The sequence below is a fragment of the Melitaea cinxia genome, chromosome 11, assembly GCF_905220565.1.
Source record: "Melitaea cinxia chromosome 11, ilMelCinx1.1, whole genome shotgun sequence".
NCBI classification, from domain to species: Eukaryota; Metazoa; Arthropoda; class Insecta; order Lepidoptera; family Nymphalidae; genus Melitaea; species Melitaea cinxia.
Genome location: NC_059404.1, coordinates 6,894,454 through 6,966,542, shown reverse-complemented (window position 1 = coordinate 6,966,542; position 72,089 = coordinate 6,894,454). Strand labels below are relative to the sequence as shown.

The window sequence follows — 72,089 nt, the reverse complement described above, 5'->3', positions numbered from 1 at the left end:
AAGAGTCTGGGGAAGTGTAATACAGTCCTTTTATAACAGTCCTTTTTTATTTTGTGCCGATTTTAATACGTTTTTCAATATCTGGTTAATCTAAAACATCACAGTATAAAATTAGAAAGCTACCAAATACATTACAAAATGCACCTTTGGGTTCATAAAATATAAAAAAGTAACTATATAAAATTCAGAAATTTATTCAGAATGCATCAATAACTCATTAGTATTGGTTCCAGGTAAAGCAGCTTAAAGATAAAACGAAACCAAATTACCTATCGCTCAAATCATCTAATTTCAAATCAATTTGTTGTTTATATTGTTTTAGAAAGGATTATGATACATACACTTAATGACGTGCATCGTCTGTAAGCCTAAATTTCAGAGAGTTGTGTGATTAGACCGCTTACTTGATGTAGGAAATTTTGATATTTTTGTAAATCTCGCCCTTCATGTCTTATTCAAAGAAATAATTCTACACAAAGAAGTTTTTAAATCTGACTGTCATGTCACTTCATGTTCAAAGTAATATAACAAATCTAAAAATAAAAAATAAAATGTTTTTATTTGTAATATCCTTAAGAATCAATTAAGTTTAATTTATACAAAGTATAAAATAATTTGAATGCGTTGAAAATTTTATTTCGCGTCTACTTATAGTTGAATAGTATACGACTACCTTCAATTGTTGCTACGTGTATATGCTTAGCACTTTTGTCTTTCTAGTTCCATACATATTTCAAGGCTCATTATACTTACCTACACTTCATTCAGGGTCACGGCGACTTTCAGATTTACCTTAACTAATTAAGAAGAAAAACTCAGTGAAAACAAAATGCTCATTAAAAATGGTTTATATAAATTGAAAGAAAATAACGTTATTTAGTATAAAACAGAAAAAAATACGTAACTTTACCATTTATACTAATATTGTGAAGAAAAAGGTTTTGTTTACTTTTATTATTTACTAGCTGACTTGGGGAAATCAATACAGCCATATTTTTTTCTTAACTATATCGATTTTTTTTAATTTTTCTCTAAATAAACCCTTGTCATGACAACAACAAACACATAAAAAAATACTCAATTTCGTACAGTCGTTCGGAAGTTACGATCGAACATACATTTTGGTGATGCAATTTAGATGCAAAATTAATAATTATATATACCTTTGTAGATGTATTATTTTAGCCTGAACTGAACCGCTGTCAATAAGTTTCACCATAAGAAAAAAAATTGACTACTAAACGACAACTTGGAATCAAAGTAACTAAAACGAAAGGATTAACGTCAAAGCGAGTAAAACTGCGTGAGATATATGGTCGACACAACGAGTAAAAGTCCCTTATCCACAAAAATGCTGACTTTTTAATATAAAAAAATAGCCAGTGCTGTTTTTGGCTTTCGGCGATACGAGAATTTGTACGTAAAATGACGAAAATTCTAGTCGATTTATATTTGTATATGGAAAAATGTTGTAAACTTCAGCAATTAAAAGTTTTGCCTAACGTCTAATTTTATTGATTAATTTGTGCAGCCGAATGTTTAAAACCTTTGCAAATGTCCACGATGACTGTTTATGTTATTTTCGAGTAGGTACTGAAATAAGAGAAATATGCATTTTTTTTGGTAAATAAATGTATAAATAATACATATATTACACACAGACTCGGAGTGGTAGTCAAAACTCACAAAAAATATATATTTATTTATTTATTTATTTATTTATTAGGATTACCAACAGAAATTACAACAATAAAAACAAAAGAATTATTTTACACAATTGATTAAAGAAGTTTAATTGTATTTCTTTTTAAAGGTAATCACAACATGCAATAATCAAATAGTAAATATGAAATAAAAATATACATTAAAAAAAACAGCAAAAATTAGATTTAATCATTGAATTTGATTAGATTTAATATTGAATTAGATAAATTAATATGGATTTTTAAAAAGAAATATAATTATTTGACAATTTTATATATAAAAAGCTTCTCAAATACACGTAATAACTTTATGAAAGTAACAAATTGGAATCAAAATAATATAAAATTACTCCAGTAAACAATTAGTAATTGAGGAACTGATCAATCTAAATCTAAAGACATGCAAGCCATCAAAAGTAATGTCAAGGCCAGACATTTTTGACGACAGATCGTTATAAGTACGTGCCAGTCGAGCCAAAGGGGAATACTTGCCCAAATTGGATTTATAGAGGGATACATTTATCAAGGCGTGCGTTCCCTGGGTAATCTGGATGGTATATTATAATTAAATAATTGAAGTATTTGGTGGTGGTATATATATATATATACCCAAGCAATTGCATGTGATAGATCTTAGGCACTATAATTTTAGTAGTATGAACAGTCTATGCCTCCATCTGCTGTAACAAAGCACAAGCTACACGAGAGTTGCGACGGTAAATGTTGATCGCCACATCAAACAAGCTGTAGTGTGTTTAGGGAAGAGTGGTTGTTGATGATTGGTCACGGTAAAGTAAAAACCCTTTTTCGAACCTTCAAGCTTACCAAGACCACTCCAACCACAGACCACACCAAGAATTGACAAACAAAAAGCTAGTGAACTCTGCATGTTTCCAAGTACGAGTACGTTTTCCTCTGATGTCGCGATGACTGGATATTCACCAAACTCTAATCGTCACATAGGTCAATCTTTATAAGAAGTAGGTACACTAACGTCTGTGACTGAACTGTATGTCAATGTTTTTGTTAAATAACTAATTAAGGTTTTTAAACAAATCCTATTAAATTAACTAGTATTAGCCACACAATTAATCGTTGATTTGCATTTTTACTTCAAACAAGTGGAACATTAAATTAATTGAATAACGATGTGTATTTTTTACGTGTGTATTGCGTGAATGTATAGATACTAATATATATACATACTATATAACTGTAAATGTACTAAAAGACATTTAATAAATATGGAGAACGGTTAATTTTGGATTGCACCCGTGAATCTTAAGTATGTATTTTTAACCAACTTCTAAAAAGCAGGAGGATCTCAAATCAATTATATTTTTATTGTGTAACTACCCCCTAACTTTTTACTGGGTGTACCGATTTTGATGATTATTTTTAATCGAAAGCTGAAGCTTATTATGTGGTCCCATTTAAATTAGATTGAGAATTAGTAAAAAAATTTGAGCTATCCCAAAAATTCATATATAATTTACTGTTTTAACGATTACCCACGTATTACTTGCCGATGCAATTGAACTTGTTTTTTTCCGTTTGCTATTAAAAACATATAATAATATAAATATAAATATAATAGTAAGAAATATTAGGACTGGTGGAATAATTTCGAAAGAAAAGTTATTGTTAATAGTACGTCATCATTTTATCAGCGTCTACTATTGACGTACGATTGTCTGACCTAAGTCGGCATCATAACGACGGGCGATAAGTGCACCTATAATACGACAACAAAGCATGAAGCTCTACGATTAAGCGCTACTACGAGTGATTAACACACCCTCCTGCTTTGTCGGAGGCAAATTAACTGGCATCTCTCTTGAAAAAAGAAACAATGTATATAATAAAAGAAAATATAAGTTTATATAGGTAAGCGGAAGGTTTATAGAATTATCTATACAAATAAATAAAATTGGAGTGTCTGTTTGTAATATTCCGCTTTTTACTAAATACATATAGATGTATACACGGTACATATACCAAAATAAAATTTTTTACAATTTTTATCTGTCTGTCTGTCTGTTTGTTCCGGCTAATCTCTGAAACGGCTGAACCAATTTTGACAGGACTTGCACTGACAGATAGCTGATGTAACAAGGCGTAACTTAGGCTACTTTTATTTTAGAAATTTATTTATTTTATAACTCTGCGAACTAAACAATATCTTTTTTGTTAAATTCCACGCGGACGAAGTCACGGGCATAGCTAGTTATTTTATAAAATAATACTAATTTAAGTTACCAATATGTTTACACAAACTCAATTTAATTGCGCGAAATCAAATTGTATATAACAAGTATGTTTTTATATTGCTGCGCACAATCCGTCCTTGGTGACAAACTAAAATAAGAATTTAATAAACTGTACTCTCAAACCTTTTTTCATCCGTGAATCGTATCGCATTTTATTCCGGTTCTTTACAATGTGCAACATATTTATTTTTTTAACATGCAAATTAAAAGCTTTTAGAGGACTAAAGCGCTTACGAATTAAATGAAAATAGGTCATATTTATGCTTTGGTAAGAGAAACTTGCCACTTGAGTGAAGTGATTTGGGTTAGCCCAACTACCACGCATTTTGACTTTGATGTGTAATTCAACATTAAAACCTATAAAGGTAAAATAACTTTCCACGTTTGAGTTGTTATGACACAACTCGGCAGACTTGGTAAATCCACAATCGCTCAAATAAAACGTCGATTTATAGAGATTTTTAAAGCAAATTTTCCGAAATATATTAAATTTAATTTTAAAAAAAATTATGCATAATATAATAAGTAAGAAATATTTACATCTAAATAGTGTAATAACATACGCAAAACATGAAAGGAAATCAAGTATTATTTCTTTTAAAATTCTTAAAGTGATATTCGCTTTTAAAATCTATTTCATAAGAATAATCTTTTCAATTATAGAGCTGTATAGAAATACATGAATTTACATAGTACTTTAAATTCCTTCCCGACACAAGAACCGCCATCGAAATGCCTATAACCAGGCGATCCGGCGCGCCAATAATTGGAAAGTGACAATCCTATTTCGATGATTACTCTACACTCACCCTGTAAATTGTTTTACGCTGATTGTTACGAATTGTGCGAAATTAAATTAATATACCGTGTATATCAAATGCCCTGAGCCTGATTGATATTTTTGGATTTAATTTTTTTTTATCAGGAATTTTAAATGTGTTTATATTGTTCATAGTCTGTTCATTTAATTGACTCATAATTGAATTCTATACAAACGTTTTTTTTTATGCAATGATTACGTTATAGTTATAATAAATAAAAAAAATATTGAAAGTATTAAGAATATAGATTGTAATAACATATAATTTATTCGCGGATCGGTTCTTGACGTTATTTTCTTGTAATTTATGTTGTTCTCCAAAATATAAAAACAATTACAATGTTACGTGAGGATAACGTTGTCTGTCTATTTAATTTTATTCAAAAAAGGATAAATAGGTCGAAAATAAAACGATTATTATAATATAATCAGATTTTCAATGAAACCTTGTACAAAGACTAGGTAAACCAATTTAAACGCGGTGAAACATTTAATCAGTTTCCAAATAAATCAGAATTAATTGAGTATAATTTGCAAAAATGTTGTGGTCAACAGTCAATGGAATAAATTATAGTAATGTGTTCATTTTAGGTAAATCATAATACATACTCTTTCAGCTAATTTATCAATTAACGCGAAAATAATTTTATTATCGATGCTTATTAAGCAGTACAATTAATTACACTAAAATTTGTCACTGTTGTAAATCAGGTTGTTGGTTTGTTAATATTGTTTGCTTGCATAAATGATAGACTATAGGTTTATTTTGTTGCCGTGTTTTCTGTTAAATTAAACTTGTTGTCACTAAGCAAATAACACAATTGTAGCTTTATCAATAAATTATGTTCTATATCTAGTTGTATGTAAACACTAGCTGTTGGTCGCGGCTTTGTTCAAGTAAAATTAGATTACGATTATAAATATTTAAAATTATGTAACTTTAAAAAATATAACACTAATCTAAAATATCAATAATTAAGAGTCAAAAAAACATTAACGTACCTTGCTTGTTTTAATTAATAATAAAAGTATGATTTACTTAAAAATACTTTTAAGGTTATTTTATGCTCAAAAGTATGATTTCATTTCTAGGATTCAAAATAGTAGAGCTTAGACACCTTCTCTTATGTTCCAATTTATTAATTTGGGTTGGAATGTTAAAAAACTCATAAATAATGCTTTATACTTCTAACTTAAGAACTATGACAGATTTTCAGACTAACTCTCATCGCCATAAATATATATATATATGATGACATGACATGATGATGTCATCATCATCACTGCTGGACACAGGCTTTCACAAGTTCACGCCAAAAATGGCGTAAACTCATGTGTTTTGCCCATAGTCACCACGCTAGGCAGGTGGTTGGTGACCGCGGGGCTGGCTTTGTCGCACCGAAGACTCTGCTGCCCGTCTTCGGCCTGTGTATTTCAAAGCCAGAAATGGAACTGTGTTATCCCTTAGTCGCCTCTTACGACACCCACGGGAAGAGAGGGGGTGGCTATATTCTTTACTACCGTAGCCACTCAGCGAATATATATGTATACATAAGTTATACTAATTATACTTTACAAAACAGCTCTCTATTTCATATATACGTTGTAATACGGCTTTTTTGCCAAATTTCATTAGGACTGATCAGTCGATCAGACAATCTGGACGTCATAAGAGAAATTTTGTTTGTTTGAGTAGAATATAGTGTATACAAGAAATTAAATCTGTTTACAAATATTATCTTACTGTAAGTGTTTAAGTTTAAATTTTGTAACTATAGTGAAGGTGTTTATATTTAGCGTAGGTAACGGACGAGTAGGCAGAAGAGTAGGAGGATTCTACGAAGTGCTACGAGATGCAAGTTACACTTGTTAAGTCTTCTTTGTTATTTCCATACAAAAATACATTCGTAAAATAAAATTGATTAATTGGATGTTAAACTATCTTTTATATCAAAAATAACGATGGCCTGTTTTACCAGCGAATCCGATGTATGCTAATTGGTGTCGGGGTCATATCTAACGAGTGTTTGTCGTAAGTGAATCCGCCTGCGGCATTGTGAACCGCTTCGGGCTAATTTCTGCACAAAATTTACTCAACTATCGATAAAGCGATGTCTATATCAGATTAATTCAGATTGAAACGTCAACGTGCTATGAAAGTGAGTTAACCCTTTGACATCACAATGATTGTGCGTGTGTGCTATTAAGGTTAATATATCGAATGATTCCGACACTATACATGACATCGATTAGCGTGGCCAAGTGAACCATACAACTTATGCATCATTTCCTCATCAATAGCTTCGATCTCATTATTTATTAGGCACAAGTTATTCCCTAGTAGTTCATTTATATTAAACTTGAGAATAATTTAAATGGACACATATTAAACATTAACATTAAAAAAATGAAATTTGACTGAAATTTTATCTAACCCTTTTTCATCACAAATATTTCTGTACACTACAGCCAATTTACCATCTGTTCGTCTAAGTTTAAACTTATATTACTAATACACTCATTGCTTAGTGTTAAAAAATAATAATAGCAAAGCATGCTGTTTGTAATTGAAATGTGCTATAAACACACTTTTAACTTATTTAAGGTAATTAACCAAAAGTTGAAAGTAATTTAAGCAAACACATGAAATGTTAAGTAATAGGAATAATAAATATTATGATAAAATAATATTTTAATTAAAAAAAAATTAATATTAAAATAAAAATAAAAATTTACCTTTTTTCCACATCTAGAATTTCCTTTAAAAGGGCTATAATAGAGAAACTTGCTAGCACGTATGAATAATCTACACAGTCACTTATCCGTACCCACAGCCACTTACATACAAATACACAGGTATACACACTCACAAAATTACACATACATCTACACATTATTGACCATGGATATTTTACATTTTATATATTTCTCATTTTTATTGTAACTGTGTTTTACTACCTCAACTCAACTTTGTCTACCTTAACTGTGTAATTTAAATACTGTAAAATCCGACATTGGCTTTTGTTTGGATACTCTGTATTGGTTTAAGAAACATAAAATGTAGCTATGGATTTTTGTACAAATAAATAAATAAATAGATATTTTCTGGAAAACTATAACCTAGGCATCTTTGAGTCGCGAGTGAATAGGTTACTTCTAGGTAAACGTGCTCCATCTTAGACCGTATTTTCACTTATTAGCAGGTGAAATAGTGGTCAAAAGCAAGCCTATCATTGTATAAAAAAAGTAATTAAATTTTTTAAGACTAATGATAAATCAAAGAAAAAAAATCGTAGTAAACAGAACATTACAAGACAAGTCGAGTCATCAAGAATTAGTATATGATGTGATAGAATCTAAAGCTAGTAATATAAATTTACAAATTTATATGCAATATACAAAAAATAAAATGAAAACTCATACACTAGTACAGAATAAAAAAATCTGGTAAGAGATAAAAATATGTTTAACCTGGTAGGTATGAGTTATTTATAAAAAAATATATATATATTTATAATACACTAATAAGCGAACTTTCATATGTACTTCTGCATGCAAGTAGTAAGTGTATCGTAAATAATGTGATGTAACATTATGCAACGCGCAACGTACGTGTAGATAATCTCTTAAGCGGCCTAACTACTCATACATCTAATATTTGACGCCCTGATGGTAAGCTTTGAGAGCCCAATTATTAGTTCAGTCTCTTACCACAATACTATTATAAAGGATTGAGATAGTCAATTTCATTTTCGACTACCCTAAAATGTGTTCAGGTTATACAGATTATGTACGTTTACGATACCTGAAAAATTATTAATAATATATAACAGTCTACAAGATATGTACTAAAATGGAATATTCGGTTGTTAAGTTCCTCCTTAAAATAAAGAAAATATAGTTATTAATTATTTATCGCCACGTTTCTTCTTTTCTCATCATCTAAAACAGTTTCAACTAGTGCGTTTTACTCGTAGCACTTAAGTTAACGAAGGTTGACGCAATAGCGAGCGTGGAGTTGTGACACAATTCCATCAAACCACCAGTTCATTTAAAAAGGTTCGAATTTATAGATCGAAACATGTAAATTTCAATTTTTTTAATGTTCTTTTATCATAATTGTAAAGCTGGTACAATGAAAACATTTCATACTTAATATTTTATTTAAACACAGATAACTTTATTTTCAAACAATAATGAACATATGAAAAACACGTTATACTTTTTATTGTCTGTTTTCGTAGAAAATAATAGTAATAATATTGATATGTATAATGTATTACTTTTATTCAGAATATATGTAGGTATAAGAATATATGTATTACAAATTAATTCAACCCTAACTTATTATATTGTTACGGTTTTGATTTCATAAAAAATAACCGACAAACATTCGCTCAGTCAGAGTTATTGAATTTTTGTCAGCTAGGAGGAGCCAGAAACATATTATACAAAGTTTTTTTTTTTCAAATTTGATGATCTTGATTCCAATGGGGATAGTTTTAAAACTTCTTTTTGCATTAGAAAGCATGTTTGTTGATAAATATTGTAAAACATCATGCCAGGATCAGAAAGAGGACTTAAAATTAGGATTTAAATATCAGTCAAAGTTTCATAATCATATAAAACCAATTTTGTAATCATAAAATGTCTACACATTTCTAATAATATATTTATTAAGCGTGTTTATTTATTTTAATAATTGCATAAATAGTATCAACTCTCGACACCTAAGCTGATTAAAATTCATTTGTCATAGCAACTTAGAAACGATGTATCTAAATGAAAACTAAGCGTCCATTCTCTAACATGGGAACAACAAAGTTTGAAAAGTTTAGAAATATGAATATAATATTTGCTTACAAAATACAGGTATACATTATATTTCACTTTTTGAATTATTCGTTAAATCTGTTTAAATACTTTGTCTCTTTATTGTTTTCAACAATAAAACTACAATATCATGGTATAACTGATTTTTTTCTATTTATTACTTATCAACTTTAGAGATCTACTTATTATTCTAGATAGCCTGACAAGCCTTCCTAAAGAGTAGTACATACATAATAGTAGAACATACACACACATATAGTTCAGTCGAGACGCGTCGTCTCTAATTACAGAAGTCTATTTACATGTAGTGCTTATAGTTTTGTACGTGGAATTTTCTGAAGTTACCGACGAACTTTTATATAATTACCGTTGATACGCTGCTTCCGATATGGTAGTTGTTTGAGCGAAATAATGATTATACTGGCATTTTATTGCATGTACAAAATAAAATAATCGTGTATCTGTATGGTTCATGGTATCATCCACAATTAATATGACGACCTAGTTTCGTTAGGGAATGACAGCCTCTGATCCTATTTTAATGAAAAAATAACAACGTATAACTAAAACATTTCTTTAGATAGACTTATTTAGTTACACTGGTCTAAGCATTTTTAGTTAGAAATTCATTGTATGTCTTTAAATGCGTATTTTTTAATTAGTTTTAAGATTACATTTTATGTGAAAAAAAATAATAAAAATAACTTATTAATTAGGAATTGTTCTAAAATGTACTCGATCAACTAATATATAAAACTACATTATATTCATGCAAGAGGATACAAATGAAAAATTAATTGCATTTGATATATTTTGTTCATGTTATGAAAGGTGTCAAGCTTAAAAACATTTTCCCATTCAATAGTACATAATAGCCTTGCGATAAAATAGAAAAAAAAAAAATCTGCTGTCAATAGCTGGAATAGAATTTTTATTTTCCAATTAGCCCTGCGAGAGTCGGCCGCGTCCCGGAAATGTTTACCACAAATATTATTTTACATGAAAACTTACTTTATAAAAACTTATTCACATGATTTTAAATAAGAATCTGAACTGTTGTGAATAAGAAACTCAGTCAAGATTTCATATTGTTGTTATACAGGTAAAGGTCGTATAGATTGTATAGATAGTTAAACGGATATAAAGATGAAATATTTTGTAATATTTTGTCCTTATTATGTATGACTTCGTTCGTAGTGATTGACGTGGCATTTTTATCATAATCCCGTCTGCCATTTTTTTAAGTTAACAGCGCGTATTTTAATTAACTACATAGGCTATTAAATGAAGCAGTAATATAAAAATACTGCTGCTATTTGTAGGTTGTTTTTACGTGTAACACAGAGGATTAATATTGGGTTACCTGTAAAATATTTTATCCCTTTAGATAATGGCATATTTATATTTTACTACAATTTTATAGCGGATTTGCCCGCTCGAACTACACGATTCCTCCCGTTAAAATATAGTCTACATCACTTAGTGATTACATAGTACTTTATTTACACTCTACTGATGAAAGACTTTTAAAATTAATGTCGTCTTTTCGAGTTTATCTTTTAGCAACTAACAAAAAAAAAAAAATCAAAATCCGATCTTTCCTCTGTATAAAAGGTACAACTTCAGATGTATTTAAAACTTCATGAATTTCTTATAATAATAATAAGAAGTAAACTTGTAGTAAGTGTAATTTAGTTTTATGGGTAAAATGATGTATCGAAGGCACTCAATGAAACAACAAACGTGATAGTAAATTAAACAACAAATAACAAGTACGCTACGGATAATGTATGGGCAGGTAAACACGTAGTTTTGGATAAATTAGGCATAATTAGTTTATATATTAATTATATCTGAAACTAATTATCTATCAATACTTATTCAAATAAGGCTAATAGAAATTTTATTGTAAATAATAAAGTTAATTAGTTTGATTTCACTTTATAATGCATTTATTTACATTTTTCTTTTGTCTACACATTGTGCAAATGGTTTCAATAATTATGTTTGAAGACGAAATGATAGAATTAGTATTATAATGACATATATAATAACTAATTATACTTGATAATTAATAAATGTATTACATTCGATTGTCTACTCGAATTATAAAAATGATATAAATTATATTTATTTAAATAACTGTTTACAAAAAAGTATAGAATTTGAAGAGGTGCTGAAATAATGAACAAATAAATAATAAATACTTTTACATTAGAATTTAGGTGTCTGGTTTCTGAAAATATACACAAGATATCAGTTAGTTGCTGTGATCTCTGCACCAACAGCAAGTGTCGCCAAAGTACTTACTCCTAAGTACCTAGCATAATATTGAACGAGTATCTCAAAAAATTAGGGAAAGTGACTTGATTTTTACGACGTAAAATTTGTACGCCGAATTTAAGATCCATACATGAGCAATATATAATTAACAATTTGTGGGTTAAATTAAAAATATTTATTTTTCTATTTTAAAAATTATAACATTAATTACATCATACAGGTAAAAACTTTCTATAAGCGAGTAACATAAAATATATTTTCTAAGCTTGCTTTCCCCCATGGAAACAACTCGGCTGTCGATGACTGAAATAGGTATGGCATTTTGATTTTCCAATTAGGCCTTCGAGAGAGGATTCCGTGACTCCAGGGAAAGCGAAATAGAGATGTTTTTAACATAGCAACTGGTAATATTTACGGAAATGTTTGGATAAACGTTCATTTTTAATATTTAAAAAGAGATGTTATTTACTAATCTACATAATTATATAAATTAAAATGATTAAGCGAAATGTATGTTCATTAAACGTTCACTAAATTAGATAATTCTTTTTTTGTTCGTTATTTTTAGGACAAGGTTTGTATAAAAGATAATAATAAACAAATCGATATATTCACGAAGAAACTTGCTGTACGAAGTATACCGGCACCTACATCAATTTAAGAATAAATTAACATATAAGTAATGTATTATAGGTTTCATATTTTTAGTTCATATTATTTATTATTTTAGTTAATATTATATTATTTAAAAAAAAGTAGGCTGCCTTTAATAACTTGAAGAGTATTACATGTATATTTTAAGTAAAATATGACGTAATATACTTTACAGCAAATCTAGAAACCATTTAATAGATATGTTTATCACAATAACACATTCATGCACTAATTTAGCAATTTTATAAGTAATATATGTATATAGAACGATTAAAAAATAATCTTACGATGCATTTTAGAAATTCTTCAACTTATATAATTTGTTTTACTCGAGCAAAACGAATTTAATTTAAGTTCACTGCCTCAAAAAACAGGTTACTTTTTGTAAATAACTAGCATTCACAACTTTTGTTGACATTTATGTTAAAAAAAAACTCTAAATTAGAGTCAAGCTTATGGAAAAAGAGAAAAGAAATGAGGCTTCAGTTTCCAGCATTTACTTCCGTCTATAATAGGCTGGCGTTAATAAGATCTCTAGTTACTAAACTCGCGATTAACACTGGTTTAATTTCACGCTATTAATGTTGTCACTGAGCAGAAAAAAAACTCGATAATATTTGCAAGAATCTTTTTATTTGACATGACCAATTAATACGACTTTATACCGATTACGGGAGTCTCATATCCTCCAAGCTTGAGGTCTTAGGGTAGTTGAGTGAGACTAAAAATAGTTGTGCACTACAACACTACAAACATTTTGAAAAGACACAAGAGTCAATCTAACACACAAAAAATTTATATATGTATGAATATAAAGTAATATAAATAATTAGTTCAGTTATCGAACAGCTAAAGAAATGGAAAGGTTACGTTTGAATTCACGTTAAAACTGCTTAATCCAAATGCGTTTTGCTGAAAAAATTTACTTTTAAAATGCACAGATGTCAAAGATGGGTATTGTGTTTCTCATGCGCAATGCGCTTTTAAGTTCAAAAATGTGAAATTTTTGACAAATTTATGACACACGATTAAACGAGACAACCCTTGAGTATAATTAAGCTAGACAGCGTCCGGACAGAAGAAGAACAATGTATTTTCATCGAATAAAAGCCCTTATTGCTTTAAGATCAAAGAATTAGGGGGGACTCGACAAGATTGTCATTTGTGGGTTTAAGAGTCAAAAGTGGTACGATGACGATGTAACGGAACGGAAACGTTGTAGACAGACAATTCGAAAAAAAAAAACTCTTATCACACAATAAAAACTATAAAAATATTTATATATTTTTTTCATAATTAAAGTCTATTTTGCCTATACGTCTAGTGGTTCAACTAACTAAGGCACACGCAATACTCGGCCTAGAATCGTGACATACATCTGAAATGTGTCACAAAATGGCCAAATGGAGCGAGGTATTTCTATTTTTCATAACGATAATTATACATTATATTATTTAAAAATATAAATACTCAATATCGATAACGGGGAATATATCTTTAAAATTTTAATACGAGCACAACTAAAGAATTGGGTTCAAGCCATATCCTGTTATGATTATATCGTCTCGCCCCAACTTATTTATGACATTACCTGACGAATATCCCCATAATTTGCTAAGTCACTTTACAACCCTTTTTATTGGCCATAGAATCTCTTAGACTTATTTGATGACTTAAGATTATATTTCACCCATGAGACAGACATCTCGCGATGTTACAACATTAGGAGTAAAAAGTTTATTAATTTCATACGTTAGTCGAAAAGAAAATGAGTGTGCCTCAGTAGTGTGTTTAGACCACACGACTGAAGAAAACTTACGAAACGTAACTCTGTCTCTTTCTATCTTCACAAACTTATATCTCCCTATTATTTCCGTTCGCCTCACCCGATCACACTTTTCGTAACGCTCTCAACACGCATTCACCAGCTTACTTCCTAAGTTAAGCGTAGTAATAGGTTTTACTTCAAAAATATTATGCTTCATGTTTTTTTAAGAATGTCAAAATAAGCATAATAATTAATATATATAGTTTTTTAAATAGAAGATAAAAATTATTTTCTGATCCCTACTGTATCATTGTTGCGTATACATTTATTTATATAATCATTAAAATAAAATACTTTAATATTCCACCATCAACTTAATCATCAACCTAATATTAAATATTATGGTAAACTTGTATTCGTTTTTATTTATTTATTTATTTTATTCGAAAACCAACAGCGTTACAATTCGTATATATATATAATTTAAATAAATCTACAAATAACAACAGCTATCTAACCAACAGTCCAATGTAAAAACGAAGTTAATTTAATTAACGATACGAAAACTCGATGTCAACAGCAAAACAATGATTTACAAACAATACTGTCGACCAACTAAAGAGTCTATTGAAAGATCGATCTATTCTGTTTCACTTTACTTGTCTATACATGTACTCGTATTATGTAAAAAAGTCATGTTCGCATAAAGGGTATTTTATTAATATTTGACTGATGATTGATATGAATCATTAGTAGGAAAAAAGAGACATTTGCCCAGCCGTGGGACATTACAATCTGAACTGCAACGTCCCACTGCTGGACTTTTTTCCCATAAAAAAGTTTGTTACTTAATACACTATGCTTCCCAACTGCAGTTTGCTTATAATTTCGATACTAAGAGTAATGATTTTGTCTACTCACTACGAAGTGTCTGTTATAACCGAGCCCGATAGATTTAGGTGTTCTCCAAAGTATAGTGGTGAGACTCACACTAAAAGTATTGCAAAAGTAATTCTTGTAAATCAACTAAGCCAAAACAAGTTGTACCTTTACAGATTGAGCTTAAATTATCAGGATCAAAAATTAACAGACAGACGTCTGTCAGACAAACAATAAAAAATGTTATTTTGGTATATGTACCGTGTATACATCCACATGCAAATGTTAAAAGCGGTTATTTCAATATTACAAACAGACACTCCAAATTTATTTATTTGTATAGATATAGGAATCAAAGAAATATTATATTTACCACGTTTTGCATAATAAAATTATTACGTATTCATATTCGCTATAAAATAATCAGTAGTAGCAATGACAGTGCTTATTTTGCATACTCTCAATGCAGGTAATTAGTTTCATAGCTAAAGAAATTTTAATAACTACAAAAAGAAACACCGAAAAAACAGGTCCAGAAAAACACACAAAGGGTTTGTAATTTTACTCATAAATAAGACTGTAGCTTGGGAGACAGAGTTATTAACCAAGTTTTCCTACATGTATGTCGATTACTCTATGAAAAAACGACCACTACACCTCAGTAATAATTTTCGCATTCTCTTTACAACGTCGCTTGCAACTGTTGCTGTGTCAATTTAGTATTAATTATTTTTTTATTATGAAAGTTAAACATTAAGCTATCTAGCCCAGCTAGCGTAGCTTCCATTTGATAAATATAATATATAGATTGTACATTTCAATAAAGGCTAAGTCTATGGCATAAAATTAGTACATTTGTAAATGACAATTTATTAAAACGGTAAAAAAAACTTACGGGTACTGTTAATATTATTTCATAAGAAAAAGGAATTACACTAGACACACGGGCAGCTGAAACTAATTGCTTCATTTATTTAAATAGACGTACATATTTCATTAAAGCCCCCAGCTCCAATTAGAAGTGAATGTTTACATGCAGTCGCTTACAGATTCGTTCGTGCGATGACTCCGTTGCTTATAAACTTTTAATTGCGTCCGAGCGTGTAGGCCGGGAGTCGACTCGTAGCCGTAGCCGCTACGCAGTGGATGTGCTACGCAATGCAGCGTGATCTGAGTTTTACCATTAGGTTATGGCTTATCAATTTAAAAACATTCACTAAATATAGCTTTTTTTTTTATTTTATTACAAAAATAATTAAACTTCAATAAGTTTTATAAGAATGAGTTTTAATAAATTTTAACGTTATTTAATTTACTCATAGAGCAATTATTCAATACTTTACCTTAAATTTATATATTCTAAGACATATGTTTGTCTGGAAGAAATGGCTAATTAGCCATAAGTCCGCCCATTGTACTTCACTGTTTGTAACTATCTTTATGCTTTGTTTGTAATATATTTGTGGTGTACAATAAAGTATAAAATAAATAAATATATGGTCACATGGTGATAAATACACTTTGATATAGGGAAATATGTACACAGTTAAAAAATAAATCTATCAAACGACCCCTAAATCAATCACTGACTTAGTTAAGTTTGAATGTGTAAAGTATTGGCTCTTTGGTGAAGAATAGCGTTAAAATGGATATAAAGCCAATGTGTGCAAATAATCACATCTACATACATAACAAAAGTGTTAAAATTTGTTCGATACTCGTATTTGCATACAAGACCTTTATCGCTTGTATCAGGTTATAGCCGACAGTAATATGTATGTAGCAAGTAAACACTAGCTATATCTATGTATATTTTATAAAAAAAATATTTTGTAAAGAGCATTCTACATTTCTAAAACAAAAAGCATTTTTTAAAAAATCAATATTTTATTGTATTATAACACATATACACGTTTATATATATATGTTTATATGTACATGTTTATGTATATTAGGATGTGTTAATTTCGAGAAAACGTTTCGAATTTAAAGATGCAACCCATGAACCGTGTTTATTGGTAAGTATGGCGAGCTTCCGCTTTACGTGAAACGCCCGTCGTCAGAATCTCACCCCGGTACTTGGAGGCGATCATAAAAACTTTTAATTATTTCTGTGGAAATACTTCGAGAGATGGCAACGTAAACCTGCTTGCATTCTTTTCCAACCGCGAAATACCCTCGAACCGTGAGTGCCTTGTTTTAAAGTGTTGTAAAACAAGCGTAACTCGCGCTATATGTGCCCTCTTTAAAATATAAGGATCTCTTAAGCTTCAACGATACACCGAATTTTGTGGGATATAAATGAGACAATATACTGTACAATATATTTTGTAGAATAACATCAAACATCTCCATCATATATCCTGAATATGTTTTATTCATAAACATATAACTTAAATGAAGCTCTATTTATTGTAATCGTAAATTAAAATTTTAATTATATATTATATAATAATAAATAATTATATATTTAGTAAAACAGACGAGAAGTATAACATAAAAGCGATAATTATAGAGCGATAATACAAGAGTTGATTCAAAATGGCATCTGATTTTTGTTTTTCTTTCTGAAGTTTAAAAAGCATGGAGTTTGTTTTTGGATATTCGGTTATGGAGCCTGAGTTGTTGCTTACGTGTTTTTTTAAATCGTATGTACCTACATAGGTAGTATTTACAAGGAAAGTTAGGTTAGGTAGTTCCATATTTTACAGCAAACTAATTAAGTAATTAAGCAAGAGATCGCTCATCAGCGATTAGGCCACCATTTGTACTTATCTCCTGTACAATAAAAAGTTTTTAATATTTTTTTAGAGTAGCATTTTGTAAGTATTATTATTATTTCAGACTTATAAAAATAAAATACACATAAAAGCAAATTAAATGTAACAGAGTAATATAATATTTCATGCTGTGTGTAATTTGAACGAATTTATAATAGAAATTTAAACTTTTCGAAATACGTTAGTATTTTGTGGAAGGAACGCATAAATTATTCAAGCTGGAAACAACGAAAAAAAAAGGAGACGCACTCGCAACACGTTCCAAGTGAATCTCAGATGATAAAGTTGCTTGAGAAATTGCCGACATACGAAATTGTAGAAAACTTTGCAATAGTTTTCGAAATAAGTAGCTCGTGTTAATATTTTGCTCTTTGTGATTCCGCTTCGAAACTGTGTGTGTGACGGCTATGTCGAACTCCGTGTATAAGTTAATTCCCATCTCATGCACGATTCTTAAACTTTAGAGTGGTATCCTCGTTGTGAATAAAAAACTAATCTCTTTTAAAAAGCAGCCACTCGATTTACTTTTTCTAACTTCAGAAGATAAAGAACAGGGGTTTTTTTATTACTTTATGATATTTTATGTTATCAAATTTAATTTGAAAACGTTTTCTAAGGTGTATCCTTGTTGCTACAACCTTCATTTGTAAATACTACTATATAAAATTACTTACTAAATATTGCTATGAAAACATACGGATATGAATAATGAACGAAGAAGTGCAACTGAAAAGATAATGATTGTAACAGCTTAGAATAATAGATTACCATCTATTATTTAAGAAGTATTGAATATTGAATACTAAATGCATTTCTAACGTGAATTTTTTATTACATTCATGATTTTTTAATGATCATAACAGCCATATGAATTAATATTTCAAATAGCTATCTATGTTACTCAAACAAAAGAACAGTTATTTTATTTTCTTTATATTTGTTGTGCAATTTCGGTTTTTGTTACATAAAATTTAAATTTTTATTTCGGTTGTCTTTCTGATAACGCTCGATTGTAACCTGCTCAGACGTTGCATGCTTATTAAGTCGCTTGCATCTTGATACCGTGTCTTCAGATAAACGGAAACAGTTTGTTTTATATCACTGATCAGCTGCTGCTTGTTTCAAAATGTAAATAAGTTGAGATCGTCTTCTATAAATAACGTCTGCATGTGATTAGGTCTGTTAATTGAATATAATAAGAATTACGTAAAGAAACTAATAAACAACAATTAGCTTTATGGTTTATTTAAGTTCATAAACTATAAACTATATGATTTGGATACTTTAATAAAAGTAACTGTTATGAAAATAAAAGTGTATAAAAATTTGTGTTTAAATTTTTGATACAATTTTCCATAAAAAGATAAACACGATCAAAGGATTGCTTTCAAAGTGGTGTACCTGGCGAGCATATTTAAGTTTTCATGAAGTGGGGAAATGGAAAATAAATTGGATTTGTATGAGTATCTTAAAGCTACATGAAGCAATATTTACTTTGTTTCCCGCAAGGATTAGCGGGCCGTTATTATTCAAGCTCAACGGTCTAATAGCTGAGCTTATGCGTTCTATAATTCGATACGCAAATCCTCTCTGTTTAAGCCACAAACCACTAGATGATCTCCAGTTTCTTCAAATTAACATTATTTGTAAAACTAATAATAATATAAAATCTTTTAATTAGTATTTGGTATTTTAAGTTGCCCAGCGTGTTGACTATGGGCAACACACATGAGTTTGCGTTATTTTTGGCGCGAGCTTGTGGAGGCCATGGTCAGCAGTGGACTGCAATAGGCTGGAATGACGATTATTAGTTAAAAATAATTTTTACCCAATACGCAGAGTTAGAACACTATAGTAACGCTATTATTATTATAAAAACAAATAAACGGTAAATAGATTTATTACTCAATATTTTTAGTACACTTTTAAAACCTTGTGAAGGACATGGGTTAAGTAGAATTTTTGTAGTTTTGTCTACGACGGCACTTGTATACAGAATGGCGTCTCAGAATGCTGAAACATGCAGGCAGCCTAAAAAGGGTTTTTTTGCAGCCAAGAATATGATAAATTCTTAGCCAAATCACTGGACAATGTAGCAGTGTTTATTTTGGTCTTTGATTCGTGACTATAAATTAAGATTCACTGTTTTGACCAGTAGATCGACTTTAATAAACTATAACTATACCTTCTCATACCACACATTCACTCACTATATTCATAATACACTGTATTTGTATTGTCGTATTTTAAATCGAAAAGCATAAAGTACAGGTGCAAACACTCTTAGTAAATATGCATAATACTGCGTACGTGGATATTTATTATAAAACTCATAAGTAAAACACACAAATAAACCTCTTAGAGCATTTCAACGTAGTATAAGGTCGTATTTAACGAGCAGACAGTTTCTGATACAAAGAGGCAAATACATTAACATAGCAAGTTCAGTTAACGCGTTCCGATGAGAAGTTTGAAACATTTTCACCGAAACTTTTCTATATGTGAAACGCTATTGAAAGCCCCTCACGGAGATTAACACGTGCTGTGATAATACGCGTTTAAGGATTACTCACACGGCGAATATGAAGTTGAGAGTTGTCTTATTGTGATGTATATACATACAGACAAAAACGTGGATTGAAAAATTTAGTTCCAGTACCTAGAACAGTTGTTGTTGTTTTGTGAAATAGTTGGATGTCAAACGAGAGTTTCGAATTGTGAAAAAATTGTTAAATAACCTTTCACAAGCACTATGGTTTCATCTACTGTAATTAAGAATTGCTGAAACATGTCAAATAGGTGAGACCAATAACGATCAATAAATAATTATTTATTTTTTAGGACAATTTACAAAACATACACTAATACAGATTTTAAAAAAAATGTTTACAATAATTTGCTGAGTGTTGTTTTATTTACAAGTTGCCACGGCGTGGTTAAGGACAGTTCCATCTATAATTATATAATCCTTTCTTAAAATCTTTTTAAGTTGCTTTTTTGGTGTTTCATTACCTGAGCTCAACTAAGTTATTGTCACAATTCTTTTTCCTATAATTATTTAAATCAATAAACGGTAGACGACTCAATTGTCTATTTTATTTTATATTGAAAAAAATATCATTCATAATAACAAAAGTATGCAAGTAACGCTGTAATGGCAACCGTTCTTATTTCAAAAAGTAGCTTTGTTAGTACTTAGCCTACTCTGCGCTTCCGTTGTGTCACGACAAAAGTAAATAAGCCGAACAGCGATACTCATTTAAAAAATATTAATATCTACAGGTATTCGGGTTCAGATCAGAATTATTGTAGTAAAAGTTTAATAAAATTACGCAATTTATTAAAATTACAAATATTTAATAATTTTCTTTATAACCAAATTTTTTTTTCGGACTTCTCGCATAACTTATTATTTTTTTTACATACCATAAATGTTATGACAATATTTTTAAGCAAACAACATTTTATCATGGTTTCTTTCAAAACATCGTATAAGTAACAAAAATAAGGAAAAGACTTAAAAATATTAATTATAGTGTTCTCTTTACTATTTCAAAATTACATCAGTCAAGTAGCTGATATATATGTATGTAACTATGTGTCAGAAGATCATCCTTAGAGTGACCTAGCTATAAATATTGGTAAGTACCTAAGAATTAAAAAAAAAACCGTAAGAATAAAAAAAGTCATCTAAAAATATGACAATTAAAAGTATGAAACTGTTTTTGCAGTAAAACTTCTTTACGCACGCTTGACTTGCGGAGTAGGCTGGTAAATGGGTGACACGAGCGTTACGAAAAGTGTGATCGGGTGAGGCGAATGGAAGTTAAGAGGGAGATATCAGTTAGTAAAAATAGAAAGAGAGAGTGTTACGTTTCGTAAATTTTACTTCAGTCAGTAGTTTAGAGCACACTCGCTTATTTTTTGTATAGCGATTGGTATCCAAAAATTTAAAAAAAGAATATAACTAAAACGTACAAAAATAATACACGAAAGAGCAAGTATTTCTTAATACTCTTATCCATAACTCCATAACATCTGTGAATGTTTTCGTATACGAATGAAACAGATTGTCTTATTTTTGACTGATTTCTTGTTATTAAGTAGATAATATTGGAGCTGTGCTAAATGAAGTGTGCAGATTTTGTAATTTTTTATGAAGATAATATAGAAATTTATTACAATTTTAATTTATATGTATTCAGTTAACTCACTCATAAGTAGAATAAATGATTGAAACTGTAAACTAAAACTCCTATTGACAGTTATCTTCAAGCTCTATGTTTAAAAATTGTTAATATTATTATATGAAGACTATGATGATGTGATCTTATTTATAGAATAATACCATCATATGTGCTTTATATGGCTCTGGCGAAATAGTTTAGCACATGAAGTATATAGTATATGTATGCAATCCAATCACGACAAATAAGTGTTTAAAAATCAAAATGGTATTTAGAAATTTTCCGAAAACCTAATCTAACAATAATAATACACTATAGATTTTTTTTTTGTTTTTATTAATCTTTTTATTTAATCGAAATAGCTATTTCATCATATACACAAAGCCTTTTCTCTTTTTGAAGTTGTTAAATAAGATAAAAATATTTATTTAGAGAAATACGTAATAAATAAGAAAAATAATAAATTCTACATTTCGCACTATGCAAAAGAGTACAATGTCTCACACAGTCGATTGACAGCAAGGTGTTCAAGCAAACCATAGGAAAATCGCAAACATGTCAATGAAGCGTTGAGTCATTCCAACAACTAACTAGATCTTTGAGCATCGTGTGGACTTCGGTTTTATCATGTTTGCCAGGTGTTTCACTAGTTAGTCGAAATTGTGGATAGCTTCTTTGTGTTACGGATTCACAACTTGCTAACAAGCTGACGGTAACTGCCACTTAAAAACGTAGAACTAATGGAAATGCGCACTAATTCGTTAATATTTATGTTACTAAATAACCAAACTTTTAATTTTAAGTGAAATATTTTTTTTACATAAAAATAATGCAATAAATACACAGTTTTCTTATTTATTAATAAAAGAAAAAAATTAAACTTTGCATGATTTAAAAACAATGATTGCATTTTTTGACATGACCTTGCACCGCGAACGGTATATTAGGATAAATTGGTAGAACATCTTGCATTTTTATGGATCGCAAGTAGTGTTTAATAGGTTTGAAAGGGAGAACAACATTTGCCATTTGATAATAGTTTAGCAAAAAAGGGCTCCGATGCGGAATCCTTAAAACTATGTCGTTATTTTGCAATATTGGTCGTGTTATAACTGTTTTACTTGATTTAAAAACGTTTTCGTTTCGTGACATTTCAATATCTGATGACAAGTTTTCATCGTTATTATTCAGCTGTAATGCCTTAGAATCATAGTCCGCATTTTCTACTAAATAATTATTGTTATAACCATGTACGTTCTGAACTATTCCATTGCGTTCTGAATTAATAATTTCCTCTGCCTCGAATGGGTATTTATTAAGTTCATCTTGTAGTGCTGTTTTCAATTCTAATATAGAATTTTTGGAGTTTAATGTGTTTTCACCATCATTATACTCTGTTAATATTTTAGAATCTATTTTATCAGCATTGTGAAAACTATTGTCACTTTTAGGATAGTTAAAATCACTTTCACCTTCAAACGACGTTGTTTTTTCTTTTTCATTTTCAACGTCTTTGCCTGCAACTTTCTGATTTATTAATTTAGTTGTAATTATTTTGACATAAACTATTTTTAATTTGTTACTACACTTAAATAAACACCAAATAAATTATGTCATAATATTACCAATTTTAAAGAATATATTTATTACTAACTTTGCTCGCGACTTCGTCCAAATAGTGACTTTACATATTCAACGTGATTCTTTAAATTAGCATAACTTATTTTATTTAAAAACCGATTGACATAAAATAAACACTAAATGTTAAGCTAAGTTTGCCACAGTATATGAGTAAAACCAGATTTAAATAAGCCGTTTATTAGCTTAGCGTGCAGAAACGCACTGACAAACAGACAAAAATTCTGACAATCATTGTTTTGGGTGCTATTTGAGTTGGTGCGAGTGTCTCACTAACATTTTTTCTCATATATCTTGAATGTACAGAGAGCGACCCGTTATATTTTTATCATATGTCTTGATTTTAAATGAATATAGTCTTATATTGGTATTAGTTTTGCAATTGTTCTTTTTACCTCTAGTTTCCTCTAATAATAATAATCCGTGCCACAATTCGTTTAGATTAGTATTCGATAAATCAAGCGTATGAATAATCGTTACTTTTCCTAAATATAAAAGGATGATACCTGCAAAGTAAAGTCTATAATAAGTAACTAAAGTATATTTTACATGTAAAACAAATGTTAGCACATGTGGACTTACCATAAACATAATCCATCGCTCTACCTTGTATTTGCGTCGAAAAATGAAACAGTACTAAATCAAATCAATATCAATAATCAATAATTATATTGAAAATTTTAATTAAGAAGTCTTGAATAGCATTCATAAGGTTTACGTTGTAATGTGCCGATTTGCAATGGTGCATTAAAACAAACACAGTTAAATTTAATTATCAAAGGTGCTACAATGATTTTATAATGACGGATTTTATTTGCATATTAAATTATGTCGAAACCATATCACATAAATTCGATTAAAAAATCTTTGGAAACATAAGGTTAAGATCACACATTTCCTCTTAATATTGTATGACGGTTGTATTTGAGGCAGACCATGCACATGACGTGTCCGTAATTGAAAACAGTAGTAAGCAGACTTTTAATTTTCACATCAACATTTTACAAGTTATTGGACATTGAAAAAAGCAATCTTGGTTATCGGTGACTTGGTCGTCGCCGGTACCGGAGCGGCATCAAGTAAACACCCGCTTTCGTCCTGCATTTCAATCGACTCTATTTGTATTTTATTGGAGACGAGTCGAGTCGAGGCCAAGCACCACGGACCAAAGCTTTATGTTTTATTGAGTTCTTTTTATGAGGCTTACTCAATAATAGACGGATATTAACAGAAACGGAACTGTTTAATTAGTTTTTTCATTTCACTTATATAGGTCATCCTTTTTACTACGCTGTGAAATATTTGTGACGTCTATGTAAACAAGGGGAATATAAATAAATGAAAGTAGCGATGAAAATCGTCACATAAATTTGACTAACTAAATTTACTGTAATAATTTGAGATATATAATATATAATTTCTTATGTTGTATGGGACTTAGTTAATTTTCTTAATTGTTATTTCTATCGACAGTCATCAGATTGGTAAGCTATCGAAAACTTATATACGACAACAATATACGAATAATTTAAATTCGATTCGCGATAATATAAATTTGAAGTATGTGTAAAATTAATAGTTTAACAAGAGTTCCAGCTCATATTAGGAGCGGTCATGTTGACACATGGCTATTTGTCCTCACGCAACTGCTGGAATAATTGAGGTGTACATTTTCACTTTGTTCCGTTTCCATTCGATTAAAATCGCTGTACCTCACCTGTATACAACCTATTCGGCGTTTACTAAACGATTTGAACAGTTCGACGGTTTGCGCATCCGAGCGCGCTTTTTTGCGTTGGTCGTTGTGAAATAAAGTCTTTCTTCTGAAAAAATATTTTAAAACACGCACACGTATAAAGTACGCGAGATGCACCTACGCTATAATAGCATTGACGTGCTATATCGAATATATACAAAAAAGCATGGATAATTCTTTTTTCATTGCTAAAATAGCGAGGTAAAATAGGCGGTTTTAAAAATAACTTCTAAAAATAGAGCTGAAAATAAATAAATTTAAATAACCTTCATTTATATCGGATAATGTATGCACATGTGGACTTTTACTTACAACTTCTTGATTATTACAAGTGCACAAACAAATTTTTACTTTTCATAATATTAGAATAGATAACAAACCTAAACGTTATCGTCAAAATGATTATAGACCCTAACTTTATAACGGTTAGTTACAGGCCAGTTTGAATTATATTGGCTACTGGGTCTCGCAAGTCATCGACGTACAGTTTATGGGCATCTAATAAAATTTTTATCGTGTAACAGTAAAGAAGCAATCAGTCTGCTGGATATTGGCCTGCAGGGTCCGTAAACACGTGCACTTTTATGTACGTTTGTATTAACCGCTTTTCACATTTGTGAACGGAACCACTCTTCTTGATTACTGATATGCTTGAATAAATTGAAAAATATTTTTTAAATTAAAAATAAAGTACACAAAAGCCAACAGGTTATCAGAATTTACATGATGTATTAATTACAATGAAACGATCTACGGTGTTTTATTAAATTTTTATTTTGTATTTTAATATTCGTGTAATAAGTACTCTATGAGATTGATATTTATAATGAGAATAAATAAGTAGGACGGTCATTTAATTCTGAAACACAGCATCAGTTGCCTTGCGAGCTATGAAAACTATGAACAGTTATACAATATGCGTAGATACGAGATCCCGACAACGGCGAGACCGGCACGCACGGGGCGCGCTTCGTTTGACGAGGTTTTACCGAACTATACTAATATGTTTGTATGTCCGTCCACCAATGTCAATATTCGATATCAGCCATCTCATTGCTCTGACGACGATATAAATATAATGCTATTTAATTTAATTGAAATAAATACATTCCATTTTATTAGTAGTCATTAACTGATTAATCGTCGCAAAAGTCACAATAGACATAATTATGATGAGATACTGAACTCACTAACAACAAAGCTAATCCAACTTTATACCAGTTCTAAAAACAGTAGGTAAAACAATGTCCCAACTTATAATAGTGTTCGATGCAATTGGCAGCTAATTTGCAGCACAACCAGCGTTGCATTGTGACGATTTTTAAGATTTTTTTTGTTAGGAAATTACTTTCATGCTCTGTACGTATGCAATTATAACAAAGCTGAGAACCTGTGTAGAGATTAAATTACTAGTTTACCGTTTTTATTTACTATTATACTGTTTTTTGAGCGCAGACAGAATTAAAAACAAGTTTTATTTCATTAAACATAAAATGCATTAATAACGTAAATTTGAAGCGGCAATAAAGAAGGTATATTAAGAGAACTCTACAGCGGCAGGGAAGGTGTGCGGGTATTATATTATTCGAGCAAATTTCACCAGCTCCCAATCCTTGGCCACGTCTGTCCGCAATGCAATAAAACCGTCTACTTATCTCATAATATTCATATGTGATGAACTCGAAATATGAGTACTCTAACTGAGGGAATCACTTCGTCACTTTAATAACTCTTTGTTAAGATGAGAATGAATTAAACCGTTGAGTTCATTTATATCAATTTTAAAAATATAATTACAGAATTAAAAAATTTATCCTCAGTCTTTACATACTTTTACAAAATCTTTGAAAACTTACAGTTTATTTTGCAAATACTTTGACAAGGAAATTGATAGGTAATTAATTATCATACCAATTTCTCACAAGCTGCCAATAACTTTCTTAATTTAATAAAAAATTTATAAGTGACAAAATTAGTTTTTGTAAGAATGACTTCACTAAACGTATTAGGCTTGTCTATTTATACGTCGTATAATTTCAATATTAAAGGCGCAGCATGCGAGCGCCCCCAACTAAATGATAATGGCGTGAGTGACTGAACACCGAGTTTAAATGCGATGCTTATTACTGATTAAAACAATATTATGAATGCAGAACAATAACAACAGCTCTGGTGTAGTGATGCGAGTATTCGCCTAAAGCACCGACGGTTTGCGGGTTCGATTCCCGCTCGGGATAGATATTTGTATTTGTAGGTACAGATATTTCTTTCCGGTTTGGATGTTTGTCCTAGTAGGTCTCCCCATCCTTATTGTATCCCCGTGCCTCGGAGAATACCATAAGCCGTCGGTCCCGGTTGTTATCATAAATATCTACTGTTACCGATCGTTACTCCAAGCAGGGTACATATCCGCCAACCCGCAGTGGAGCTCAGATTAAGCTCTAATCCTTCTCCAACATGGAAAAAGAAACCTGTGCCCAACAGTGGGATGTTACAGGCTAAATTGTATCGATCGTTTCATATCGGGACAATAACTACAATTTTTCGATATTCTGTCTTAGAAAGAGTATGGCTTTTAATTGAATTTCCTATCGTTAAAATTATTTCTTTCCTAATTCAAACAACGAGAATAAATATTAACTAAGTATTTAAGTTATTTTACACAAGTTATTTTTCATGGTCATTTAAGTTATTTTTCACGGTATTACAAAATAGAAAAGTTTATTTGTTTGTATAGATACTATTAATAATTCTTATTTACCTGAGAACGAGTTTATAATAACAAATTAGGCTCAAACAATAGACGCGTAGCAGTTAAAACAAAAAATTTAGTTAAATCGTGCGAGTCATGTCATGGAATGTAATTTTAAATCAACGTTATATATTTTGCGGACAGATTAAGTTGTTATTGCTATTATCCAGCCGAAAAAAAAAAACTCATTCGCTATGTGTCTAAATAAACATTTATTGGAGATAAAACATTCAAGCGTGACCATAGTAGGGAATAAAAAAACAACAAATTGTAAATTCAAAGAGGAACGTGACGTAGCCGCTTTCTATATTGAAATAGAATAAATGATAAACTAACTGATCCGCTAATTCAATAAAGATTGCGGGCACACTACTCTGATACATGGGCCATGTTGTTTTTGCTATTGGCATTAATTTTATAAATAATTAATAAAGCATATTTGGATCGGTGAGTGCCGGACGCAGATGGAAATGCACTCGGCAAATTGACTGAAAACCGCAATCGGAAAAAGGCTAAATACCTGCTAATGATGGTTCGATTGAAGCTTTTAACTTTATTGAAACTAATAGAAAGAGCACGACAACAGCGAAATAAACTGACACCGTATAACTGACAGCCAAAAAGAAAAAAAATCGAACGAAATATTGTAGTTATTAAAACCTCCTTCCTAACTGAAACTGAAAAGGCCGAATGAACAGGTAATAATTAAAAATGTTTTATTTTTATTTTTATAAATAAGTTTTATTAAAACATAGATATAAAAGTTTTTATTTTATGTTTTCTTCGAACTTTGGTTTCACTCTTAAAATTACGAAATTTAAAAAGTATAGTTTTATTTTTATTTATTTTATTGATGTCGGTTACTTTCGTTCTCTCACGGATAGTTTCATTTCTCATCCTATCTTTAAGAGAGAGACCTCAAGAATAGCCCGTTCCATTGCACGTTGAGCGACTTTAAACTTGTGGACTAGTCCCCTCGTCAGTGTCCACGTCTCGGCATCGTATGTTAAAACAGGCAGGATGCATTGCTCGAAGACTTTTGTCTTCAAGCATTGCGAAATCTTCGAAGTGAAGACTCGGCGAATTCTTTATAATTCAATTTACAATAAGCCAGTTTCAGTTCACGTTAAACGTCAAAAAATGAGAGAAATAATAAAAATTTATTATATTATATTAAATATATAATATATAAAAAAAACTATGTTATATGCCTATTTATAATATCTTTGATTTGCGTACTTCTTTACATATCATCTGCTGGCTTTGCAATACACAGTCCGAAAAGGGGCAGCAGCGTCTTCGGTGCGACAAAGCTAGCACTGCGGTTACCAACCCGCCTTCCCAGCGTGGTGAATATGGGAATATGAACACATATGAGTTCACGCCATTTTTGGCGCAAACTTGTGGAGGCGTATGTCCAGCAGTGGACTGCGATAGGCTGAAGTGATGATGATGATAATTACATATCACTCGGACAAAAAATTGTGAATTAGAAGATAGTTCCATAACAAAAGTGAAAATTAGTTACTTATGGAGCTTTTTGTCTCTAAATGAAATTTTTTAACTTTGCTGAATTTCAGTGTAAATATAAGAATGTACTATTTTTTTATTTCAGGTTTTTTACCTGAGAAGGTGAGTCGGAAACATTTGAAAAAACACTAAAGACGAAACTAAACGAAACGAAACTTAAAAACGAAAGTCTTTGTAGAAAAAGCGAATTGAGTGTTGTAAGAGATGTAATTAAAGTACCACAAATTTCAAATTAGTTACCAACTCGTCAAATATGTAATATATTTCATTCGTTCACCAACTAATTAGCGCTGTGACGAGACCAATCAACCTTCATTAAGGCTATTGACGCTTCTATTTCATATTACCATTATACGCGTTTAACGACATGAAAGGTTAACAGTCAAACAATGTATCCCCGTGCCTCGGAGAATACCATAAGCCGTCGGTCCCGGTTGTTATCATAAATATCTACTGTTACCGATCGTTACTCCAAGCAGGGTACATATCCGCCAACCCGCAGTGGAGCTCAGATTAAGCTCTAATCCTTCTCCAACATGGAAAAAGAAACCTGTGCCCAACAGTGGGATGTTACAGGCTAAATTGTATCGATCGTTTCATATCGGGACAATAACTACAATTTTTCGATATTCTGTCTTAGAAAGAGTATGGCTTTTAATTGAATTTCCTATCGTTAAAATTATTTCTTTCCTAATTCAAACAACGAGAATAAATATTAACTAAGTATTTAAGTTATTTTACACAAGTTATTTTTCATGGTCATTTAAGTTATTTTTCACGGTATTACAAAATAGAAAAGTTTATTTGTTTGTATAGATACTATTAATAATTCTTATTTACCTGAGAACGAGTTTATAATAACAAATTAGGCTCAAACAATAGACGCGTAGCAGTTAAAACAAAAAATTTAGTTAAATCGTGCGAGTCATGTCATGGAATGTAATTTTAAATCAACGTTATATATTTTGCGGACAGATTAAGTTGTTATTGCTATTATCCAGCCGAAAAAAAAAAACTCATTCGCTATGTGTCTAAATAAACATTTATTGGAGATAAAACATTCAAGCGTGACCATAGTAGGGAATAAAAAAACAACAAATTGTAAATTCAAAGAGGAACGTGACGTAGCCGCTTTCTATATTGAAATAGAATAAATGATAAACTAACTGATCCGCTAATTCAATAAAGATTGCGGGCACACTACTCTGATACATGGGCCATGTTGTTTTTGCTATTGGCATTAATTTTATAAATAATTAATAAAGCATATTTGGATCGGTGAGTGCCGGACGCAGATGGAAATGCACTCGGCAAATTGACTGAAAACCGCAATCGGAAAAAGGCTAAATACCTGCTAATGATGGTTCGATTGAAGCTTTTAACTTTATTGAAACTAATAGAAAGAGCACGACAACAGCGAAATAAACTGACACCGTATAACTGACAGCCAAAAAGAAAAAAAATCGAACGAAATATTGTAGTTATTAAAACCTCCTTCCTAACTGAAACTGAAAAGGCCGAATGAACAGGTAATAATTAAAAATGTTTTATTTTTATTTTTATAAATAAGTTTTATTAAAACATAGATATAAAAGTTTTTATTTTATGTTTTCTTCGAACTTTGGTTTCACTCTTAAAATTACGAAATTTAAAAAGTATAGTTTTATTTTTATTTATTTTATTGATGTCGGTTACTTTCGTTCTCTCACGGATAGTTTCATTTCTCATCCTATCTTTAAGAGAGAGACCTCAAGAATAGCCCGTTCCATTGCACGTTGAGCGACTTTAAACTTGTGGACTAGTCCCCTCGTCAGTGTCCACGTCTCGGCATCGTATGTTAAAACAGGCAGGATGCATTGCTCGAAGACTTTTGTCTTCAAGCATTGCGAAATCTTCGAAGTGAAGACTCGGCGAATTCTTTATAATTCAATTTACAATAAGCCAGTTTCAGTTCACGTTAAACGTCAAAAAATGAGAGAAATAATAAAAATTTATTATATTATATTAAATATATAATATATAAAAAAACTATGTTATATGCCTATTTATAATATCTTTGATTTGCGTACTTCTTTACATATCATCTGCTGGCTTTGCAATACACAGTCCGAAAAGGGGCAGCAGCGTCTTCGGTGCGACAAAGCTAGCACTGCGGTTACCAACCCGCCTTCCCAGCGTGGTGAATATGGGAATATGAACACATATGAGTTCACGCCATTTTTGGCGCAAACTTGTGGAGGCGTATGTCCAGCAGTGGACTGCGATAGGCTGAAGTGATGATGATGATAATTACATATCACTCGGACAAAAAATTGTGAATTAGAAGATAGTTCCATAACAAAAGTGAAAATTAGTTACTTATGGAGCTTTTTGTCTCTAAATGAAATTTTTTAACTTTGCTGAATTTCAGTGTAAATATAAGAATGTACTATTTTTTTATTTCAGGTTTTTTACCTGAGAAGGTGAGTCGGAAACATTTGAAAAAACACTAAAGACGAAACTAAACGAAACGAAACTTAAAAACGAAAGTCTTTGTAGAAAAAGCGAATTGAGTGTTGTAAGAGATGTAATTAAAGTACCACAAATTTCAAATTAGTTACCAACTCGTCAAATATGTAATATATTTCATTCGTTCACCAACTAATTAGCGCTGTGACGAGACCAATCAACCTTCATTAAGGCTATTGACGCTTCTATTTCATATTACCATTATACGCGTTTAACGACATGAAAGGTTAACAGTCAAACAATGTATCCCCGTGCCTCGGAGAATACCATAAGCCGTCGGTCCCGGTTGTTATCATAAATATCTACTGTTACCGATCGTTACTCCAAGCAGGGTACATATCCGCCAACCCGCAGTGGAGCTCAGATTAAGCTCTAATCCTTCTCCAACATGGAAAAAGAAACCTGTGCCCAACAGTGGGATGTTACAGGCTAAATTGTATCGATCGTTTCATATCGGGACAATAACTACAATTTTTCGATATTCTGTCTTAGAAAGAGTATGGCTTTTAATTGAATTTCCTATCGTTAAAATTATTTCTTTCCTAATTCAAACAACGAGAATAAATATTAACTAAGTATTTAAGTTATTTTACACAAGTTATTTTTCATGGTCATTTAAGTTATTTTTCACGGTATTACAAAATAGAAAAGTTTATTTGTTTGTATAGATACTATTAATAATTCTTATTTACCTGAGAACGAGTTTATAATAACAAATTAGGCTCAAACAATAGACGCGTAGCAGTTAAAACAAAAAATTTAGTTAAATCGTGCGAGTCATGTCATGGAATGTAATTTTAAATCAACGTTATATATTTTGCGGACAGATTAAGTTGTTATTGCTATTATCCAGCCGAAAAAAAAAAACTCATTCGCTATGTGTCTAAATAAACATTTATTGGAGATAAAACATTCAAGCGTGACCATAGTAGGGAATAAAAAAACAACAAATTGTAAATTCAAAGAGGAACGTGACGTAGCCGCTTTCTATATTGAAATAGAATAAATGATAAACTAACTGATCCGCTAATTCAATAAAGATTGCGGGCACACTACTCTGATACATGGGCCATGTTGTTTTTGCTATTGGCATTAATTTTATAAATAATTAATAAAGCATATTTGGATCGGTGAGTGCCGGACGCAGATGGAAATGCACTCGGCAAATTGACTGAAAACCGCAATCGGAAAAAGGCTAAATACCTGCTAATGATGGTTCGATTGAAGCTTTTAACTTTATTGAAACTAATAGAAAGAGCACGACAACAGCGAAATAAACTGACACCGTATAACTGACAGCCAAAAAGAAAAAAAATCGAACGAAATATTGTAGTTATTAAAACCTCCTTCCTAACTGAAACTGAAAAGGCCGAATGAACAGGTAATAATTAAAAATGTTTTATTTTTATTTTTATAAATAAGTTTTATTAAAACATAGATATAAAAGTTTTTATTTTATGTTTTCTTCGAACTTTGGTTTCACTCTTAAAATTACGAAATTTAAAAAGTATAGTTTTATTTTTATTTATTTTATTGATGTCGGTTACTTTCGTTCTCTCACGGATAGTTTCATTTCTCATCCTATCTTTAAGAGAGAGACCTCAAGAATAGCCCGTTCCATTGCACGTTGAGCGACTTTAAACTTGTGGACTAGTCCCCTCGTCAGTGTCCACGTCTCGGCATCGTATGTTAAAACAGGCAGGATGCATTGCTCGAAGACTTTTGTCTTCAAGCATTGCGAAATCTTCGAAGTGAAGACTCGGCGAATTCTTTATAATTCAATTTACAATAAGCCAGTTTCAGTTCACGTTAAACGTCAAAAAATGAGAGAAATAATAAAAATTTATTATATTATATTAAATATATAATATATAAAAAAACTATGTTATATGCCTATTTATAATATCTTTGATTTGCGTACTTCTTTACATATCATCTGCTGGCTTTGCAATACACAGTCCGAAAAGGGGCAGCAGCGTCTTCGGTGCGACAAAGCTAGCACTGCGGTTACCAACCCGCCTTCCCAGCGTGGTGAATATGGGAATATGAACACATATGAGTTCACGCCATTTTTGGCGCAAACTTGTGGAGGCGTATGTCCAGCAGTGGACTGCGATAGGCTGAAGTGATGATGATGATAATTACATATCACTCGGACAAAAAATTGTGAATTAGAAGATAGTTCCATAACAAAAGTGAAAATTAGTTACTTATGGAGCTTTTTGTCTCTAAATGAAATTTTTTAACTTTGCTGAATTTCAGTGTAAATATAAGAATGTACTATTTTTTTATTTCAGGTTTTTTACCTGAGAAGGTGAGTCGGAAACATTTGAAAAAACACTAAAGACGAAACTAAACGAAACGAAACTTAAAAACGAAAGTCTTTGTAGAAAAAGCGAATTGAGTGTTGTAAGAGATGTAATTAAAGTACCACAAATTTCAAATTAGTTACCAACTCGTCAAATATGTAATATATTTCATTCGTTCACCAACTAATTAGCGCTGTGACGAGACCAATCAACCTTCATTAAGGCTATTGACGCTTCTATTTCATATTACCATTATACGCGTTTAACGACATGAAAGGTTAACAGTCAAACAATGCTTATCTTTTAAGTTTAACTCATTCTTACCTTTTTATTGGTAATCATCAAGTTTGTTATAAAATAATGCATTATTCGCGAAGGTAGTTTTATAGACAACTCAATCCAAATAAATACGTTATTCATCATAAGTATTTCTTTTGATCAAAATTTTCCTTGACATCGTTTGATTAGAAATGAATTTCTTAGAAGATAGCATGGTTTTAAAATAATTCTGCAAAGAATTAATGATTACAAAAGTCAAAAGGTGATTTTATTGCATTATGTAGTATGAATCCTTACGCATGAAAAGTACTCCACCAACAAGGCAATTTTATGAAGATAAACTTTGTCTTTTATATAATTTATTTTGGTCATATAATAGGAGTATATAATATAAAATAAAACGGCGATGCGTCGCGCCACGCACTGGTGCAAGTCGCCCGAGTTGCACAGTAATGGTTGCATAGTAATAAACAAATTAAATCCGCGGGGAACGGCTAGTAATAAATATATTACCTATTTTAAACTAAACGTTTCTAGAAATAGTCATATTATTTAAACAAGTCAACGCGACTCGCGTTTGAAAAATATGTACTCACGTAAAAAGATGCAATTGCATTTGTACCTGCAAACATTTTTACATATTATATGACGACTGCTCTAGTATAATGGTACGTGTGCCGTTTCGACGGCGCCTATACACGACGGTCGCGGGTTCGATTCCCGCTTGAAGTGGATATTTGTGTTTATACAAATATTTATTTCCAGTCTGGTTAGTCCCTGTGAGTCTCCCCACCGTGCCTCGGAAAGCACGTTAAGCTGTCGGTCCTGGTTGTTATCATATACACCTGACAGCGACCGTTACTCTAGTAGAAAACATATCCGTCTAACCGCAGTAGAGTAGGGTGATGGATTAAGCTCCGATCCTTCTTCAACACGAAGATGGTACAAGAAAATATGACTATGCCCAGCAATGGGATGTTACAGGCTGAAGCATATGATAGTAGAAATTATTAAGCGTCATGACGATAGGATACGATTCTAATCATTAGGGAAGTTTGTAAGTGAAATTTATGATATGAATGATATATGACCTATCTTTCCCGGTAAATAGAAATAGATTTGATCCTCCATCAGCGAGTCGAAAATTGAAACAACTTATCGTTGTTTGTATATTACTTTTATCTTATTTATATATTATAAATTAGTAAATATACATTTAAGTGATTTCTGTAACAGAACTAAACTTATCCTTATCTTTTACTATCTATAGAATCCTGGGTTGCATATAGATAATTTAGATAGCATCTTCACGTAATCTCGATTATCATCAACATTCCAACCTAATTGAAGATGATATTGCATCAATAAACAGCAACTTCACTTAATAAATTATCAAACACGATTATGTACAAGAACATATTTATTTCATTATCTCTGTAATAGTGAAACATACTTAGTTTTAACTTTATTTTTACATATACATATGTTTACGAACATATGGCGCGTAATTACCAGTAGTTAGCTTGTGACCACGGCGGACCCAAATGTGTTTCCGATAGGTACATATAAATTATGACACTATATTTTGACACACCTAGCTTTATAAGTAATATGCAGAGTATATTTTATTATTTATATCTTTGAACGTTTTCGTTTAGCATAATACATTTCCGTACATATATTTTCATCTAATTCCTGAAGTGGATGCTTTAAAACTGTTGAAAACGGCTTTATCCTCTTATACAAAGAAAAACTCCGAACGAAAGTTTGGTTCATCTTTCTATGACGAAACGAGCGAGTTAGGTAACAAAAACTATTAATGTAGAGCCTCTCACGGTTGGCTGAGCTACTTGTGCGTTTCGTTTGATAATTTCCGTATACAGGAAATTTAATCGAATAAATCCGCGCTTCACACATTATTTTTAGCTCCTTGAATTATTTACTTTCCCCGTTTTTTTTTAAATAAATGTCTAAAATATAACAATTGATTTGTCATAAATATTAAAAACCGTTATAAATAGACCTTTATAAAATGACATCAGTAAAATGAAATATAATAACTTGGATTTTTTTTATTGACTAACATGAGATAAAACAATTAAAACGAGCGATGTCGGTTTCAAAATTAAGCCTTGCGGCGATTCCGTATCCGTCGTAATAAAACACATGCAAAGTTTTTCTTTGCTAAGCGAGCAGTGGCCGCAGCAAACGGAAGTGAAGCAACAGGCTTGATTAAAACACGTGTTTACAGAACGCACGTCCTCTTCGTATAAATGCAATAATATGAGTCAGTCGGATTCAACATCGCTATCATTACTCTACTTGGGGGCTATTTTAGATATAAGTTTAAAACTTTCACACAGTTAACTTATCAGAAGGGCCTATATATCTTCCATTTTTTAATATTATATTTTCGTTTATATTTTTCTTGACAAAAAGTCACATTTTTTTTTAATTTTAGAAAAAAAGACAGCAAATGAACACCTTATGTCATGACTTTACTGTCGCCTGTAAATAGGTACATATAGGTTTGGAAATGGTTTCCGATTAAATCTGTCGATTCGACCTTAGCTTGACTTATCCAGAATCAAGGTATCCCACAGGGTGCCTTAGAATAGTATTTCTAGAAAAGTAATTCTGAGGACGTTTTTTAGTTAAAGAAGGACGAGGAAGAGATTCCGTCTTAATCCGCTACTGTGTTTTAATGTTGAGTTGCGGATGTCACACATGTTTTAAAACTTTTCCAAGGAAATACAGGTGTAGGTATATATGCTTAAGCACGAAACGAACTTATAATCTTAAAAATTAAAAAGTGCTAATTCTTCAGCTCCGTTAAAATCTTAATCACCTATGTACTGTGACATCTCTTCTGGGGCACCTTGAGACTATACTACAAAAAAAGTAATTTAATTTACTACCTTATTTTGAAATATGAATGCTACTTTTTTATCTTCTTCTATTTTGGAATCAGACGTTTATTACAATAGTGTATAAAATAACAAACAAAAAACAATTTTTAAACCAAAACAGTTTCTGATCAGTTCCGAGTTTAGTTGTGAAAAAGTTTTATTAACGCCTATTTTCGCTAGTTGTAACCTGTTTGCAGCAGGCTTTTGTTTTTCACAATTATTTATTTCTGGTCGTTTTGTAGGCTCCCTTGCTTCGAACAGCACGTAAATCCAATATACCTCTGTTGTTACTATAAACACATGCTGACGAGTTATTCTTGGTAGGGAATTCCATATGGACCAGGTGACCTTTTCGGTTAGTTTATTAGTCAGTAACAGTTGCGTAGCCTTTATACAACGCAACTGACCAATTATTTCTATTCCCATTCAAAACGTAACACGTCGTATTTAATAATTATATTAACACTCAAATCAGATGGTAAAGATATAGAAGCAAGCTGCTGTTTGAGGCGGCTAAATCACTTAGTAAGGTAGATCGTAGATCTCCCTATTATCATGTACCTATCTAAGTGGTAGTGTGAGTGTGCTACATCAAACTATTTCCACCGATTACCTATCTGCATTCGCATTCAAGCAAATTTTAGTAGACTTTACACTAAGGAAATCCTTCAGATAAATTGATTAGCAGTTGCTCACTGCACATAAAATATATGTCAGCACATTTTACGTCTGTAAATTATAGTTTTACGGTCGAAAATCATTTTTATGTTTTCGGAGGAATTTAATATGACGCCAGCTATGCTCGGCACATTCGCTGTTTTACTGCGCTGTAATTTTATTGTTTTCTCAATTTTTATTAACTATCAACGACTACCTACTTATCGTTAGATTCCTACTTTATAAAATCAATAGCATTGATTTTTAAACACCTAAAGAGTAAAGGCGTTAAAATGTTATTAGGTATAATATTTATGTTTAACGACATTTAAACTTATTTTTCCATAGGTATATAAAGTGCCAATATTTTAAAAGATTTTCCATTTGAATAAAAATTATAATTAATAATGTAGTGATATGTAGGTATATATTAGAACAATAACTACATATATAATATTTCTCAACTCTTACAATTTAGTTTTTTAAACCTAAATGATATTACGAGAATTCGATATACCTACCTACACCTTATAAAGTTATATTGAATAAAAAAAACAAAAGTGGCTAGATCGCTTAGTGTTTGTTGTTAGATCTTTTTAAAACGATCAAAGGAGTTTACAGTTTTTTAAAGCTTAGCGGTTAATTCTTTCTTTAAAGTGTACTTTGCTTCACTGTATTATAATTTCATGGAGAGCCCCGAAGCGTTCCGTGTGTTTTTCCTTTATGATCAAGAACGAGATAATTAGGTACGTACGACTACCAACCCTGAAAGTAATTTGTAGAATACCTTTATATAACTTTGTTAATGTCTTTGTAGTTATTTCTTTTAGTTCATTATATTTTTCCTCTTTGTAACTTCATAGGCGTTAATTTAAATTTTGCTGTATAATAATTCTTTCAAAAGGTATTTTATGTTGTAACGTTACCTTAAACATTAATTTAGTTTGAAAATATTTATAATAATAATAAACGCTTCACACTCAACGGCCCCCAGTTGGAGCGACTAAACCACAGCAAACATCTGTATTATTATTTTTTTTTTTTATCGGAACAAACAGACAGACAGACAGACAAAAATTATAAAAAAATGTTATGTTGGTACGTGTACCGTGTATCCATAGCGGTCATTCAAGTATTACGTAAACACCGACGGGGGGTGGGGGGATCTATGTTTTGCTTATTTTTGATGACATGGGTGCCGGGGGAGTCTAGATTGTGGTTACATCAGCAATATTTATTTATTATTTCTGAATAGATTAAAAATATACATACCAATGTTTACGTAAGCATAGGGGGGAGAGGATAGGGTGCTGACTTACGCTGACAAGGGGGAGGAAGGGGTTAAAAATTACTAAAATTATGCTTTACGTAATACTCAATGACCTCATACATATGAATTTAGTAAAAAGCGGTTATTTTGATATTACAAAAGACACTCTAATTTTATTTATTTGTATAAATTATTATAAAACTAGCTGGACCCCGCGGTTTCACCCGCGTTGATTTGAGGAAAAAAAGCCCGGAATTGAATAAAAAATTTACCGACCGTCAATTATGTTGACGTTGTTTCAAAATCAAAGCCGTTATATATACAATTTTAATAATTAATTAATTTACAAAAACAAAAGCGATACCATTTTTTATTAGTTGTGGATGCCGGTAGAGCAAGCAATTATCTATATAATTGTGTTTGCTGGCAAACGAAAAAAAACCGACTTCAATTATATCGACAAGTAATACAACGTAGGTAGATGAAAAAATAGTCAAATAAATACGCATTATCAAAGATTACTCCAGAAGTTGTAATCAGATCTCGATGAAATTTAAATGTGACCACATGAACATCGGCTTTCGATTAAATTAAAAAGTTATGTGGATTTTTAAGGGTTTCCCTCTTTCCCTCGATTTCTCTAAGATCCCATCATTAGATCCTGGTTTCCTTATCATGGTACCACACCTGGGATATCAGCTTTCTAACAAAAAAATAATTATCGAAATCGGTTCATAAACAACCAAGTTATCCCCGAACATACATACATATATATACGTTCGAAGTGAGTAACCTCCTCTTTTTTTGAAGTCGGTTAAAAAATGATATGTAATTTATGTAGAATAATAGTGAGGTTTTTTTCTAAAAGGGAGGTAAACATCTTAACCTTAGCGTAATAATATATATGATAACTTTCATCCATTAAGCAGATTCCTATCTTCTAATATTAAAAAACTATTGGTGATTCATTAATGTTTTATCGCCTAGCAACAGTATCGTAGCAAAAAAAATAATATTTTGGACGTTGTCAGTAACTTGTAGTGTTTAAATTTATAAGGACCATTGTATAAAAATTGTTTACTTAGCTTTTGTGATTTACTTTATTATTTATTTACAATTTTTATAAAAGAAACATGGACTCTCAAAAAACTATGGGTATTGCCCCAAATCCGGACTGTGTGAAGGGTGCAGTTGCGTGTCAATGTGAACTAGGCCGAGAAAAGCTACTGACGGCTCCGCCCTATAAGCGCTCAACTATCACCGTAGATGATGAAGCAAAATCTCGTTTACAGACAGCGCCTTGTGCCAGAGATCTTGAACAATACAAATGTCCAGTTAGTCATATTCTCGTACATTTTAAATCGCCTCTTCGTCCCGCCGAAGAGTTCAATAAAGTCTTCCCATCGAATACCCCACTTAAATTAGTCAAAAGAAAATTAGCAAAATTACTCTCTGTATCAAATAATAATCTTATATTAACTAAGAATAGGAACGTTTTGAAAGAAACGTCTCTACTCTCTGAACTTAAGACTGATACGCTAGGAAATCTTGTAATAGATGTGTTTACAAAGGATTCTGAGGAGTTTTCGCTTGCATCTATTCCCAAAGAATCGTATGTTCATGAACTCATACAAAGCATGATGCCGAAAAAGAAGACGATGCCATTTATTGCTATTAAGTTTAGAATACGAAATCAAAACGGAGCGTTTACTCGTTCTTACCATTCAATAATGAAAGTACACGAAGTAAAAAATAATTTGGCTGGCGTCTTTCAAGTGGATCCGGACAATTTAGTTTTATTGCGTGAAGATCGTCCGTTGAAGGATCGTATGGCACTATTAGATCTTGACTACGATAAGTATGGTATAGTAGAAGTGGAACTTCTTACAAAGAATAATGAGAAACTAAACTTAGACAAATTATACAAAGAAATGCCCGTAAATGACGTATTGACGGTAATGGTACCATTCGGGAGCACGTTAAAACATATTAACGTCGAAATATTTTCCGAGCTAATGAAAAAGCCTTTTCTAGGCGGTTACAGAAATGTACACACAGGTTGGCAAGTTTAAAGTTATACTATTATTTGCTTAAAATATACTTCCGCAGACATTGGGGGGACCTGTTGGTCGCCGGAAGAAATTTATAGATGTTATGTATGTGTATGTAATGTAACGCTTTTTGTATGTATGTGTATGTAACTCTTTTATTACCAATAATTCCTTTCTATACAATTAATGGAAATGTCAGTTAAGTAAGTGGTTCAATAAAAACTTCAAAAACAGGATCTCAAAATACTTAATATTTTGTTATATATTTTAGGCAAGATTTATCATCACGCTTATACACAGACACCACAGAAACCTGAAAAGTTACCACCAGAAAACAAAAACTGTCGAGATACTCAAACAGCTGAAATGCGGGAGAAAATATATGTAAGTATTTTATGAGTCTATTAAGATTAGGTATATAAGCTTACTATATTAATTATTTTAATCTAAAATTATAGGGTTATAAATGATAATACTCAGCGTTCGATTATAACCTTAATTTATACAGACATCGCTTCAGCCTGTAATATCCCACTACTGGGCATAGGCCTCTTTCCCCATGTAGGAGAAGGATCAGAGCTTAATCCACCACGCTGCTCCAATGCGGGTTGGCGGATATATTCCCTACTACGAGTAACGATCGCTATCAGGTGTAGGTACACGATAACAACCGGGACCGATCGGACCGGGGATTATATAGCCATACTTCGTCCAAATCAATTTGTTGTTAAATTTATTATTTCGGCTTTAAGGTAATTTTATCCAAAATCAAAATTTTTATTTTTTGATTTTCAGGACACGAGTTACAGTCGTGCGACTCAAATGACTACCGTACATGCATATATACCAAACGTTACTGACAGGATAATCGTACCCAAGCCTTACGAGACTTACGATGAGATGATTGCAAGATTAAACCACAAACATTATGCTTCAATAATACAAAGAGCTTTTAGACATCATCAGTTCAGACAAAAAGTGAAAAAGTGGCTAAAATTATGCATGTAAATATTTTTATAGGATATAAAATATAAAAATTGGTCATTTATATATAATTATGACAGTAGTTTTAACCGGCTTCAATAAAAAGAGGAGGTTCTCGATTCGACGGCAATGGTGTAACGATTTTAGCAATTATTTTTAACCGACTTCAAAAAAAGGAGGAAGTTACTCAATTCGACCGTATATATATTTTTTTATGTATGTTCGGGGATAACTCCGTCGTTTATGAACCAATTTTGATAAAACTTTTTTTGTTGGAAAGCAAATATCCCTAGTTTAGTATTATGATAAGAATCTGATGATGGGATCCCAGAGAAATCGAGGGAAACTCTCGAAAATCCGCATAACTTTCTACTGGGTGTACCGATTTTGATGATTTTTAATTTAATCGTAAGCCGATGTTTATCATGTGGTCACATTTAAATTTCATCGAGATCTGATTACAACTTATAGAGTAATCTTTGATAATGCGTATTTACTTGACTATTTTTTCGTTTACCTACGTTGTATTACTTGTCGATAAAATTGAAGTCGGTTTTTCTTCGTTTGTCTGCAAACACAATTATCTTATATCCATTATATATTTGAATCCCATTTAAATTTTATCGGAATGTGAATAGTTTTTGAATAATCCCAAATAATGCGTATTACGTGTATATTTTGATGTCATTTTTTTTAGAACAAACATTAACGATGAACAAGAAAGATGAGATGAACGAACAAGATTATTTTAAACATTTTTTAATATCATATCAAAAATCGACTATTCCAGCGGGATCGAACCTGCATCTCCGACTGACCGCGTCGGTGCTCTAGCCAATAAAGATTAGTTATAAAAATGTTATTTTCAGGGAGAGAATTGCAAAAATGGAAGAAGAAAGAAGGTTAGAACGCGAAGCTATTGAGAGGAGATTAAAGAAAGATCTCATTACTAAAACGTTTCCAAGGACACGTGAAGATTTCGATCAACTTTATGCAATGGTAAAATTTTTATAATTAAATTACAATTTGTAGGATAATATTAGTGTAAAAAGACAAGCGAATTACCGTATTATGGTTAATATACCTTTAATAATAAAATATATTTTCTTTACATTAAATTAGCAATAACAAATATTGTAATTACTTATCTTTTACATTATATTCTAACAAAATACGCAACCTAATTATAAAAATGTTTATTATTAGGTTGATCGCTGGAAACACGCTGAAATTGCAAGAATATCTCAATTGCATTCAAAAGGCCCCAGAATTGCTGAATTTACACTTTTATTGGATAAAGAAGTAGAACTTTTACGTTGTATTGAAGGTTATCGAGTGAAAGTTAAGGAAGATAATAAAAAAATAAAGGAGAAGCAATTTTTAGAAGAAATTTCTAAACCTATTGCTTGGTATGGTCGTGACGGTAAACTAATCACAATGGAAACGGTTGAAATTCAAAAAGCGAGGAAACTGAACGAGTTATATAATACATTTTTAAGAGAGGATTTAGAAAGCAAAGATCGCATTGAGCTACTCGTTAACATGAAGTTTGCTTTACAAGATTTTCATCACCCTTTAGCTGAAGAAATTATAACGCTGTTAGACAGAGAGTGCGATCTACTGGTAAGAAGATGTAACGACTATCAACTAGAATTCCTAAGACGAAGAGTTGCTGCTTGCGTTTTTCAGTTGATAAAAACTTCTGAACTTAATTCTGAAGTTACGAAATGTAAGGAAATAAGAGACTATCGAAAAATGGAGAATGACAGATTACATTTTTGTGAGATGTGTCATCAAGTTAAATTGCACACCGACTTTCCCTTAAATGCCAAAATGAGTGGTTTCCTCGTATGCACGTCCTGTTCGTGGAAAGATGTTTCGGAACGTTGTTGGATCGATATGACTCCGTACAAATTTATCTTAAGAACAGTACAACGCGATGAAAGACGAAGAAAATGTTGGGGATCGTTAGCGTTCGTTCTTCAAGAAAAAGACATATTTTTTATTGTAGAAAAGCTTTGGCACTCTCGTTCGGCAATAAGTGAGTGTAGTGACATGATCGAACTCAGACTATGTCGATGGCACGTTAACGAAGATTGGTCTCCATGGAATTGTTTCTTAATAACAGTGCAAGAAATGAAAGCACATTTAAAATTGGAGAATCCAGAATTGGTATATGACGAGGAGCTCGTTCAAAAAGTACGTAACAAACACAAACTTGCCAAAGCGAACTTTGAACAACTATTATCAGTAAATAAACGTTTCACCGAGAGCGGTGATTGGAACGGTGTGCGTGCGCCAGCCGTTGCTCGCGTAGACGCCGTCGACAGGATATAAAGATTTAGATAAAATTATACAATATCGTTATCTACCAAAATCATGAGATATTTACTCTTTTAGATGTTTTACATATTGATTTTGAATTTTTAGGTGCTTGAATGTAAATATTTCATGTCGAATGTGGCATTTTCTAATTTTAATGTACGCTATTGCTCGCATATCTTTTATGTTAGTGATACATTAAATATGTATGATGAAGTATTTAATAAAACAAATATACAAATTTGATCTGTAGTGAAAAAAACAAAAGTTAAGTTTACGCCTTTTAAATATTTATTGAATTGATTGTTTAGATCGTGATGTGAAAGATACATCAGTTATTGCCACAAAAGTATGTAATATTTTCACAAAATATAAGTATTATTATAGATAAAATATCTTTTTATTATTAATCAGTCACGGGGTAAAGGACAGTTAAGAGATACAATATTTAAATTGTCCTTCTTTTAATATAATTACGTGTAATATTTTATAACATAATTATTACATTACATATACAATAATAATTTTTCAAGATATCAAACTCTCCCGATTATCTAAAATAACATACAATAAAAGTACTAAAACACAAGTGTGATAAAGTGAAATTTGATAACGAAATGCATGGAGCTAAGCTTAGTTCGTACACCTACAGTCAATAAATTACGTAAATATAATTTAGGCAATAAGAATAATTATATCTGTACAACAAACACAAAATACGCAGTCTATAAAAATCCTAAGTGTTACTCTAAAATAATAAAAAATAAGTTGGTATTAGATTCTCGCTAAGATAAAAACTACTAGTTACCGCTAAATAAATTCTTAAAAATTAAGTAAAGCTGTCACAAAATGTCGTTTCATTACTGCGGTGAAAATATATTAAAATCAAACCTTGTCGTCATTTATTGATACCTTTATGATTGAACTGAATCTTACAATATGTTAATCAAACAGTACGTTATAATATAAAACATTATTACGTTGCGCAAACAAAATATGTACAAATAAATTAAAGAAACGTTGATTAATGAGACGCTATATTTCAATTCACTCAGCAATTACATGACAAAGTAACAACATTCAAACATATAGTAGGTTAATTTACTATAAAGTTTTTTGTCACATATATTTGTAGTATTCATTCTTTTTAACCGACTTCTTTCGACCGTGTACAACATATATATATATGTATGTTCGGGGATAACTCCGTCTTTTATGAACCGATTTTGGATAATTCTTTTTTTATTGGAAAGGAGATATCCCTAGTTTGGTACCATGATAAGGAAACCAGGATCTGATGATGGGATCCCAGAGAAATCGAGGGAAACTCGAAAATCCGCATAACTTTTTACTGGGTGTACCGATTTTGATGATTTTTAATTTAATCGAAAGCCGATGTTTATCATGTGGTCACATTTAAATTTCATCGAGATCTGATTACAACTTTTGAAGTAATCTTTGATCATGCGTATTTTCTTGACTATTTTTTCGACTAACTACGTTGTATTACTTGTCGATATAATTGAAGTCGGTTTTTCTTTGTTTGCCTGCAAATACAATTATACATTCTCTTAACACTTTCATTAAAACGGGACTAACCGCGTTTATTGTTTTAATATTTTCGATATTTATTGTCTACACGTCACCGAAATATCGAGAATCTCAAATTTTACCATATTTTAATACGAAATATAAAGTGTGAATTGAAATGTTATAAACATTAAATATTTATTAAGTACTCAAACTATTGGATAGTTTATTGTCTAACGATGTACCAAAAGCACGCACCCGATAAAACAATAAGTGTAATTTCTTTAGACTTTTACTAACAATTTTACTTCATATACGCCGAGTTGCACGAAACAAAATTAAAATTTAAGTAGAGATTAAACTAATTTAATCACAAGAATTTCATACAATTCTTGCGATTAAATTAGTTTAATCACTACTTAAATTTTAATTTCTTTTCGTGTAACTCGGCGATAAACACATTACACAACAGACAAATAAGAATTGTTGTAATTTATTACGAACATTTAAGATTTTTTTTATACTCTTAATATTTCATCACGTGTAGAAACTGAACAGTTAACATTTATTTAAATTTGGTTTTCTACTACATACTTTTAATTCACATACTTTGGATCGTTTGGATGCATGAACAATAGCGTCTCATTTAAAAGTGACATTGTGAAATATCTAAATTAATTAGAAAACACTGAGAGCCGAGATAATATGATCAGCCACACAGATTAATAGTTCCAAAAAAGGTTGCATACAGCTACAATGTTTTTAATCGTCATTAGATATATCACGTAAGTTGAGCATTAAAATTAAAATACCGAGAATCGAAGAAATAAAGAAATTAGAACGCCGATTTAAAGAAAAAAAAAATACACTTAAAAATATAAGTGATTAATTTGTCTTTCTTCATTCGTGATACACTGAAACATCAACATATTTATTCATTTTTGCGCAACTTCATGTAAAAGCTCAAATTAACACTAGTCGTGCAAATATAAAATGTTTTAGAAACCAACAAAACACATTAAGTAGAATGCCTTAAAATATATTTCTGTAGTTTGTATGGTGTAGTCAACAATTTCAAATCTGTTAAATAGAGATAAAGCTCCTAAAAATGTAAACCATAGCTCAAGCAGTCCGGAATGACGTCTAGAAAAATGGGTCGGATTTTCTAATATCGTTTTTTGTTTTTTATAAAGTCGTTTTTCGTTAATAACTCCAAAAACTATTAACATTTAAGGAATTTTCCAATAAAAAAGTCCCAGTCCCGGAGTTCTGTTTCTATTATTTATAATTTTAATTTAACACTGAAAGTAGCTCTCCGCGCGGCCTTTTCAGGAGCTTTACCTCTATTTAACACTTTTTTGAACTTGTTGACTAGACTAATAGCTAAAAAGCTGTCATTAACAATTAATAAACATACTTTTTTTTAACTTTTCTGAAAATAGCTGGCGTTGACAATGATTGCGTCCATACCATCGCACAACCACATTGACCAACACAAAATAAATTTATGAAGTATTTTTAAACTCTGAAGGTACCGTTATCCTTTTCAATATTTCCTAATCAATTCTAGCGTCATATAAAATACTAATAATTTTTAACTACATAGGTTGCTAGATCTCAGTTCAATATTGTTACTATATATCGATTGATGAATTTATATTTTGATAGGTAAAAAGTATGAAAATTATTAGTCACTTATCGAATGATATTTTCATACATTTTATCTAGCTGATGAAACAATCACAGAAACCCTAATTAATTTTGTCTAGCTTTAAACACGTCCTGTCGAGCTGGCCAGTTGTTACAATCATCGCAATATTATTACACACAGTCAGTGGTAGCCCGCGCCATCTTGTATTGACGCTTCACTCTCAAAAATCGTGTTAAATTATTCACGATGCGTTATGGCTTTTATCTTAACGACCAGTAAAATGTGCATAAAATATAATGCCTCAAGTTTTTTTCTTTAATACAGTTCAATATTAAAATCCGTCAAAGTAAAAATTCTAGTCTGAGTTGGCTAGAGAAATTTATAAATTAGAAAAACAGGAGATGCGGTAACGCTATAAGCTATTGATAAAAAGTCCAACATCATAGATTGTCCTATTTATTAATGTAAGCATAAATCATCTCTCATTTGCGAGCAACTAACACAATTAGTGTTTGTACAAATCGCAACGATCATTAGAATCTCATATATTCGCATACAAATAACCTCGCTTATACTATTTTAGTCAACAGAGACCGATCTATTAGCACTAACTAATTTATTTACAATAAAGAATTGTGCCTCATCAGAACAATACTCGATAATTTGTAACTCTCTCGAAAACCTATAATACAAAAAGTGCCGACACAATATTCACATAAAAGAATACAATATTTATTATACACTTATTCGACTATTTTTGCACTTTTATATTGCCAGTTTAATGGCTTAAACTCGGAATATCTCAATTTAATTAAGATTTCATAACCCATAATCAATCAACGCAGCTAACTACACCTTAATTACTATAGTGAATTATATTTACAATTATTTTATAGAAGGAAGAAGTATTATTACAGAAAGGATGAGGTACTAGCCGAGTGCACTAACGCATTCACCTACGCAAATGTAAACGGTTTATTTTTACAAATGGCATACTTTACTATGACTAACAATATGTTGACTCAATCTGTTTTTTCATAGTTATTTTTAGATAATATTTACATGTTTCAAAATGTAAAATAAATCGGACCCGCCAGATCTAGCCACATTCCTAACACTATCTTTTTATATACACGGTCCACAAACTTGTTGCCGTGCAATACCGGTCCTACTGTACAGTACAGATCAGAAATATATATATATATGCACACCACAGAATTACTTTCGAATTATACTAATAAAGTAATAATGAAATTGTGTATATTTTATTAAATAGGAATACAATATAACAAAATTTAAAATTTAGTTTTGTTCATAATAATAAATGTAAATCAGTTCTTCGGTAATGTACACCACCAGTGATATCCGACCGTATCAGATGAATAACTCGTCAAAGTGAGCGACGCGACACGATTTCAAGCGGCGAAGTGCGACATAATATGACCGATATTCACGCAAAGTGTATCTCAATAGTTCATTTATATGGCTATGCGCTCACAGAAACGAAATGCTATTAAGACAATCACTGATAAATTTAACTTAAGCCCGGTTTCTATATTCCAAAAACGTTTCATTTTCATTTATAAGTAAAGCTGATCACAGAACGTTCAGTCGCCAGTCTCAGTGGTAGCTGTCAGCTCTATCCACCTCCATAGAAGAGGCCAAGCGGTTCAAGTTGATTTAGTTGAACGAATACTTGAGGTTGCATTCAATTCGTTTTCATTTATGGGTAAAACGGATCATTTTTTGAATATGGAGAACCGGTACTAGTAATTTCCGGATCCGGTAGTCACTCGGTCGCGTCTCAGTGGTAGCTGTCCACCTCCATAGAAGAGTTCATGTTGTAGTTGAGCGAGTAGTTGAGGCCGCTGAGCGACATGTCTTGCGGCAGGTCGGAGGGCGAGGCGGCGGCGCTCTGCTTGTCGCTGTTCTCCATTAACTCGATAATGCGCTGCGTCGATTTCACGTGGGCAACGATAGCTGCCTCGCCCTGTAATAAATTCGAACTTAAATTAATATGATTTCATTTACTTTTTGTTCGATGAATAATAGCTCGATACGTACAGATCACATTCGTTTGTTACTGATGGTATCTAAGTTATACGATATTAAAGAAATGCTTCACCGTTTGCTGTGATATTCACTGCTAGATTCTAACATTGTTAGATTTTTATCTACCTACTAAATATACTACAAATTTTGGTTTCGCAGCTTTTGGATATATGAGCGATCAATAAAAATCAAAGTAACTTATAATTTACCAGTCAAATCAAGTTTTTGAGGGTGACTTTACCTGGCAGGTAAAAATATACATATGTATGAATATGATAAACCTTTATATAAAATACGTTTAAAATATACTTAGATAATTATTAGGAAAGTTGTTATTTTATCACAACAAAGTCGCTTCCGGCTGTCTGTCTGTCTGTCCTATTTATGCTTAGATCTTTAGAACTACGCAATGGATTTTGATGCGGTTTTTGAAATAGATAGAGTAATTCAAGAGGAAGGTTTATATGTATAATACATGCATAATATGGTTGAGAAATACTGATAATTTTAGAGGTTTCTAATGTGATGTAAATAAAAACCTTTTTTTTTGCGCTTACATTGCAAACGCTGGCTGAACTCTATGAGATAGATCAAAATAATGTACCATAAAAAGGTCTACAAAAATGTCCGCGATGATATATGTCTATATGCTTAGGGATAACCCACAATTACTATTTTTTATCATTTACTTTTTACGAGAAACAATAGCTTATTTACGAAGCGATTTTAAACAATATAGCAATAATCCTAACTTTTTTTTAATCTTTATTATTTATGAAGGGTTTCCTCAGTCTGACGATGCCACCCTCATAGGTCTTGCAAAAATATTCAATACTATCTACACTTAACAGTTACTTTCACAATTTTAAACAGCATTCTGGCTTCCTCAGATACCGGGTAAGCCAGAATACAGATACACTTGCCAACCTCATACAAATCCACATGCAAAACTGATCTTTCGACTTCGTTCTGAACACATTCTACCATAACGTGATATACGTCTTCTTTTAAATTACATTCGGTGTAATTTGGCGAATTTGTTTTACCAATTAGATACAAAAATCCGTTTAAAAGCATGTGTCCGGATCATTAATCCTTATCCAATTAAGTGCCTTAAAAACATTGTGTATTTAATCTAGATTAATATGACCCCTAACAGCATGTAATTTAAATTAATATTTATAAAGATATTACAGACAAAGAATTTCAAAGATATTACAGATTTAAAATGCTGGGACATAGCGGTTGCGGCGGTACCGGCCGGGGCCTGGAAGTCTGGAGTCCGCCACGTGGCCCAGCAGCAGCGCCGTGTACGGGTGAGCTAGTGCTGGAGCTAGAGCTGAGACAGACAGCGGGCGGTACTCACGCTGGCGGTGAGCGACAGGAAGGCGAAGTACTTGCGCAGCGTGGGCAGCAGCGGCGCGAAGGCGGGCAGGCGCGCGCGCACGGCGGCGGCGTGCGGCGGCGCCGCGTCCGCCATGTGGCCCAGCAGCAGCGCCGTGTACGGGTGAGCTAGTGCTGGAGCTAGAGCTGAGACAGACAGCGGGCGGTACTCACGCTGGCGGTGAGCGACAGGAAGGCGAAGTACTTGCGCAGCGTGGGCAGCAGCGGCGCGAAGGCGGGCAGGCGCGCGCGCACGGCGGCGGCGTGCGGCGGCGCCGCGTCCGCCATGTGGCCCAGCAGCAGCGCCGTGTACGGGTGAGCTAGTGCTGGAGCTAGAGCTGAGACAGACAGCGGGCGGTACTCACGCTGGCGGTGAGCGACAGGAAGGCGAAGTACTTGCGCAGCGTGGGCAGCAGCGGCGCGAAGGCGGGCAGGCGCGCGCGCACGGCGGCGGCGTGCGGCGGCGCCGCGTCCGCCATGTGGCCCAGCAGCAGCGCCGTGTACGGGTGAGCTAGTGCTGGAGCTAGAGCTGAGACAGACAGCGGGCGGTACTCACGCTGGCGGTGAGCGACAGGAAGGCGAAGTACTTGCGCAGCGTGGGCAGCAGCGGCGCGAAGGCGGGCAGGCGCGCGCGCACGGCGGCGGCGTGCGGCGGCGCCGCGTCCGCCATGTGGCCCAGCAGCAGCGCCGTGTACGGGTGAGCTAGTGCTGGAGCTAGAGCTGAGACAGACAGCGGGCGGTACTCACGCTGGCGGTGAGCGACAGGAAGGCGAAGTACTTGCGCAGCGTGGGCAGCAGCGGCGCGAAGGCGGGCAGGCGCGCGCGCACGGCGGCGGCGTGCGGCGGCGCCGCGTCCGCCATGTGGCCCAGCAGCAGCGCCGTGTACGGGTGAGCTAGTGCTGGAGCTAGAGCTGAGACAGACAGCGGGCGGTACTCACGCTGGCGGTGAGCGACAGGAAGGCGAAGTACTTGCGCAGCGTGGGCAGCAGCGGCGCGAAGGCGGGCAGGCGCGCGCGCACGGCGGCGGCGTGCGGCGGCGCCGCGTCCGCCATGTGGCCCAGCAGCAGCGCCGTGTACGGGTGAGCTAGTGCTGGAGCTAGAGCTGAGACAGACAGCGGGCGGTACTCACGCTGGCGGTGAGCGACAGGAAGGCGAAGTACTTGCGCAGCGTGGGCAGCAGCGGCGCGAAGGCGGGCAGGCGCGCGCGCACGGCGGCGGCGTGCGGCGGCGCCGCGTCCGCCATGTGGCCCAGCAGCAGCGCCGTGTACGGGTGAGCTAGTGCTGGAGCTAGAGCTGAGACAGACAGCGGGCGGTACTCACGCTGGCGGTGAGCGACAGGAAGGCGAAGTACTTGCGCAGCGTGGGCAGCAGCGGCGCGAAGGCGGGCAGGCGCGCGCGCACGGCGGCGGCGTGCGGCGGCGCCGCGTCCGCCATGTGGCCCAGCAGCAGCGCCGTGTACGGGTGAGCTAGTGCTGGAGCTAGAGCTGAGACAGACAGCGGGCGGTACTCACGCTGGCGGTGAGCGACAGGAAGGCGAAGTACTTGCGCAGCGTGGGCAGCAGCGGCGCGAAGGCGGGCAGGCGCGCGCGCACGGCGGCGGCGTGCGGCGGCGCCGCGTCCGCCATGTGGCCCAGCAGCAGCGCCGTGTACGGGTGAGCTAGTGCTGGAGCTAGAGCTGAGACAGACAGCGGGCGGTACTCACGCTGGCGGTGAGCGACAGGAAGGCGAAGTACTTGCGCAGCGTGGGCAGCAGCGGCGCGAAGGCGGGCAGGCGCGCGCGCACGGCGGCGGCGTGCGGCGGCGCCGCGTCCGCCATGTGGCCCAGCAGCAGCGCCGTGTACGGGTGAGCCAGTGCTGGAGCTAGAGCTGAGACAGACCGCGGGCGGTACTCACGCTGGCGGTGAGCGACAGGAAGGCGAAGTACTTGCGCAGCGTGGGCAGCAGCGGCGCGAAGGCGGGCAGGCGCGCGCGCACGGCGGCGGCGTGCGGCGGCGCCGCGTCCGCCATGTGGCCCAGCAGCAGCGCCGTGTACGGGTGAGCTAGTGCTGGAGCTAGAGCTGAGACAGACAGCGGGCGGTACTCACGCTGGCGGTGAGCGACAGGAAGGCGAAGTACTTGCGCAGCGTGGGCAGCAGCGGCGCGAAGGCGGGCAGGCGCGCGCGCACGGCGGCGGCGTGCGGCGGCGCCGCGTCCGCCATGTGGCCCAGCAGCAGCGCCGTGTACGCGCCCACCATCGTGTGCTCCATGTGCGCGCCCGCGCGCGCCAGCACTGCGGTCAGGGCGGGTCAGTGCATCAGTGCAGCGAGTAACAAATATTTGTCTCGGAGCGGTTGTTAACTTTGAATTAAATTAAACGTAATAAAAGGTATAAGTGCACTAAAAGAATCGAGATCGAATCGACGTCGAAGATTTCTATCAACGGCCCATATTATTAATCACTCATCATCGTCACTTCCGCCTATCGCAGTCCACTGCTGGACGTAGGCCTCCACAAGTTGCTATATTATTTTTTTATTTAGGAAACAAGCAATCTTACTCTTTTTATTTTTAATACAGAGTCAATGCAGAACATACTATTAAGGCAACTAACGCCACCTGATTATATAAGATATATGATTATATAAGATATATGATTAAATAAGATATATAAGATATATGATTATATAAGTCTGAAGCTTACTAAGTTTGAATTACATTCCAAAAATTTGAATTATATTCCAACAATAATTACAATTATGTACAACTATAGTTCCAACAAAAAATATAATTCATGTATTAATATTAAGATACTTTTACAGTGCTGCCAGAAAAAAAATTATGCTCTTACATTTAGCCACTGTTTCGTCAATGTCATCTTGTGATTGTTTCTTTTTATCATTCTCTGTTTCTTCGTCCTTTTCACCATCTAATAAAGCATCAGTATTTTCTTCTGCTCTCCTATAAATAAATACACACATATACTATATTTAAAAAATTCTGATAGGATATTAATGCATGAAAAATTCCTAGTCAAGAAACAGCATTTGAAAACACGAAAAAACTAAAAAAAGGTTACGATTTTTAAACATATCTATGATAAAAAATAACAATTTTTGTTATACTACTTTAGAAAAGTATTTCCATAGTGAAATTTTGAGACCACAATTCAGCTCCAGTAAAAAAGGCAACAATAATGCATATACCTATATAAAAATCTCGTGTCACGAAGGTTGTCCGGGAGTAATCTCTAAAACTACTGGACCGATTTTAATTAAATTTTGCACAGAAATGTAACTTTGTCCAACTTAAAATATATGCTTTATTTTATTTGACCGCGAGTGAAACCGCAGGGCACAGCTAGTAAGTTATAAATATTCATGCAAAGCATTTTTAATCGACTTCCAAAAAAGGAGGTTCTCAATTCGACTGTATTTTTTTAATGTATCTTACCTCAGCATTTTTGACTGGGTGGACCGATTTCGATGTTTTTTTTTTTTTATTGAAAGTTGGTGCGTGTCATGTGGTCCCATTTAAATTTAATTGAGGTCTGACAAGTACTTTTCGAGTTGTATCAAATAATGCGTATTGACTTGACTATTTTTTCGTCGACCTACACTACCATATAACTTTTCACTAGGTGTAAAGACTGATGATTCTTGTTTTAGTCGAAAGTTAATTAAGCCCATTTAAATTTGATCGGGATCAGTTGACTACTTTTTCAAAGACTTGACAGCACGTATTTACTTTACTATTTTTTTTTTTTGGTGTCCTTGTAATTAAATATAAATACCTTGCTAGTTCCTCTCTCTTAAAGAATAAGTCAACGATAAGGTCCAGTGCTGATACACTCCTTGATATGATATCATGTTCATTGTCCACTCTTATCCGAACATTTAATAGCCTTTGCGTATTAACGTCATTGTTTTGTACTAGATTAATTAGAAGCATCAACACCTAAAAAGATATATGCAGTAATTAATATTAAATGGAAAAAATAAGTATATAAAATCTTTACAGAAAATGAATTCAATCATATACTTACACAAACACAAAAATCGAAATTTCTGTTATCTGGTATGAAGTTCCCTTGATTGTTTAACATTATTAAACAAATTTCCATTAAAGCGGGTTGTTCTCCCACTACTTGAGCTCCAAGTGCAGATGCTAAAATAAAAGAATAGACATATAATCATTTCGCTGAATATAAGTTCGCTATGACTCTTGCTTAAAATTTAGTTAAATAGGAAAGCTGTAGATAGTAGCATTATTTATTGCATTCTCTTTATAAGCAAAGTTTTTCTAAAAAGTCTTGATATCCTTTGGACAATTTTTTTATAACAACATTATTATAATAATATTTTAATTGCAGCTTATAGTTTACAAGAATAGGATTATATAGTGGCGTAGAAGGGCTTCGGACCACCACGTGAGTGGAAATAGTTTGAATACAATTTCAAACCTAAACGTTCCGTTTGTTTCACTATTATGAAAATGACACACCGCCGGAAATCGTTTATCGTGGTACAAACAAAATATGCATGTTATTATCTATATCTCAATATTCTTAAACTGCTCAAATGATTAACAAGTGAAGGATTAAAATATTTTATCAATTATTTGAAAAAGTCAGGGTAGCTCGAAAATTTAGTCCGCCACTGTATGTTAATCATTATATAAGTAATTTGATATCAATTATATTAATAATTATGTTTTTACAACATCTGTTTGTCCTTTAAAATGTTATAACAACTTACATTACTTACAAAAGTACTGGTTTTATTTAATTCAAATTCGATTTGACCGTATCAAGAATTCTAGTAATTAGAACGATTAGAACGACGTCATCGAACAGACACGACACAATACCATTTTATTTTCACACACTCACCATTTGAGATTCTACTAAACTAGTCGTTAGTGTATACAGTAGAGTACTCACAGGCGAACCCGAAGGAGTGCGAGAGGTTGACGAGCACCTTGACGGCGGGCAGCGCGGCGTCCAGCAGCGCGGGCCGCAGCGCGGGCTCGGCGCGCGCCTCGCGCACGCAGCGCCGCAGCAGCGCCGCCAGCGTGCGCGCCGCGCCCAGCGAGCCCGACACCAGGTACTGCTGGTTGGCCTCGTTCTGCTGCGTCACCTGCGCGCACACTTGACACTTGAGGCCGTACTCTCTGCTGTCTGCTGTCTCTGCCGTCACTCGCTCAGTCTCGCTGTACTTTCTGTTGCCTTTACCGGCCGCGTACGAACTTTTACTTCTTTTTTTATATGCTTGAAGACAAAATTATAAAAATATATAGGAAATTCTTTAAAACTACTACATGGGGACAGTCAAGAAAACACGGAACAGCGAGGATTTGTCCGATTTTTAACAGACTTCAAAAAAATGGAGAAGGTTCTCAATTCTCCAGCACACGCATGCAGCGGTCGGCCTTGCGCAGCGTGTCGACCTGCGCGCCGCCCCAGCTCGCGGCGGGCTCGTCGAGGGCCGGTACTCACGTTCTCCAGCACGCGCATGCAGCGGTCGGCCTTGCGCAGCGTGTCGACCTGCGCGCCGCCCCAGCTCGCGGCGGGCTCGTCGAGGGCCGGTACTCACGTTCTCCAGCACGCGCATGCAGCGGTCGGCCTTGCGCAGCGTGTCGACCTGCGCGCCGCCCCAGCTCGCGGCGGGCTCGTCGAGGGCCGGTACTCACGTTCTCCAGCACGCGCATGCAGCGGTCGGCCTTGCGCAGCGTGTCGACCTGCGCGCCGCCCCAGCTCGCGGCGGGCTCGTCGAGGGCCGGTACTCACGTTCTCCAGCACGCGCATGCAGCGGTCGGCCTTGCGCAGCGTGTCGACCTGCGCGCCGCCCCAGCTCGCGGCGGGCTCGTCGAGGGCCGGTACTCACGTTCTCCAGCACGCGCATGCAGCGGTCGGCCTTGCGCAGCGTGTCGACCTGCGCGCCGCCCCAGCTCGCGGCGGGCTCGTCGAGGGCCGGTACTCACGTTCTCCAGCACGCGCATGCAGCGGTCGGCCTTGCGCAGCGTGTCGACCTGCGCGCCGCCCCAGCTCGCGGCGGGCTCGTCGAGGGCCGGTACTCACGTTCTCCAGCACGCGCATGCAGCGGTCGGCCTTGCGCAGCGTGTCGACCTGCGCGCCGCCCCAGCTCGCGGCGGGCTCGTCGAGGGCCGGTACTCACGTTCTCCAGCACGCGCATGCAGCGGTCGGCCTTGCGCAGCGTGTCGACCTGCGCGCCGCCCCAGCTCGCGGCGGGCTCGTCGAGGGCCGGTACTCACGTTCTCCAGCACGCGCATGCAGCGGTCGGCCTTGCGCAGCGTGTCGACCTGCGCGCCGCCCCAGCTCGCGGCGGGCTCGTCGAGGGCCGGTACTCACGTTCTCCAGCACGCGCATGCAGCGGTCGGCCTTGCGCAGCGTGTCGACCTGCGCGCCGCCCCAGCTCGCGGCGGGCTCGTCGAGGGCCGGTACTCACGTTCTCCAGCACGCGCATGCAGCGGTCGGCCTTGCGCAGCGTGTCGACCTGCGCGCCGCCCCAGCTCGCGGCGGGCTCGTCGAGGGCCGGTACTCACGTTCTCCAGCACGCGCATGCAGCGGTCGGCCTTGCGCAGCGTGTCGACCTGCGCGCCGCCCCAGCTCGCGGCGGGCTCGTCGAGGGCCGGTACTCACGTTCTCCAGCACGCGCATGCAGCGGTCGGCCTTGCGCAGCGTGTCGACCTGCGCGCCGCCCCAGCTCGCGGCGGGCTCGTCGAGGGCCGGTACTCACGTTCTCCAGCACGCGCATGCAGCGGTCGGCCTTGCGCAGCGTGTCGACCTGCGCGCCGCCCCAGCTCGCGGCGGGCTCGTCGAGGGCCGGTACTCACGTTCTCCAGCACGCGCATGCAGCGGTCGGCCTTGCGCAGCGTGTCGACCTGCGCGCCGCCCCAGCTCGCGGCGGGCTCGTCGAGGGCCGGTACTCACGTTCTCCAGCACGCGCATGCAGCGGTCGGCCTTGCGCAGCGTGTCGACCTGCGCGCCGCCCCAGCTCGCGGCGGGCTCGTCGAGGGCCGGTACTCACGTTCTCCAGCACGCGCATGCAGCGGTCGGCCTTGCGCAGCGTGTCGACCTGCGCGCCGCCCCAGCTCGCGGCGGGCTCGTCGAGGGCCGGTACTCACGTTCTCCAGCACGCGCATGCAGCGGTCGGCCTTGCGCAGCGTGTCGACCTGCGCGCCGCCCCAGCTCGCGGCGGGCTCGTCGAGGGCCGGTACTCACGTTCTCCAGCACGCGCATGCAGCGGTCGGCCTTGCGCAGCGTGTCGACCTGCGCGCCGCCCCAGCTCGCGGCGGGCTCGTCGAGGCGTGCGGCGCAGTCCTGTATGGTGCGCACGATGTGGTCGACGCCGCCCAGCTTGCGCAATTCCTCCTTGAACCACTCGCCGGCACGCTTCGACGTCAGCGACAGGAGCGTTTCCATTGCCAGGTGCCCAACCTGGAGTCATTTTATACGTATCATATCATGCAAATAATACACTGGTATATATTTATAGAATAAATCACAAAGATTTTTCTCACAAAATTTTTTATTTACTACTTCCTTTACCGTTTTTACAAACAAAAATTAAAAAAAAAAAACACTGACAAATAAATTAAAGACTCAGACAAAACTGAATTCTCTAGAAAATATATATTATAATCAATTTTACTAAAATGAATAAAATAAGCTTCTTTTAATTACTCTTCTCACGATGATAAACACTACTTAATTATAGTAAATAGTATAACTTACCGTGATATTATCCAAATCAAGATGATTTGCTTTCCCTTGGCTTTTGATTTCAGCACAAAGTTCTCGTACCCTTTCTTGTGTCTTTGCTAATTGCGCCGATGTTAACCCACAATCATCAAGGGCATTTCTGTTTAAGAAACATTTAATATTTGAGCTTATAAAAACAAAAAAATCTAAAAATATATGATTCTTAGGTGAATTGGTAAAAACACTGTACTTCACATTTAACATATAACTAGTAAACTACAGTAGTAGTCATATAGTAGTAGTACTTGTACTAGCAACTAGATGTATGAAAAAATATCATAGACAACACAAAAAAAAAAATCAATAATTATAACATACCATAGTAGCAATAATTGGTAATTGAAGAATATCACTTACTTATGTGATACATCAGATTCAAGTAGATTCAACATTAGCTCCAGTGATTCCCTATCTAAATCCATGTTTAGACGATCTTGAGACAGCACAAACATCACTGTTGCTGTACACAGTCCCAAACTCTACAAACATAAAACTGGTTTTAGAAGATAATGCAACTTTAAAAAAAAAAACTTATTTATTTAATTAAAATTTATAATATGCTATATTATTATGGGAACAAAACCTTAGAAAACTATATACAAAGGCATGCACATCTACATAATTTATTCTCACATAAGTAGTTTAATGTAACAAACATAAAAAATCTAAAAAGATTTAAATCTTTGTTTACTTGAATTACATATAATAAAGTTTTTGTACTATAAATTATTTATTTATATTACATTTTTTATCACTTGCATTAATTACTGTAAAGGACTCAAAATAATATTTAAATTATTATGGTTTCATAATAAAATAATAAGACAAAGTTTTAAAAATGATCTTAGTTCTAGTTCTTAGTAAATTTTTATAGCTACATCTATCATCATCTTTATACTATCATATACCTATTCAAATGGCTGATTTGAAATGGTTTATTGACCAGTCTCAATGTATGAAAATGTAACAAATAACACATGATTGAAACAATAGAAAGAATGAAGAATAATTCTTAATCCTTCTCTTGTTTACAGTCGTAAGATTATTTCATCTAAACACAGTGACAAACTGGAGAAATAGTGAAAAGTTAGATCCTTGTCACTATTGAACTACATAGCTCAAACCAATTTAACTTAAGAACATAATCATTAGACTTACAGCCGTTTTCAATAATCTATCTCTGGTTTTGCTTACTAGCTATAGGTTTTTGATATAATTTGTATGAATATTTACATCTCTGCGTTTTCCTGAAGAGTGACCTAGGCGACACAGTGTCTGTCTGAAACTGTTTAAATCGTCTGCAATAGACAGACTAAGGCCGATGAATGAATTTACATTAAAATTCTATCTCTACTAAGCAAAATTCAGAGATAGATAGATAGTGTATTGAAACTAACCGACAGCCTCGGAGAGCACGTTAAGCCGTCGGTCCCGGTTGTTACCATAAATAACTGATAGCGATCACTACGCATAGCAGCTGATACATTGCATAGACAGGCATATAGGAGTGACATTCACCTGGTCGTCGGTCGCGTCGTGCAGCGCGCTGAAGAACTTCTGGACGGTGCCGTGCGCGCGCAGGTGCATGCGGAACGCGGGCGCCGTGCACTTGCTCGCGAGCGTGATCGCTGACAGGCAGCGAGTTGACATGGGGTTGTTGTCCTTAGCACATAGATAAATAAATCAATATTTATTTACACTCTCAACAGGAAGATTGTCCCCACTAGGATTTACTCCTGTGTCGAGGGTATGAAAACACCCACACAAGCACAAACGCCCAGACCACAGTAAATATCTGTATCAAATACAAATGTAACTAGGTGCAAGGATATAACCCGTAATGCCCATAAGCCAATGTGTGTCCGCTGGACTAATGCAATGTCAAGTTGAATGTTGTTATATACTTACAACCTAGTTAATTTTTTTGATTAAGGTGGTCATCCGTGCCATGTCATATATAGCAAGGAGAAATTTAATTATTGTTCTAAACACATGATTGTTACGTTACAATTAACTCAGATACTTCAAGTCCCCATTAATATGTGCAAAGTACAAATACCCACAACACATTAAAAATTGGTTCAGTAGTTTCGAAGTTTATCGTCCACATACATCGTGACACGAAATTTTTATATATATATATATAGTTGTTTGATACAATACTCACTTGCAATGCATCTAGAAGATAATCAACATCATCATTAAATTCCAGAAACTCTCCAATTTCTTGTATCTGATGAGCCTTTTTCACATTCCGCACAACCGTGTAGTACTAAAATGTGAAATAGATTGTTTTAGAATTTGGTTCATAAATAATGTTGCATCCTATTACAGTTAACTTATTATAATACATTTTGAATTGATAATTATTTTTTTTAGTTTTCTGTTACTGTCAGTTAGTTTTTTTACTTCAAATTATACACAGTACTTAAATGTATGTTATTTTATTTATTATTATTATGTATTTATAGTATCTATGGCAAAACTAATTTAGTACATGTTTAAAAAGTGGAGAATCATTATGAGGTCACATATTACCTCCTTAGCTTCTTTAGCACATTTGACACTGGTATAAGGTTTGACTGGTTCATTTATTGCAGGATTATCCATTATAGGATCAGCTGCTCTATATCTTGTGACTCGTGTTAATTCTTCTGAAACTTCAGCAACTGTATTTCTAGTTTCTTGTGCTTCAGCTTGCTCAGGTCTCGGTGTCTCATTTCCTTTCTAAAATTTTAATTAGTTTATTTAAAGGTCAAATATAATCAATAACATTTAAAGAACTAGTTAGGCAATAATCTTACTATAATTTATGCTAAAAAAAGAACATTTGTATTGTTACTATGTCCAGCAATATTGATTAGGGTTAATTGATTTAGTGTACTATTGATTAGGGTTTCATGACAGTACAGTGTTAGAATTTTATTACAATGGCAATCTGTTATGTATCTTATATTGGTTAACAACTAATACAGCATATTTATTGTCTTGGAGCTCTGTTAACACACTAAATTACATATAAACTAGCGGACCTGGCAGACATTGTCCTGGCCGGAATATCCATCCTTATCCATCCAGTTGGACCAAATTACAGATACTTACAAAATTTGATAAAAATTGGTTCAGTACTTTCAGAGTTACATATCGATAGCAGCGCCACCTGCCGGGTCCGATTGAGATAAAAACTACCCTATCTCTCAAGTTGGACCAAACTATAGATGCTTACAAAATTTGATAAAAATTGGTTCAGTAACTAAAGAAAATAGCTTTAAAAATAATAATTTTTTTAATTTAAAAAAGTTTGAACATAATTGTGTTTGCTGGCAAACGAAGGAAAACCGACTTCAATTATATCTATTAAATTAAAAATCATTAAAATCGGTACACCCAGTAAAAAGTTATGCGGATTTTCGAGTTTCCCTCGATTTCTCTGAGATTCCATCATCAGCTCCTGGTTTCCTTATCATAGTACCAAACTAGGGATATATCCTTTCCAACAAAAAAAGAATTATCAAAATCGGTTCATAAAACGACGAGGTTATCCCCGAACATATATTTAAATATATATATATATATATACGGTCGAATTGAGTAACCTCCTCCTTTTTAAGAGATAGAGGTATGCTATAGCGGACTTTTTTGTAGCATTTTTATAGATTTTGAATTCACTAGAACATTACTTAACTATATTTTTGCTAGTTTACGCAGTGTTCGCGTGGAAAGCTCCCAGTTGGTGACATTTTTTACGACCTCTTCAACATTTATCGCCGTATTTCTGCTAATTTACATAAAAGCATAATAAATACCTAAACCTTCCTCAAGAATCACTCTTTCTATTGTTGATAACCGTATAAAAATCCGTTTGGTAGTTTTCGAGTTGCTGCATTCAGTCAGACAGGAGGACAGAAAAACACAGCCGGGGGACTTCTTTTTATAATATGCAAGGATAAGTTTCATCCCTTAAGTAGATAGTTTGATTTTACTTCAGATCTTAAGACTATTAGTATTATCAGACTACATACTTCAATAAGGGTTTGTAAAGAATAATATTTACTCTATACTTACATCATTAGCCCATTCATGTTTATAAAGATGACGTCTTTTCCTTGCTGGCAATGGTGAAGGATTGTCATTCACTAAAGATTTGCTTTTGAATATAGAACCTTTTCTCTTTGTAATAACTAATTTAACACTTGGCTTGTCCTCCGTATGCTCTTCGGAATCTAATTGGTGAGGAGACTTAAAAACTTCATCTTGTTGACATTTTTGTGCTTCTTCTTCAGAGAATTCATTAGGACAGTTATTATAAGCAGAGTCTGAACAATGTGTTGGAATTAGTTCTTCATTTGTATCCTGTATTGGTTCAGAGTCTGTTATCGGTTGCTCTAGAAGAGTTTCAGATTCCTTTTCGTGGTTCTGATCTTCTAGACTTGGTGATGTTTCTTGAACATCAACAGCTGCATTAGGACTTGAATGTTTATTATGCTTATTTTTCTGCTTTTTCAATTTTTTATTAATCGCTCCATTGGTCTTACTATTATCACTTCCGGATAGTATATCAGTTGGGACATTCTGTTCTTGGGGATACTCAGTGTCAATCCCTTGTTGGTTATCAGGTGAAGATACACTGACAGATGTATCTGCTATTGGTTCCTGTTTTCGTCTTCCCTTTTTGGCTTCTTTTTTCAAATCACTTACTGTTTTAATTACTTGTTTACTTGAAAATTTAGTTCCTACAGCAAAATCATCATCATTTTCATTATAGTTTATATTAGGTCTATTTCTTCTGGATCTTCCTGTACTTTCGGGTGGTTTTGGTTCAGGTTGAGGTTCTTTGGATTGTTTTTCAGAACCTGTAGATTGAGACTCAATATTTGTACCGTCCAATTTTGCCAACTGTGACTCAATAGTACTATCACTATGTTTGTTCTTAATAGGTTCTTTATCAGTTTCGTTGACTGGAGATGCAAGAGTTCTATATAAGTCATAAGTATCTGAACCTTGTTGAGGTGAAGACGCTTTCTTAAGGGGCTCCTCATCAGTATTTTTGTGATGACGTTTATGTGATTTATGTTCTTTTTTATCTTTCTTCTTTTCTTTTTTGACATCTTGATTTAATCCTGAACATTTTATGGTTATTTTAAGACCTTCATGTTTTGGTGAGCAGATACTTTCCATTGTAGGACTTCGCTTGTAGTCTGAACCCATGTCAGAGTGTGTGTCCATGGAAGAATGTCTATCTGAACTTGGTGATGTAAAACCTTCATTTGAATCTGTACTTACTATCCTTGATGTTCCTTTAGATATTCTCAGTACTATAGGAGGAGGTTTACGCTCTTCATTTGTTTCTTTGCTTGTTGATGGGCTTACAACGTCCATTTTAACAGGTGATGGACTTTTAACCAAAGGACTAGCCTTTGGTGAAGGCACCTTAGGAGGTAATGATTCATATCTTGTAAATTCCGGTATAGGACTATTGCTCCCGTCTTCAGCATAATTTATAACCTTATCCCGATTACGAACTAAATATCTTTTGTTTGGTGGTTGTGAATTTTCTGCACTAGTTTCTTCCTTTTTGGATGCCTTAGTGGCGACCTTTTTTATTTTACTTTTTTCAGAGTTACGTCTTGGTAGCTCTGGTGATGATGAATCTCTGTTATATCTACTTCTTTTATTAGTTTTCTTTTCTTTATTTGATGGATGTTCAGGTGAAAGAGGTGCAGCAGGTACTGGTGGAGCATAAGTAATTTGTGGCACTGGTGGGTACAATTCTGCATTTCGAGACTTAAAAAACTTTTTGGGCTTTGGTGGTGGTTGTTCTGTTTCTACAGCTGGCACTGTCAGAGGACTGTTCTGATCTTGTACGGGTTTCTTATGGATATTATTTTGATATGCTGAAATATAATTGTTAAGTTAAATACAAATCGTCAGTTAAGTATTAGCTACAAAACAACATTGTAATCTAATTAGAATAAATTGCTCATAAAACATACTTCATTTTTACTTTCACTTGCGGTTACTTCAATTGAAGCAATTTATATACGAAATTGTGTTTACGTATTATGTTTCAAGGCTAAACGACTATGTATCGGTGAATGATATTTACCGTACGGAGCGCTTCTGATTGATGTGAAGCTCGTAATTCCCCATTTGCCCACTGTCCCCGCTGATCGGGCTGCCGAGGGGCAATTGCTGTTCTCCCTGAATAGAGCACTGTCCAGCGGCACAGCCACGCTGCCGCTTCGTCCTCTGCCCCAGCGAGACATGCTGATAATTTCATCAAATACAATTACACCTGCGCCGTCTTTAAATCAATCACTCCTTGAAATGTCAAAGAAGCAAGTAGCACATGTCGTCCTTAAGCACGCTTTTCACTATATATTTCAATGTGGAATTGCATTTACACTAGAATTTCACTTCTTAAACTTTCTCCAGTAGCAATGAAAACACAACCCATAAAGATAACACACCCGCCATTTTTACAGGAGCTATATACTTTTCTCACGGACGCATTCAAATGTATTCATTCGATGATAATTTCCGAATATATCGCGTCCGAGTGTATAAAAACTTACATTACTATTATAGTCTTTCTTTGAACTTGTGAGGTAGGTAATTAATGTTGACTCAAACATTAATAACAAATAGGACACAAACTGCGATGTTGTCATCTCATAACACCAAAGGCGCCATATTGGCAAAGCAAAACAAGGAAGTAAATTACAGCCAATAAGCGTTGACTTTTAACCATAGATATTTTTTAGTTTGTTTGTTTATGGTACAGATGAAATGGCAAATGTTCAATGCCGTAGAGCCTTGGTCGTCAAATGCGGCTCATCGCCTGCTTTGGTGGAGCCCGCAGCTACTTTAAATATGATATAATTCTTAAAATAATAATAATAATAATAATAATAAAAATAATAAAAATGCCGTGTGGTTCCCGGCAGAGTAGAATAGGACCACCCCTTCCTACGCCTAGGGTATCGTAAAAGGCGACTAAGGGCAACAAAAGCTGCATAACACCCGCGCAGCCTCCTTGGAGAGCGTGAGTGCCTCTCCAAGTGAGTATATTAGCACTCAAAAAAATACTATGATGGAGGATGATTTACAAAGGCGCATAGGGCCGCTGCCTGGGGGACGCCAGGGCGCGTCTGGAGCTGGCGCTGGACGTGGCAGCATGCGGGCCGCCAGCCAACCCCGCCGACCGGCACCACCACCTGACCGGTTGGGTTATCCACCATCCCCGCCAGTTGGCTTGGCGACGACAGAGTCCCAAGGGACTCAGCATTCGTTGCCCGCCGCTGGTGGAGTACGTCGCATGAGATGGACACCGAAAATGAACGAGAGTGTCATGCGTGCGTACTATAGGGCTGTAGGACGTGAAACCGGGCGGACTGGCTACCGGGCAGTAATGCACCGCGAGTTCCTACTGCTTGAGCCTACGCTAACTGTTACGGAACAGAACCTGGCAGATCGAGCTCGGTACATCCAACGAAAGGGCATATTTGACGCCGCCGAGCTCGAACGATTTCGACGTGAGGCTGCTCCTGAAGTCGAACCCGTGTCCACGGTGCGCAACGAAGTGTCAACGCAACAAGAAGGCGTTCGTGGCGAAGCGCCTGTGGAGGTGATCACTGAGGGAGCAGTCGCCCAAAAAGTAGAACAGATGAGAGGGATCTTGCAAGAGGCGATTTCCGAGACTCGAGGCGCTCCTCTGGAAATGAGACCGCGACTCTCTCGCCTCCCCCTCAATGCCGCGACGCGGAATGCCATTGAGGCAGCCAACAGACTGTTGCCGCCCTATTTGGAAGGCAGCCTCAGCTTGGAGGATACGGGTTCTATTCTCTTCGGCGCCGCTCTAGCGGTGCACCGCCTTGTCGGAGCCAAGACCCAGGAGTCTGGACGCGCTACTCATAAGAATAGCGACGTACCAGCCTGGAAGAGGAGAATAGAACGCCGTATCAACCTGGCCAGGGCCCTCATTGGTAGGCTGCTAGCTTTCAGGTCGGGCAACACAAGGCCAAGGATTGTGCGCTCTGTTAGAATGGCCTTCAACGGGCTAGGCATCAGCCTCGATCAGCCTGACATAGCCGATAAACTAACGGAGCGCATCGACGGCCTGAAGCAGAGAATCGCGGCATGGGGAAAGCGCATTCGCAGGTACTCTGAGAGAGTTGAGCGCTTTCGACAAAATCGCCTCTTCGTGAGTGATCAGAAAAGGTTCTATAGAAAGCTGGAGAACCCGATATCGAGCTCTGCTTCCCTAAAACCGAGTACGGTTGACCTCGTCGCCTTCTGGCGCAACATATGGTCAGGGGAGGTGGAGCACGAGGAGGGCCCTTGGATTGCGGCGGTTCAGGACGCATGTGCTAAAATCGAACCGATGAACCCAATCGCCATCTCTACGGAGGACGTCAGTGGTGCGGTCCGGCGGGCTCCGAACTGGAAAAGTCCGGGGGCCGACGGTCTGCATCACTACTGGCTGAAAGGGCTCTCGGTCTGCCATGCGACCTTGGCTCGACAATACCAAGAGGCAATAGATCGGAAGACACTCCCGAACCTTTTCACTACCGGGATCACTCACTTAGCTCCTAAGTCCACCAACACCGCAGATCCCACCAACTACCGCCCCATAACGTGTCTGACCTCCATCTACAAGACACTGACGTCCGTTCTGAGCTGTAAGATCTCACGACATATTGGTGAGTTTAATATCTTGTCTGCAGCTCAGAACGGATGTCGTGGAGGCGGTCGTGGTACAAAGGAGCTCCTTCTCATCGACTCTGTGGCGGGCCAGCTTGTCAGACGCAACCGTCGGAACTTTTCGGCCGCCTGGATCGACTACAAAAAGGCTTTCGACTCGGTACCTCATTCATGGCTCCTGAGGGTCCTCGAGCTGTACAAGGTTGACCAGGCAGTTCGAGACTTCCTCGGAGTATGTATGGGGCAATGGAGCACGATCCTATCTCTCCAGGGCGAGCGACTGACGGGTGCGGATGACCCAATCAGGATACGGAGGGGTATTTTCCAGGGTGATTGCCTGAGTCCACTATGGTTCTGCTTGTCCTTGAACCCTCTAAGCACCCTGCTGGAGCGTTCGGGGACAGGCTTTCAGTTTCGGAGAGGAGGTACTAAAGTCTCCCACCTTCTCTACATGGACGACCTCAAATTGCTGGCACCTAACGCTGCACGCCTGCAGGAACTGCTGAAAATCACTACGGAGTTCAGCAGTTCCATCAGGATGCAGCTTGGAGTAGATAAGTGTGCGGTCGTGCATGTGGACAGGGGTCAGGTGACTCAATCGTCGCAGCTTAGTCTCGAATTAACATCATTCAAGACCCTTTCCGAAGCTGAATCTTACCGGTATCTGGGTATGTCACAATGCATAGGGGTGAAGGAAGTGGACATGAAACAGGCAGTTTGTGAAATCTTTTTTGGACGGCTGACAAAAGTTCTTCGGAGCTACTTGTCTGGAGCCAACAAGGTCCGAGCCTATAACGCTTGGGTCATGCCCACTCTCTTGTACACCTTTGGCATACTCAGATGGACTCAGACCGAACTTGACGCCCTGGACAGAAGAGTCCGCACAACTATGACGCACCATCGCATGCACCACCCTAAGTCGTCGGTCATGAGACTGTACATCTCGCGGAAGTGTGGTGGTCGAGGCATGTTAAGCGCTAAGACTATGCATAACCGCGAGGTGTGCAGCCTCAGGGCCTACTTTGAAACGAGACGGGACAGCGCTTTGCATGGTGACGTTTCAATGTGTGACAAAGGACTAACCCCCCTAGCCTTGGCCAAAGAGAACTGGCAGAAACCGGTCGTACTGAGCACCTCTGACCGGGAGACCGTATGGATGGAGAAGGAACTGCATGGACGGTTCTACAAGGCGCTTCACGCACCACACGTGGACAGTAAGGCCTCCGTGCAGTGGCTGCGATTCGGCGACCTCTTTGGGGAAACCGAAGGTTTTGTCTGTGCAATACAAGATCAGGTGGTCAAGACGAACAACTACCGAAAGCACGTCCTGAAGGATGGCACTCCCGACTTCTGTCGAGCCTGTCGTCATCCCGGTGAGTCACTCAGGCATGTGCTTTCGGGTTGTTCCGTGCTTGCTAATACTGAGTACTTGCACAGACACAACCAAGTGGCCAAGATTCTCCACCAAGAGCTTGCTCTTATGTACGGTCTCCTGGAACAGAGGATGCCGTATTACCAATACCCACCGGTGCCAGTACTCGAACGCGACGGAGTCCGGCTCTACTGGGACCTGCCTATCGCCACAGACAGGACGATACTGGCGAACAAGCCTGATATCGTGGTGATGGACAGGGCACGGTCGAGGGTATTTTTAGTGGACATCACCGTCCCGCATGACGAGAACCTCGTGAAAGCCGAGACTGAGAAAAAACGTAAATATCTGGATCTGGCGCACGAGATTGTCGACATGTGGGGTGTGGGGTCTGCTGAAATAATCCCTATCGTAATATCTGCCAACGGTTTGATCCCGGTTAGCCTCGCTCACCATCTGAGGCAACTGGGGATCCGGGACGGTTCGCTCGCAGCCAGGATGCAGAAGGCGGTGTTACTTGACTCGGCTAGGATTGTCCGCCGGTTTCTCAGCCTACAGCCCTAACCCCCGGCCGTTTGATCTCCCTGCCGGGGCGTATTCCTCCACCCGCTTATATTTATATATGTAAGTATAAGTAAATTTACTATATTATTTATATAAGTAGTTATTATAATATATGTATCTATTATGTATTGGGCGGGCGGAGTGACATTCAGTATAATAATAATAATATACTTTATTGCACATTTAAATAAAGAACAAAATTAAAATTACAAGCAATTATACTAACAAATTGTACAACCAAGCGATCTTATTGCTAAAAAGCAATCTCTTCCAGACAACCTGATAAAATACTTCATAATATTTATTACAACAGTATTCATTTCACACGACAGTGATTTCATTCTTAGACGACTTCAAAAAAAGGAGGAGGTTACTCAATTCGACCGTAGGTATATATTATATATATATATATATATATATATATATATATATATATATATATATATATATATATATATATATATATATATATTTTATGTATGTTCGGGGATAACTCCGTCGTTAATGAACCGATTTGGGTAATTATTTTGTTGGAAAGGTGATATCCCTAGTTTGGTACCATGATAAGGAAACTGGGATCTGATGATGGGATCCCAGAGAAATCGAGGGAAACTCTCGGAAATCCGCATAACTTTTTACTGGGTGTACCGATTTTGCTGATTTTTAATTTAATCGAAAGCCGATGTTTATCATGTGGTCACATTTAAATTTCATCGAGATCTGATTAAACTTTTAGAGTAATCTTTGATAATGCGTATTTACTTGACTATTTTTTCATCTACCTACGTTGTATTACTTGTCGATATAATTGAAGTCGGTTTTTCTTCGTTTGCCTGGAAACACAATTATTACGCATTCGGTTCGTATTTGTACTTCATATGTTATTTTATAGTTGCGATTAATCAACGACCACTAATAACAAAAAATAAATCGTTTCGCTTCAGTCTGTCACAGACTACTGCTAGACATGGGCTTTTGCAAGTTCGTTTGAAATCTTCCGATTGTCTGTAATTCTCATCCAGTCTCTGTCGGCGATCTTACGTAGATAGTAGATCCAGTTGGCTGCAGTACGCATCAGACTGCTTTTGGACAGCCAGCACTCAGTCCCCACTCGAGAATAACTCTGCTACCGCGATTACCGGCAGTCCGACACGGATGACTGGTCCACGGTCAATTCAACTTGCGAATCCTACGGGCTATGTCGGTTACTTCTGTTCTCTCGCGGATAATCTCAATTCTCATCCTTTCTTTAAGAGATATGCTAAACATAGCGTGTCCCATAGTACGTTGAGCAACGTGTTTTTGAACGTGTGCGGACTAGTCTCATTATCAACATCAACGTCTCTGCTCAAGACAGTTATGGTGTTTTGAAACCGTCCAGAGAGGCAAAGACAAACTGTTCGAATCTTTTGTTTTCAAGCACTGCGGAATTTTCGAAGTCTCCGCGAAGCCACCAGCCCAACCGACTCCTCCTATCGGCGACCTTGTTCGATTGTTTCTCTCCTAGGTAGGTATAATTCTTCACAAATTCGAGAAAGGTACCATCAACCGATACATCATGACTTGCTTTTTTTATTATTAATAATTAATTAAGTCGCCAAACAAGCGTGTGGCTCACCTAAGCAGTAAGCAGCTACCGTAGCTTATATACACCTGTAACACCCGAAGCATCGCAAGCACGTTACTGACCCTATTTCCAATATCCGCAGGAGCTCTGGTCACCTTACTCACCATAGTAACAACCGCTTGAAATCACTATTATATAACTGTGATATTCTGTAAGGTATTTTCTGCTGTGCTCTACCTCAGTCAAAGCAATATGTAGTAAACTATAACCAACTACGTTGGTGAAAGTAATATGTAGTATATGGGTTCGAACATTTTTGTATGGAGCCTGGCATATCTAGCCGCCGCCATCTTGATTTATTATGAT

General features: G+C 35.5%; 2 protein-coding genes and 1 long non-coding RNA gene across 3 annotated transcripts in view; 1 reads left to right on the top strand and 2 right to left on the bottom strand.

Annotated features, from left to right (window-relative positions):
• Positions 1 to 7,878, bottom strand: part of LOC123657941 — an 11,351-nt gene extending 3,473 nt beyond the window's left edge. The window contains exon 1 of the long non-coding RNA XR_006743807.1: positions 7,752 to 7,878. This is a non-coding gene — a long non-coding RNA (uncharacterized LOC123657941). The remainder of the gene's footprint in view (positions 1 to 7,751) is intronic.
• Positions 7,879 to 40,918: 33,040 nt separating this feature from the next.
• Positions 40,919 to 45,157, top strand: LOC123657888 (IQ and ubiquitin-like domain-containing protein). The gene is made up of 5 exons (XM_045593379.1): positions 40,919 to 41,843; positions 42,108 to 42,220; positions 42,632 to 42,840; positions 43,690 to 43,819; positions 44,027 to 45,157. The coding sequence occupies exons 1-5, from the start codon at positions 40,919 to 40,921 to the stop codon at positions 45,155 to 45,157; spliced, it is 2,508 nt and encodes an 835-aa protein (XP_045449335.1).
• Positions 45,158 to 48,763: 3,606 nt separating this feature from the next.
• LOC123658079 (protein wings apart-like) lies at positions 48,764 to 66,241 on the bottom strand. The gene is made up of 14 exons (XM_045593553.1): positions 65,624 to 66,241; positions 63,583 to 65,411; positions 62,056 to 62,244; positions 61,685 to 61,789; positions 61,036 to 61,179; positions 59,875 to 59,996; positions 59,491 to 59,617; positions 58,978 to 59,193; positions 56,677 to 56,872; positions 55,780 to 55,901; positions 55,528 to 55,691; positions 54,586 to 54,695; positions 53,843 to 54,027; positions 48,764 to 50,313 (listed from the first exon to the last, which is right to left on the bottom strand). The coding sequence occupies exons 1-14, from the start codon at positions 65,781 to 65,783 to the stop codon at positions 50,128 to 50,130; spliced, it is 3,855 nt and encodes a 1,284-aa protein (XP_045449509.1). The 5' UTR covers positions 65,784 to 66,241; the 3' UTR covers positions 48,764 to 50,127.
• Positions 66,242 to 72,089: the final 5,848 nt, after the last annotated feature.

What these genes read in the sequence shown, in the direction of transcription:
- LOC123658079 (XM_045593553.1), bottom strand. Translation starts at nt 65,783, where the DNA reads ATGTCTCGCTGGGGCAGAGGACGAAGCGGCAGCGTGGCTGTGCCGCTG. An exon ending in AATCAGAAGCGCTCCGTACG is followed by an intron (nt 65,412 to 65,623) that starts GTAAATATCATT and finishes ATTATATTTCAG; the next exon opens with CATATCAAAATAATATCCAT. An exon ending in AAGAGAGAGGAACTAGCAAG is followed by an intron (nt 54,696 to 55,527) that starts GTATTTATATTT and finishes ATTTATTTATAG; the next exon opens with GAGAGCAGAAGAAAATACTG.
- LOC123657888 (XM_045593379.1), top strand. Translation starts at nt 40,919, where the DNA reads ATGGACTCTCAAAAAACTATGGGTATTGCCCCAAATCCGGACTGTGTG. An exon ending in TTACAGAAATGTACACACAG is followed by an intron (nt 41,844 to 42,107) that starts GTTGGCAAGTTT and finishes TATATATTTTAG; the next exon opens with GCAAGATTTATCATCACGCT. An exon ending in AAATGCGGGAGAAAATATAT is followed by an intron (nt 42,221 to 42,631) that starts GTAAGTATTTTA and finishes TTTGATTTTCAG; the next exon opens with GACACGAGTTACAGTCGTGC.